Genomic DNA, 72,089 nt, shown 5'->3' with positions numbered 1-72,089 from the left:
TCTTGCTGCATTACCAAATTCATTTTTTTAATCTAGGTTTTTCCTCTTTATAAGCAAAGTAAGAAACAATTGAAATCATAGATGGCGTAAGAATCTTTTACTACCTTAATCGGGAAAATAAATAGGCAGTCGGTGCCAGGGGCCGTCTTAAACTTGCAGTGAGGTGAAATTATGTTTTATTTTACTTCGTGTTGAAGGTCTCATTGTGACTTTTATAGATAAAGAACAGCAACAAAAGCGCAAAATAAAACCCATTGCAATTGATTAAATAAAATATATTGAATTACTCTACCTTTGAAAACTTTATTCATCCCTATTTGATAGCAAAGAATCCCCCATTATTTTGTAAAGGTATAACAACCATTTAGAACTTCAATTTTTAACTATAAATCAGTTACATCAGACTTCAGTGTAGAAAGTAACTCTCGTTCAACATCTGAGTTTTGTCTTATGACATAATACTTCAAGTAAATTCTTTAGAATGAATTTACAGGATCTTCATTTCTGTACAGATTCACATGAAATTTGTATACTTTATTCAAACCAATGTTGTCCAAAGGAGATTCGTTTGCAAACTTCACCGTAATTAAGCATAGTCATAAAGGGAACAAGGACAGTTAATTTCGAAGAAAACCTCAATGATTTAATAGTTTTATTCCAAACAACTGAAGTTTCATATCAAAATTGGTGACCATTAAAAAATTTCAAAGACTAGTCAATTTCAATTTCTAATTTTCTGAAAAGAAATAACTGACTAGTCTATCTTTTCCCCCAAAACCTTTCGGTTGGTAGGTATTACTTATCATTGTCTTATGTATGCAGATGATATTGTTATTTTCTCAGAAACACAAGATGGTTTACAAGAGAGAATAGATAGGCTACAATTATAATATCCAAAATAGGGTTTAAATATAAACCTTAATAAAACAAATTTAACGAACACGGAAATATTGATTGTCCATTTTATTTAAATGGGCAACGACTTGAAAGTGAAAAGTGTTAGAAGTACCTAGGAATTATTTTTGTGTCTATATATAGTGGTTAATTTACACAGTGTAAAGATGAGCAATACAAGAAATCAATGAAAGCTTGTTTTAAATTACAACAATAAATAGCGTCATCAAATCCTAGAGTCTCAGCTTTAATGCATCTTTATAACAATAAAATTAAACCTATCTTAATGTATGACAGTGAAATTTGGGGAATGTTTTCAATCACTGCAGTAACATGTAAGAAGAAGAGTAATTACATTTTAAAAAGGTTTATTCAAAAGATATATCTAAAATATCACACACAAAAATTATGAAATATATTCTTGGGGTTAACAGAAAAGCAAGTAATTTTGCTGTGTTGTCTGAATTAGGAAGATTTCCTATATATTTTTCTATTTTATTGACTATGTTTAAATATGCTAACAGGATAGAGAAAACAAAGAAGAAAGGTTTATTATATGATGCATATATTTGTAATAATGAGTTACATGTAAAAAACAATATTACTACATGATTTTCTAGTATTGATAGTTTAAAGATAGAACTACAAACTTAAATGTAAGTGTTGGTCGGGTATATAATAAAGATATAGATAAATTATATCAAAGTTTTCTGAACTATTGGAAAGATTTTAGAGAAAATACTGTTAATCCGATAAATGTAATCTTTTAACTTTTTTTCAAGTAAAAAATTGTTTGGTACAGAAAAAAACATATTGATTTAAACGAATTTAAAGCTAGAAAAGCACTGTTGACGATCAAAATAATTGAACACACTAACAATAGAGACGAATAGATATGCAAGAAACAAAATTGATAAATCACAAAGGTTCTGTAAAAAAAAGGCACGTTGGATAAAGTTAAAGATGAAGAATATTTTATATATATTAATGTCCCTTTTATAATCTCTCGATAAAAGAGCTCCATAAGTTGTATAAAGTGCCAAGTTCAATCATATTAATAATTGTTTTGAACACAGGAAACTATCAATATAGTACAAATATGTTTATTTGTAACCAATTACGAATATTTGCCTATTAATATTATATATATATAATCTTTTTTATTACTACTTTTTAACACATTTGCTTATTGCTTTGGTCTGGCTGTAGATTAAGATCTATTAGTTGATTATTTTAATTTTTTTATCTGATTTTCAACATTTGTTGTGTAAAACAAAATTCATTGTATCAAATTACTGTGCTTTTAATGGGCCCTTTACTTTGAATAAAAATATCTTTTCTTATCTTATCTTATCTTATCTTATCTTATCTGATAGAAAAACTTTTATTAGTCGAACACACACCAAAAACATAATTTGGAAGTCATCAATTTTTCATAGGAATATAGCAAACGTTTATGTCAGAAAACTTTTTTTCTGTATACATTGTATAATCAAGTGTTATCGAACATATTGAAAAATAAAATCTTTGTTAAAAATATAAGAGACTGTAGACAATTTATTATAGATTGGTGCATATTGCAAAAAGTAAAACAACAAAAATACCTAACTCCGAGGAAAATTCAAAACGGAAAGTCCGTAATCAAATGGGAAAATCAAAAGCTCAAACACATCAAACGAATGGATAACAACTGTCATATTCCTGACTTGGTACAGGTCTCTGTTTATTTTGGGGTTGGCTTTTTATAATGATAATTGAGGTTAATATATCATTATGCTTATGTAAAAGAAAAGAAGATATTGGGTATCCATCTATGACACGAATAGTACATGCACAGTCAAAAAAACAAAAAGCAAAGGAACAACGTTGTTATTGCTGTTTTTCATCTCAAAGTCAAAGTGAGGCTTTTAACACGGAGCAACAACTCTCACCTCACTGCAAGTTTAAGACTCTTTACAAACTGATGATCACGTCAAAACTGTGAGTTGATGAACTAAGACATGGAGTAATTTTATAGCTTTTTCGTCAGTACAAGGTCTTTCTGGGGGTACCATATCATCTTATATATCAGGAGTTTCATACCACCATAAAATACAAGGCATACAGGATACTACAAAACTCTTATAATTGGCAAGGCATAGAAAATGAAGGAATAAAAATAATTCAAGGAGGGAAACGTAATGACATTAGAGCACCAATTACAGTGCAATTGTTATAAAAATTGATAGATTGTTTAGATAAAGTATGTGAGAATAAATATGAAGCTGCTTTTTTCAGCAGTTTTTTCAGTTGTCTTCGTTGGTTTGCTAAGGGTAGGGAAAATACTACTTCAAAAACTAAGTCTGTTCTAAATGGCTCAAACTTAACAATTTCTGATATTTTAGTTAAGAAAACAGTCCTGGAACTAAAAGTAGGGTGGTCAAAAACTGACCAAAAGGGAAAGTCCGTTACTTTATTGATACCTGAGAACAGAAAAAAACTATTGTCCGATACGACTCATTAACGAATACTTAAAGGTACGACCTACCTGTAACAATAAAGATTTGTTTATTCATTATAATGGTATGCCTTTAACTAGATACCAATTCAGCAGTATACTGGAAAAGGCTTTAAATTTTCTTCATATTAGTAAAGGTCATTTTAGGTCACATAGTTTTAGAATTGGGGGAGCCACGGAACTAGCCAGGCAGGGGGTCTCGGAGGAGGTAATTATGAAATTAGGCAGATGGAAATCGCATGTTTATTCTTCCTATATAAGGTTGCAATTTTTCTAGTTTCAAAAGGCTAACAAGCTACAACTTTTGCGCGGATAAATCGTTAACATTGCACTGCTTATGTCAAGTATTTGAATGCAGTGCATCAATTAAGCTGCAAGACATGCTTGTGTTAAGCTTTTAGGGACAATTGTACCAATATTTATTAACGCATTGATCTCTTTTCTTGTGTTATTTTTATGTTTCACTTTGCTTGTTATATTGAATATAACTGAAGCAGCACGTAAAACAATACATGAACTTCCATAATGAGTTTTATAATAACTTCCTTCTTCGGAGGCCTACATAAGTAACGCCGGGAATCATGACTCGAAAACCCCGAAACGTTGCAATATCTAAAACACTACCAACATTTTAACAGATAAAAGCAATACGATGAGACATGTCATGGGGTATTATGTATTGTTTAATGTATATTGAAATATCATTATCTAAGGATTTTTAATTATCAGCAAAATTTATGCAAATTCCCAGTGCGAACGGTAAAATTGTTGTTACGTGGTGAATGCAATAATTGATAATAAAACAAAAGAATCAATGACTTCTAATTCAAACAAGGTAAAGTTTAAAACCAAAGACATTTAACTTTTACGCATGCTTACTAGAAAATGATATTTGATTTTAAGTATCACGTGTTTTGTAATTTTAGAAGCACGCAAATATTGGAAGTATATATATATATATAGAATATAAGGGAAATTATGAAAAGCTTGAAGACTGGAACATGCATTAGTAAAAAGAAAACAGTAGCAAGGTTTTAATTTTATACTGTTCATTTGTGTATCCTTAATTGATCCGATTAAGCATTCGAACATGAAAGTTCATTTTTGTATTGTCATAACAAGCTGTTACCTATTGGTTAAGACAGAGATAATTGTGATAAATGAAGCATCATTCTCCGTATTAAACAAAAAAAGGATCGTAGATAGTGAATTCACTACAGACCAGGTTGTTGACACGAAAATGCTGTGTGCCATTAGATGTTCTTCAGAAGAGAAATGCTGTGTAGCTAGTTATGATACATCAACTTCTATTTGTCGTCTTGATACGACTGAGAACTGTTGTGTTGACATAGAGATTGTTGACGGATGGGAAACTTTCAAAACAGATAAGTATGGTAAGATCAATCAAATAAATCTTGCGGCAATTTTTGAAGAAAAGGGTTAATTTGCTTGCGAAGTATTTTCTAAGCCCTCACTCTTCAACGATTATTTGTAAAACTACATTCCCCTGTAAACAGAATTGTTAACCTAACGGTAGTAAATAAAAACTATAAACATATGTAAACTATGTCTTAAGCTAATATTTTTGGCATCGTTCATTGAAAAATTAAGTTCCCTACTTAGTTTTTGTATTGAATATTATGGAATGTTCACAGTTTTTGATCAGATCTATTAGTATTTTGTCAGTTGTGTTGTATGTCTGTGATGTATGGAAGCTGGGTCTAAATTATTGTCACTTTAACCAATAACGTCTATTTGATTATAACATTAACGGTACAATTTTCCTGCACCAGATGTGCATTTCGACAATTCATGTTTCTTCCGTGATGCTCGTGGCCAAAATATTTGAAATCCAAAGCTTAAATAAATGCTAATATAAGTTTGTCAATATAACGGAACTAAAAATAACTGTCACAAAGCAAACAAGAATAAATGGTACCATTCAAATATTTTGGCATATCAATATTTTTATGTTAAGTTACAAAGCAAACATCAAGTCAAATCTCAGAAAACCAGTAAATTTGTGTCTTTAAAGAAATATAATGTAACGAATCAATTTATTTCTTGGTACAGTAAAATCACGGTTATCATTATAATAAAAGAATATGTGGTATATATAAAGGCAACAGTAGTATACCGATGTTCAAACTGATGGTATGATGGTCAATGAGACACCTATCCAACAATTTTCAAATGATGTGGATGTAAGTAATTACCGATGATGAAGTTGTCTAGTTATGAGTAAGTGCACCTTTAAAGTGACTTAATTTGCAAAAATACAGTTGAACAAACAAAATTCATGTATTTTGTGTTCAGCAAAATATTTTTTAAAATTTTTTTCAGTTAGAATTATCCAAAATATAAAAAATCTAGTTTATATTTAAGAAAGGTAAATAAAATTATATCGTACCATAAAATAGGTAGAAGATACTAAGGGGGCAATCCTAAATATACTATTTAAAATCGCACGAATGCATGTTTCAAATATTTGTTCTTTTCCTGTGTTAAATTTATTTAATCATTTCCTATAACAATACGAAAGATATATTAACCCTGACCAACATAACAAGAAAACGCTATATAACGGGAGGGATGCACAGAAATTTTCTTAAATAATAAAGAATAGCCTATAATGAACATTTTAATATATTTAAAAAGAAAAAAGGAAAAAAAAGCTTAAAATCGACAAAAAAAAATCCTTAACGGAAGATTCACGGATTGAAAAGATGTTTTAAGTTCAATCTATTGTTATGGTCTTTAGAAAATTTTGCTTAACAATAACCGAGTTCCGGATTCAGGAAAAATTGACAAAACGAATTCCTAAACAGCTTTGTAATGGGACTTGCATATAAAATATGTGCAATCATCTGTCCTTGAATCTTAATGATACTTTTTGAACCAGTAGGAAGTGATTATAAAAATTGGAACCGTTTAATGTAAATTTTATTTAAAGTAAATCAGTCCCAACAGGCAGATTAGTGAGAAAATTATTAAAAATTCCTTCATGGCAGACTTTAATGAGTGTAGTATTTATCTTTGAAGATTCTGGGACCTGGGTTGAAAACTGTAGTAGTTGATTACAAAATATATGTACCAACATTTCCCCGGTCGCCTGCCCAACCGATAATGTCACCATTCTATAAGTCGGTTCTGCATTTTTCCAACCCCGCAAATAAATGAATCTTTTTGGTCTCAAAACATTGACGTAGCTTAAAGTCATATATACCAAATATGTATATTGAACTTCATCTGTTTTTTTTATATCCGAGTGTCAAAATAAGAAAGATAATGAAACCTAGTGGAAATTGTATGAATAAAACATTTTAATATTTATGCCTTTTTGTTTTTCTTTGTTGACATACTTTTTTGTTTCTAAACTGATTAAGATTATACACAATGTTGACAGCTGTACCCCTATTTTACCTATTATATCTATTTGTTTTGTTCACACATTGTTGTCAATATAATAGAATGTTATGCTACTGTCATACAATTGAGAGGTTTAGCTTGTTATTAAACCAGGTTTAATCCACCATTTTCTACCTAAGGGAATGCCTGTACCAAGTCAGGATAAATGACAGTTGTTTTCCATTTAATGAATTTGGGCTTTTGATTTTGCCATTTGATATATAAGGGACTTTCCAATTTGAACTTTCCTTGGAGTTCAGTACATTACATTTTTGTAGGCCTATTAGAATACACAACGGTACAACACTAAATATCTTCAATAATAAATAAAAATGAAGTTTTTAGTCATCGTGTAGCATTGTTAACCAGATAACATGTTTTAGAATAACTACACCACACTAGTCTTTGAAATCTCAAAACATATATAATGCTGTGGTACTGTAATTTTGTGTAAAGGTTACACGACTGAATGAAAATGGTCATAATAGTCTTATCCCAGAAACCAAAGACTTTTATATCCTAGCCTCATCAATCATACGAAATTTTCATTAAATTTCAGAAGCACCATGCACTGGTTGCATTAGCTATGGGACGTCGTCTTACAAATTCTCTGAGGATTATAAACCCTGGAATGGCGCTAAGGTAAGTCTCGCCATGATACTTTGAATATATTATGGGTTATCATATATTTAGATATGCCTGTCCTTAGTTACAATGAAACAATTTCATATACGTTATTGTTAGGTGTATCATTAGAATTGTGATAAAAAAAGCATACATAACACATAAGCTAAATATAAAACATAAAAGTAAGCCAAAGTTTATACTAATTTGAAATATGTAATACAGGTCCCTAATCCTAAGTATTTATAACTTTTGTATACTTCAACAACTTATTTGTTGAAAGGTAACCTAAAAGAAGTTTTTTGTTTTTTTTAATATCTTGTATTGTGTTACAATGTAAAAATACTTTTATGGTTTAGCGAAATAATCACATAGATATTTTTCACTAACATAAAATAAGACGGATTTTTCCAAGAAATCTACTTTTATAACAAATGCTATTCCTGGGATATTTAACCTGTGTCCAAGTTCTTAGGTATCAATAGATTATTGCGGACCTGATATTAATGTTTATGATTATCTTGACAGTGAAAACATCTGCACTTATTGCATTGCATTTCTTGAAATAATTGCAATTTATAAAAAAAACTGAGTCTTCTCACTTGATCATAAATACCTCACACTGAAATTAGTACAGCTGCATGCAACTTCAATTCAACCATATGAACAATCTTCACATGCTCGCAATTGTGTAACAACAGATTAACAAGAAGCTCTAAAGAGCATGGGTCGCTCACCTTGGTATATGTGCAAACAAAGGACATTCTCCAACATTGTAGACAAGAATAGACTTTATGACAACATTTCTATTTTGTTGATGTTGTATTACTGATCTTTTAGTCTGTTTAGTTTCTCTCTATCTTCTTTAGGTTTTGCTCAAAACACAAAAGAGGGTAAAAAAAGGGCAATCACTCCTACGAAGAGTGACAGTCTACTAACTATATCGGCAAAATTTGACATTTTTATAGATCTTGCCTTGCTGATCATAATTGTGATTTAACCTGTTTATTTATCTATTATAATTTAAATCATATAAGGCATAATGGAAAAAAAGATTCTCTCTAAATATCATAGTTTTCATGATAATAGGCAAAAATGAAAAAAATATGGTAAAATTTGTCATTTATGGGCAATAACTCCTATAAGAATTTGTCTAACAGTTTTGACGTATATGGACAATTGGTAGAGCTCATTATTCTGATCAGTTTTGCTCCTTTCAGTTTTTTTCTATTTATAACAGTAAAAAAAAAAAAGACAACACTTGCATTTTATCCCTATGTTTTATTTTTAGCCATGTTGGTTGGTAGGCGGGGTCACCAGACACATGTTTTAAACTAGATACCCTAATGATGATTTTGGCCCAGTTTGGATAAATTTGTCTCAGCAGTTTCAGAGGAGAAGATTTTTTTGTAATAGATCACAAAAAATTACAAAAAATTGTTAAAAATTTACTATGAAGAGCAATAACTCCTTAAGTGGTCAATTAACCATTTTGGTCATGTTGACTTATTTGTAGATCTTACTTTGCTGAACTTTATTGCTCCTTACAGTTTATCTCTACCTATAATAATATTCAAGATAATAATCAAAAACTGCAAAATTTCCTTAAAATTACCAATTTAGGGGCAGCAACCCAACTACAGGTTGTCTGATTTGCCTAAAACTATCAGGGCAGATAGATCTTGACCTGATGAACATTTTAACCGCGTGTCAGATTTGCTCTAAATGCTTTGGTTTCAGAGATATAAGACAAAATCTACATTTTACCCCTATGTTCTATTTTTAGCCATGGCGGCCATCTTGTTTGGCGGGACGAGACATCGGACACATTTTTTAACTAGATACCCCAATGATGATTGTGGTCTAACATTTTTTTATTCAAAGGTCAAGACATTTGTCGTTGTCACCTTACATCGAGAGCAGTGTTGTAAATTAATGACGGTATTACATAATTCTTACAAAACCTCATCAAAGATATCAGGCTTATGATTTTTGAACACCAGACACGCGTTTCGTCTACAAAAGACTCATTACTGACGCTCGAATGAAAAACTTCAAAGGCCAAATAAAGTACGAAGTTGAATACCATTGAGGGTAAAAAATTCAGAAAGCTTTTGCAAAATACTGCTTATCTATTCCTTGAGAACAAAATACATTCAAACAATTCAAAGGGCTTCTGGTCTGTTCAGGATAACCGCTTTTCTAGAATCGTTGAGTATTTAAATTAGGAGCTGAAGGAAGTTATTAAAATATTAACTGATAATAGATGCATGATTTTATGAACAAAAAGTGTTTGTTTAAACAGAAGGTAAACTAGTGTACTGGTTCTCCCTTTGACTTGGTATGTAGTTTTAACTGCCTTCCTTTAGCTACGACAAAAAAAATCAATCAATCTGTTCCAGAGTCGTTGGATCAATTTCCGGCTGGAACGGTAACAATTGGCGCTTTTACTTAAAAGCCCAAGGTGCATAAAAAAGAGCTACGGTAAAAAAAAATCAATCTATCTGTTTTAGGGTCGTTGGATCAATTTCAGTCTGGAACAGTAACAATTGGCGCTCTTACTTAAAAGCCCAAGGTGCATAAATAAACTAATCATAGATACCAGGATTGAAATTTTATATTTACGCCAGATGCGCGTTTCGTCTACAAAAGACTCATCAGTGACGCTCGAATCAAAAAATGTTAAAAAGGCCAAATAAAGAACGAAGTTGAAGAGCATTGAGGCGTAAAAGAGATTATATGAGTTTAGCATTGGTTAGGGTGATAATGACTCTTGAGATTGAGGAAGTACATTGATGCTTCCATTGACCATATATAGAAACCCCTTCCCCCCGGTCAGCTGCACTTAATTAGTATTACTTTATCTCAGTTTATAGAGCGGTGACTGGCTGTTACTTGGGTCCCAGGTTTGAATCCCAGTTACAGTGTCATTTTTGAAACAAATCACTCCCAAAGATTACATTTTGTCTTCCAAATGAAAAATGCACGGCAAATACAAGAGATTGCATGAGTTTAAATGGGTTTGATTTGGATGTCTTCATTATGTTACAATGACTCTTGAGGTTGAGAAAATTAAGCGGTGGATCTCCATACTGTACGGAGGGTTCCGTGTTCGAAACCCAAATGGTAAATTGTCAGTTTTGAAAGACATATTGCCGACGAACATACCGTCTTTATCAATTCAAAACAACTTTGAATACAATATGCAAGTTTTCAATTCTTTAATAATTCAAAACAACTTTGAATACAATATGTAAGTTTTCAATCGCCACCAGTCTAGATCCATCGTTAACCAGTAATTTATCATTTAGAGATGATCGTTAAGGCAGTTCAGACTTTATTTTACGTCTGTTTTATCGTTATAATGGGAAAATATTACTTTTTACAACAGATAAGCTGTGTGTGCTTCGGAGGTAAATTCTTAGAGGCTGAAACCACAGAGGAAAACAATTTCATTAAAGCTGAACTCGTTACCAGGAATACAGGAAGTAAGTAAAGATCATATGAAATATTATCTGTATACAATAATTAATTGGTTCACCATCTCGTATTTTTGGCTCTTAAATTCTGAAATTCGTTCACTGTGGTAATGTGGTGAAAATTTGATAAAACATATGTTGAAATGTCCAATAGATTCAGCTAAAAAATGCAGGACAACATTTTTCATCCTAGCTATCCTTTACTTGGCATGAGTAAAGTTTTATCCTGTTCAATACTACAGACAAAATGTCATTGCATAAAAGATAATAACAATCACTGGAAGTTAACCAATCAAATTTACACAACCTTTTTCCTGTGTACAAGCTTTAGTAACCATGTAACCTAAAGTTTCCAAAATATTCTATAGAAACACCAAATAAAAAAGAATGGTGCTTTGAAACACCCAAGATATATGTTTATGACTCAGAGAGATTTTACTGCAATGAAATGTAGGATAAATTTCCTACAACTGTAAATTAAAGGGAATATTTTTTTCAACCGTTTTTCGTATGCAACCGGATGTGACGTACTTAGATTTGGTGGTATTTCACCTATAATCCATAAAGTTTCGTAATGATTGTTGAATATAATGACAAAGCTGATATTTGTCTCTACAAAAAACTAACTGAATATTTGCGCTAGATATAAGATGTGTTTCAAACTGCGATCTGCTATCCAACTATTTACACCGTTTGTATGGGCTTGTAAGTAAGTGTAACATAATAATGTCTGTCTTCTTACCAACGATATAGTTATATAAGAATTTCTGTCTTTTTCCAAAGAATAAAGTTATATAAGAATTTCTGTCTTTTTCCCAACAATAATTCATAACACCAACACATATTATTATTCCTTGAATGCCAACATCCTTTGATCTACCGATAGTTTACCTGTAAATTATGTTGGCGTTCGAGGAATAGGTGCAAAACAAAAGTGCATGCTTATCAAAACAATCATACTAATTCACAGATAGGTAAATTACAGGTCGCTAAATCTAGTACATGTTTGTCAAGTTGTTTAAAATCATTTATTTGCTGTTACTGCTTGAACAAATATTTCTCTAAAAATGAAACTTTGAAAAGTGCTGCATCATAAAGTCAGCATTTGCATATTGTCAGGAATTCCATTTTGCACAAATTCTAAATTAGACTCTTTGGACTTTGATGTTTCTTTTCAATATTTCTATAGTTGTGTGTGCCGTAATATCCTCCCATATTACTTGATGGAATTTCTTGAAACTTTGTATCTCGTGTTAGATAACTTTGTTCTATTTCATTGTATTTTGTTCAGTTGTACAGGATATTTTTCTTGGTTATAATATTACATCCTTTTTATTGTAAGTTCATATTACTTAATTTATTAATTAAAATGATATTGAATATTAAACTAAAATTTCTTTGATATTTCTAACATGTCTTATGTTTATAAACATTTCCATTCCCTAAATATCTTTTTTTTTATATAAAAATTAATAAAATTTGTAAGGGTTCCACGGAACCCAGTGTCTCGCCTACTTTTGCTGTTGTCTATGTTTTCTGTCCAAGTTTGGTAAAAATCCAGGATGGTTTATGAATTTAATAAATGTTTTTAAAACTTTAACTGCAGACTGTATGTAATGTTATCTGGAAGAAAAACTAAGTCCATTTATAAGTAATACACGGAAAAACTGGAAATATATTTTTACAAAATTTCCTTCTATATATTAGCTTTTGATCATAAACAAGCTTCTGTCCAAGTTTGGTACAATCCAGGATAGTTTAAGAAAGTTATTAAAATTTTTAAAACTTTAACCACAGAGTGAATGTAATGTTAACTGGCAAAAAAACTAAATCCATTTATAAGTAAAATACGGATAAACAGGATTATTTTTACAACATTTACTTCTGTATACTTTCTTATGATCATAAACAAGCTTCTGTCCAAGTCTGGTTGAAATCCAGGATAGTTTCAGAAAGTTATCAAAATTTCAAAAACTTTAACCACAGAGTGAATATTTGTGAACGCCGCCGACGACGACGACGACAACAACAACGACGCCGACGACGGAATGTAGAATCGCTATGTCTCGCTTTTTTGACAAAAGTCGCAGGCTCGACAAAAATGTTTTCATTTTCTTTCTTTCTTTAAAATTCACAATTTTAACCCTAAAATCAACTATTTTTTCTTATCAAAAAATGATAAAATGTTGCAATTTTATCTAGTTCACTAATTATTTTTAACAGTTTAATACTTATAAAAGACCTATTGTTATTATATAAACATCTATTGAAATATTTGTGTTGGCGTTCAAGGAATAGGTAACATATAAAATGTTGGCATTCGAGGAAGACACCATTATGTTTAACAACGATATCATATTCATTGAGTTTACGCATCAAATGATATATGATACCAAACGACTCTTGTGATATAAATCTTGATACTGCTGTTTTTGTTATTACAAACATATCATATAAAAGATGTTCAAGAAACATAAACATATTTAATAACCGGTACTACGTGATATAAAGAGTATATTGTATCAAAAGTGTATTGTATCCTTTGCAACATCAATAGGTAACTTTATAATTCTAAAATATTTCTCCTGCTGTAAACCATCATGCAAATCATAAACATTAACGGTCACAATTTAACTGCACCAAATCCGCCTTTTAACAAATTATGCCTCTTTAGTGATACTGCAAGCCAAACTATGGATAAATTTCAAACTTTACAAGTACACACCCGTGATATCGCGGGTCCGTGACTGAATTAAAGTATATAACTATGCCTAAGCCTTATTTTAGTAATTGGTATTGTCATCTGATAAAGTCATGTCGATTATAAGATACACAGTTTTCTCTGCTTTCAAATCTTTCTGTTTGAACCCGTCGACCTGGAAATATTAATTATTTGGAAAACAAAAGGCTATCCAGGAATGGGGTATTTTTTAATCAACAGCATTGTCCTATATTAGTTATCTTAGAAAGTCTTGCTGATTGCTGAATAAAGCTACAATAGGGAACAATTTGACAATGATTGAATTTAGTAGTGTCAGCCCTTTGATTATGACCCGTGTATATAGCAAAATCCTAAATAAACCGTTTGGTGGTGCGCCTGTCAAATGCGGAACGTACAGATAAGGTAATAGCTAACAGGTGAATATACTATTGGTATCGGTATCGGATTAGACCCGGAACTTGTTAATTATTGGCAATATTAATTATGTGGAAAACAAAAGGGTCTGGAGAGGTGTAATTTTTAATCTACACCATTGTCCTATATTAGTTATATATAGAGTTGAATTCTTTGATTTGTCGTTTTTACCCGATGACGGCTGACAAATTGGACCTCGTAATTTTAGTATTATAGATAAGTATAATGCCATTGTTCAATTAATTCATAATCTCAACATTACTGTAATTTTCATTAGTTTCATACTCTAAAGCAATTCACGTTTTAAATTGACAAATATAATTTGCAGCTATTCTAGAAATGTAAAATTAATTATAGAAAAAATATAGCAAGAATCAAAATATAGAAAAATATTCAACGTTTGGCCGAACAAATCCTTAATTTACGAATGCGAGTAGCGCAGGGTTTAACTATCACTGTTGTTCGGTAGAGTTGAATAGTTTTCGATAATTGAATTCATGGATTAGTTATTCTTTTCATTACTTTGATCATGAACTACTTTTATCGAAATAAAGAAGAAAATACTAGGAACTTTGTCTTTTCTACGCATTTTCAATTTTTTCTATGTAACGTAAAAACAGATATGAAATTAAGATAGAAGGGCATGTTTACCCTGTTATTCAGATCAAAAGTACCTGTTTGTTAAAAACTAAACTTCCGAGAACAAGTGCGTCTAATATGCAATTAAAGGTATGTTGAATTGTTCAGCACAAGTCAAGGAAAGATATAGTTTTGACATGAAATGGCTGTCACTTTATTTCAACTTAAGACACTATAGCTAATAGAAAGCAATGGGGCTATGCATCAGTGGTTTTATTCTTTATATATTTTGTTTCAGTCAATGGATACTGGCTAGGAGGTTATAATTTCAACAAGGATGGAAATCTTGAATGGATCAGTAGTCCTGATCAACCTATGACATATAGTGACATGAACCCGGGAGAACCAAGCGGTCCGACTACACAGCGTTGTCTAGTATACTGGAGGGCATTTGGATATGCTTGGGGTGATGCTTATTGTAGCGCAGAATTACCTTACGTGTGTGAATTTATCAAAACATAGATAATCATGAGCATAGATTTATTGTACGGTGTCTGTCTCTCTTTTTTATTTATATGTTGTTCAAAAGAGGAGAGCTAATGGGAATTTTGCAATAAAAGTCAGGTCCAAAATTTGCGGTAAAATGCAGACTGAATATGTTAAAGCAACTGATAATGAAAGTTAATATTTAAAAGTGCTGCTAAGACGAAATTTAATAACAATCGGTGGCTGGACGACTTTCTTCCATAGACTTTTGAGGGCCCTGTAAAATTGCCAGAATGTTTTTGGATTCTTTGCTAAAATGTCATTTCCAAAAGCATTACTAAAAGTATTGGCTGCTAAGTTTATTTTCGTACTACATTTTTGTGCGCAAGGTTATTTTTTGTTGTGTTGTTCTGAGTGTTATGATTGTCTAGGAAACACACTGAAATTATATTGCTATCTTAAATGAATTCCCCATCGGTAAAAATTATCAACTGCTTAAATTTTATATATTACCTTTTCACACTTATTCATAAATAGTAATATATCAGATCAGAAAATTTTATTTACAAAGGAACTATTTTGCTGTTCTTCGCTCTTTTCTTAATTTAAGGACAACTAACATGTCAAAAGTTGGCAGTAGATGAATAAAATGTTGAAAAACTTTCTGCAAGTCATAAAACACATCATTAGATTCATAATATGTCTTCACCTCCAAATTCTGTACTATCTTAACATCCGGAATGGTCACATAGATCCAACATGTCTGCATCAAAAAACCGGATGTTATCGAAATGCCCAAAATATCGAATTTCCCTGTCTATCAACAGAAGGAACAACTTCCGATTACTAATGAAGACTATTCCAGAAAACGAGTAAAGCAGTAAACTGCGATCCAAAGGAACCATAATTGGACACTTCCAAGGAATGTTACTCCCAAATAAATAATGAATCAGTGCTGATGTGGATTGAAAAGCACCTAAAATGTTGATTTTGTATATTTTTTCAATTTCCAAGTATCATTCTGTCCTATTTTTCGAACTCATCTGAGTATTGCTGTAAAAATGAAAAAACGATCAACATAGATACTGTTATATTTTATGAGAAATGTTGTAACGAGTGCATTTACATTGTTAATTTTTCGTATAATTTTCATTTCTAAATGATGTTATTCCCCCGACAAATAAATTTTTAAAAGGGCACACTCTGAAATGTCTCGCCTGCGTATTTGTTTAGTCATAATTGAATGATAATGATGAGTTCAAGGTCAAATGAACCCTGTCGGACAGACATGTTAATAAATGAACCATGACAATAAGGTAAAGTTCATATGAACCCTACAAGACAGACATGTACACCTTACAATCATTTCATTCAATAAATAAGATTGACTGCTTATTCTATCTGATTAACTGACAAACTGACAAAATCATGAACAAATAGCATTGACCAATGAAATATGAAAATGAGGTCAATGTCAGATTAACCCTGCTTGGCAGTCTTCATAAACGGGAAGCTTAATACAAAAATTTATGATAAAAGAGATGATTTTTCATTTCCTATTGTTAATTATCCATTTTTAGATGGTGACGTTCCCTTGTCACCATCTTATGGTGTTTATATATCTCAACTTGTACGATTCGCTCGTGTATGTAACAATGTATTAGATTTTAGCGAGAGAAATTTATGTATTACTGAAAAATTATTACACCAGGGTTTTCGATATCACAAACTGGTCAAAACATTTACTAAATTTTATCACCGGTATAAGGAAATAATTCGTAAATATAACTCAACATGCAGACATCTTATACGTTCAGGTATTTCACATCCAAAATTTTATGGAAATATTCTTTATAAAGCACAAAAATGTCAGTATTCTCCTCAGAAACTAACAAAACCTTTAAATAGACTTATTAAAAGGGGATATAGTTACGATACTGTTGTCAGGTCATTAAAGATTGCATATTTTGGCTTTAACATTGATTCACTGATAGGGTCTTTGCATCGGAACTAAACACATTTATTTCTTAAAAAAACCAGTTGTTGGCATGACACGGGTTATGTTCTTCTCATATATTTTATGATAGTATGATACTAAACCCCTAACGGGAGGGATTGTACCTGATATTCATATGATGAAGACATAATCTTTCAATCAGTTTAATTGAGGTCTGGAGCTGGCTTGTCAGTTAACTGCTAGTAGTCTGTTGTTATTTATGTATTATTGTCATTTTATTTATTTTCTTTTGTTACATCTTTTGACATCAGACTCGGACTTCTCTTGAACTGAATTTTAATGTGCGTATTGTTATTCTTTTACTTTTCTACATTGGCTAGAGGTATAGGGGGAGGGTTGAGATCTCATAAACATGTTTAACCCCGCCGCAATTTTGCGCCTATCCCAAGTCAGGAGCCTCTGGCCTTTGTTAGTCTTGTATGATTTTAAATTTTAGTTTCTTGTGTATAATTCGGAGTTTAGTATGACGTCCATTATCACTGTACTATTATGCATATTTTAGGGGCCAGCTGAAGGACACCTACGGGTGCGGGAATCCTCGCTACATTGAAGACCCATTGGTTGCCTTCGGCTGTTGTTTGCTCTATGGTCGGGTGGTTGTCGCTTTGACATATTCACCATTTCCTTTCTCAATTTTATTGTACAACTCACAATCATTTCATACACTAAACATAGTTGATCTTTTGCTTATTGTACCTGATAAACTGACGAAACCATAAAAAAATTAACATTTACCAATGAACCATGAAAATGAGATCAAGGTCATATGAAACCTGTATGACGGACAAGTACACCTTACAATCATTATATACACCAGATGAAGTTGGCTGCATATGGCTAATAGTATTTAAGATACGGACTTGACCACCAAACTTTAACCGTAATCACTGATCAATGAAATGAGGTCTGACGGACACGTAGGCGTTGCAAGGAACCCAAATACCAAATATAGTTTTCCCATTACTCATAATAAGTGAGAAATTCAGATGACCAAACCAAGAGGCTGTCAGAGTGACAGCAAACCGGATATCCCTGCAGAGGTCGAACCCTGAACAGTTGAGCAAGTATGGACACAACATGGAAGCTTAAAACAGCTCTGAAATTGGATTGTGATTGAACATTTGAAATAGATTATTATCTAAATAATAATGAAAATGATATTTACAAATCTGAACCCCCAAAAAGGATCAAATAAAAATTATACATTAACACACACAACAACAAAAAAATACCACATAACAACTGTGACATCTACCTTCATAACACACATGACTTTAATAAAATAGTTATAAAGAAATTTTTGACAACTAATGACTAAAATCAATTGAAAAGAGACAATCATTGATAGACTAAAATACATATACCATTTCTGTTCAAAGGGAAATAACTCAAACTTATTTCCATGAACCAGTGATGTAAACACCAGAAATAGTTTTTCTAAAATTATATATATGATTTAACCACTAAAACATAGTTAGAATCAGCATATCAAAGAACCCCAAGAATTCAATTTTTGATGAAAAAAACAAAAGTTTAATTTCGGACCCTTTGGCCCTCAATTTGGTATTATCTAATTAATAATGAAAATAAATACAGGTTTAGATTCAGCATTTCAAAGAACCCTATATATATTCAATTTATGTTGAAATCAAACACAGTTTAAATTTGGACCCCGATTTGGACCAATTTGAAAACTGGGTCCAAAATCAGAAATCTAAATATATGTTTATTAATAGACAATATAAGCTTAGTTTTTAAAGGGGTTCACTTCATCAAAAAACAATATATATAGCATTCAGAAAATTAGTTTATACAGAATAACAAACAAACGTAACACAACATTCTTCAAACAATTTACCAAAGAAAAGAAAAAAAAATCCAAAATGTCATTTATCATTAATTCAATGTCTTTTAAAAATCTATAAAACTTATCTGTAAGTGTAATCAAACTTTATATATATATATGTAACCATTTATGGTCAAAGGGAAATAACTCAATCACATAATAAATACCACTTTTGGCTACTGAAAGAGCTATAACTCAACAACGAGAAAGAGATAAAAACGTGAAAATCAAACTTGACCTTCATTTAGTCACATGAAACAACATATCTCATTTTGAACAAATTTCGTCAAAGCGTTTTCATGTCAATGAATGGACACTGTTTGAAAGCCGCCCGACCACCCACTGTACATCCCCAAATCAATAACCGATTTTTTTTCTTCCGAAATCCGGTTAAAATGCCAAGCAGTCGCTGAACCATGAAATTGAAGTCAAGGACAATGGACATGCGAGAAACAGAAATTTCGTAATATAAGGTATCTGCATACAAGGTACGAAGCTTCCATGTCCTCTACCTTCTGAAATATAAAGCTTTAAACAAATAGCTAACGCCGTCGCCGCCAGATTGTAATCCCTATGTCTGGCATTCTACGACTTGCGTCGCAGGCGACATAAATGCCTTACTATGAAAGGCCAAGGATGTTTTATTATCAAATGGAAATTTAATTTAAAATAATATGCTGTCAGAATAAGAGTTGCATATGGCAGCTTTATTATTTCATCTGATAAGATGAAGTCTTTATCAAAATTCGTTAGATAAATTGGATATCTTCTAGTGAACCTATGTGACATCTTTGTCAATTGGCAGACAATAAGAAATCATTTAGATTTATATGAAAATGCAAGGTTTCAAGATGTGTAGATTATTGATTGGAAACAGATGCAGGGTTTTATACAGATTATATACCGGGAGTAATGTTTTTTTACTTATTTGTATTTTCCATGGCAAATAAGAAATTTAAAATAAAAGCATGGACCCATCAGTCAGCTGCCATGGACTGCTTTGTGTATATGTATTCCAGGTGATTTGAAATAAAAGATGTTATTCATGTTATAAAACAAATACTTTGTTGAAGGGTTCCAAATAAACATACCTAAGAAATTTGAAAATATTTTGCCTTATAGTTACAGAGAAGATTCTAATTTGAAACTTAGGTAATCTATTATTACAAAGTTTTCTTTGTCCCAAAGATGGCTGGTGAACAAATTATAAGAAATGTAATAGAATTGATATTTAACTTCATTATAACAAGGACTGAAATGTAGTTCATTTAGTACCAGGGAAATAAACTTGAAATGAGCATATGAAATGTTAAAGGTGAAGGTAACTTCCTTTTTGTGAGGCTGTTACACTCTTGAAAACATCCAATCGCAATGTTTATTACATGATTGTTACCCTTTAATAACCATCTGAAAAATAAACCTACATGTCAAATTTGATGTGTCAACACTGAGGTGGTGAGTTCGAATCCCCATGTGGCAGGTGCGCTCAATCCCAATCTAAATTAACTAGGGTTGTCAGTTTTCCTCCAAAAGGTCCGAGTTTCTCTCCAGGCACACCTGCTTCCTTTACCAATAACAAATTACCACCACAAAATAAAACAATAGAGCTGAAAGTGGCGTTAAGAGTGAAGAGTTAACGTCAAACCTTAAGCAATGGTCCTATAGAACATTATACAAACATCAAACCTTCAGCAATGGACCTTTAGGAAATTACACTTACGTCAAACCTTAAGCAAAGGCCCTTTAGAAAATTTCACTAACGTCAAACTTTAAGCAATGGCCCTTTAGAAAACTTCACTCGCATCAAACCTTAAGCAATGGCCCTTCAGAAAACTTCACTAACCTCAAACTTTAAGCAATGGCACTTTAGAACATTTCACTAATGTCAAACCTTAAGCAATGGCCCTTTAGAAAACTTCACTCGCACCAAACCTTAAGCAATGGCCCTTTAGAAAATTTCACTAACGCCAAACCTTAAGCAATGGCCCTTTAGAGAACTTCACTAACGTCAAACCTTTAGCAATGGCCCTTTAGAAAATTTCACTAACGTCAAACCTTAAGCAATGGCCCTTTAGAACATTTCACTAATGTCAAACCTTAAGCAATGGTCCTTTAGAAAATTTCACTAACGCCAAACCTTACGCAATGGCCCTTTAGAAAACTTCACTAACGTCAAACCTTAAGCAATGGCCCTTTAGAAAATTTCACTAACGTCAAACCTTAAGCAATGGCCCTTTAGAACATTTCACTAATGTCAAACCTTAAGCAATGGCCCTTTAGAAAATTTCACTAACGCCAAACCTTAAGCAATGGGCCTTTAGAAAACTTCACTAACGTCAAACCTTTAGCAATGGCCCTTTAGAAAATTTCACTAACGTCAAACATTAAGCAATGGCCCTTTAGAACATTACACAAAGATCAAACCTTAAGCAATGGCCCTTCAGAAAATTTCACTAACCTCAAACTTTAAGCAATGGCCCATTAGAAAACTTAACTAACGTCAAACCTTAAGCAATGGCCCTTTAGAAAATTTCACTAACGCCAAACCTTAAGCAATGGCCCTTTAGAAAACTTCACTAACGTCAAACCTTAAGCAATGGCACTTTAGAAAATTTCCCTTACCTCAATCCTTAAGCAATGGCCCTTTAGAAAAAATCACTAACATCAAACTTTAATCTTAAGCAATGGTCCTTTAGAAAATTACACATGACTACTTTGTGTCCTCTTTTCAACCATGAATTGATAAATATAAATATGAATAGAAGGAAATAAAATCAAGAGAGAACAATACATTGTATATATTTAATGATGTAGCTCAATATAAAACATGAACAGAAATGCTTTAATAACAGTAAGGCACATTTGTTCTGCCAATAAACAAATACTTACTATAAAGCATTTTTTAACATGGTTTATGATTTGCACATGTGCTAGCTGTTATATAGTTTGAAGGCCTTTCAGTAAATCAAAAGCATAAGACTATTAAAGTCTCGAATAAATAAACACATTTTTACGATAGAGTAAAAGAAAATGTAGAAAGTAACATAGAACTTTATTTTTGCACCTGATAATAGGCACATATTTAGATATCTAGTAGTTAATATCAGACTGAGTGGATTTGAAATTAAAACATGGTTCTATTTCATGTATTTTTTTATTTGGCAAAAAACTTTATATAGACTTTCCATTAAGGTTCAAAATAATAAAACTTAAAATAAAATTTTGATACAATTTATTATTTGCCACATTTTTTTTCTACAAAATTTTACCCCTCTTCCAGTTCTAACTAGTAATATCTCTTACTATTTTTGCTGGAATTCTGAAAAAAAGTTAGCATAGAACTTTAATTTAGTGAATTTTACTAATGCATAAATTTTGGATGTACAGTTTAGAAAGAAAAAAAACGGAATAACTATAATTTGAAAAAATTGCATTTCAAGTCACAAAGTAACAAGGACGAGGGGAGGGGGGAACATCATTGAGCACTCTATAGTACCTGCTCACTCCATCGTTTATAAATATACATATACATATATATATAAATAAAATGAATAAATTCAACAATAAAAAGTATGTATTGCACTACATTGTATTACCTTGCTGAGAGAAAAAAAAGGTTACAGAAACTAAGGTATCAATGCTTTCATTTGATCTTGAACTTTAACCTTGTATTGTTTGGTTCAAACACAAACAAACAAACAAATAAATAAATAAAGCATCTCTTCTGCTTGGCGGTGTCTACCAATACTTGCATTCTACCCTAGTAAAAATAATCTTGACCTCTCCACATATAAATTTAAAAGTTTAAATTATTCCATGTAAAGGAGTATTTTTTTTAATATATTAATATAAGAAAGCAAAAAGCAAAACTGTAACAGACGAGGCACGTTTAACAAACAATAATACTTAAGTATATTGGTCTCTACAGAAAGGTACATTTTGGATACAGATAAATGTAAGGAGATGTGGGGTATATGTCAATGAGACGGCAACCCAACAATACAAAAAGAAACAAAATCTAGCGGTCAACATACAGTCTTCATCAACAGACAGGTTTCTTAACAAAATGTCAAGTTTTGAATCACCCAACATCTTCAAAGTTGTGTCTTCATATCAAAAAATTATTATCATTTTTTCTCAACTTTAACTTAGGTGTGATTTGCTCAAAACACACGAACAACAAATAAACAATCTATAAAAAATATTCTTGTTGTATTTTTACTCAAAAATTTGTAAGGCACCATTTATATTTATAATACTGTGTTTTTCAAAATGCATAGAAATCGACTCCATTATATTTTCAATTCAAGATACTGTAAAATTATTCTTGAAATTCTTGAAAAGACTTCTATAACATAACACCATGACTTTTTTTACAATATACCAAACTAAATTTAAAATACTACATTCAATGCACGTGGTGTAGATTTTGTTAACATTTTCTGAACTCAAAAGAAAAAGTTCTACAAACTATAAAAAATAATTATTGACAACACAACAGTGACCATGCCATTTACTTATGTAATTGTAAACTTATTTCTTTTGCTTTAATCATTATAATGTATATGAATAAATGAATAAACAATTGAAATATACAATTTGAATTCAAAATTAAATTCATAATAATAAACAAAGAGGTTTTGTGTGTAATATTATATTGCATATATGATAAACAAAGTGAATGGTTTAATAAAATTTCTTTGAACACTAGTTTCAACATCTTTTAAAGCTGACTATCGACTGGTATCGATCTTCATTGATGTTCTGGAAAAAAAGTATATGATTTATGATAAGACAAGGGAACATTATTACAGTAGGCACAAATGATCCAACAAGTAAAAAAAAATCTGGCAAACAATGTGCATTTTAACATTATTATTTCATAAATTAGATTAAAATATGATAGAACCATGTTCACCTCAACGCATTACAAAACCAAATTAGGATGAACCTAGCGATAAACAAGAGTTAAACCATTGTCTGAACACTTTCTTGGTGGGTTATAAAAGTAAAAAAAATTGTTTCTGGATGATGACAAAATCTCTAATTTTTTATTTATCCTCTTTCAAACTCATTCTTTTTGTAAGGGATATAAGCCGATAACAGTCCATTCTGTAAAATATTGGACAGGTCTGAGGCCGCAGGCCGAAGACTTGTTCAATATTTTACAGAATGGAGTGTTAGAGGCTTATATCTTACTTAAAACATTGTTGAACACGTCGAAAAAGGTAAAACAAGAGAAAAAGCATGCAAGGATTATTTTCATTAAGTATGAAAATTGTTTTGTGAATAAACTTAGAGGTAAAGAACATGTATTGCTACGTGAAGATTAAGACACAGTGTATGCGTATCATCATTTCTGCATGCGCAAAGACAACTCATATTTTCCGCTCACAGTTTCCATGAATACCTTTACATTCGTGTTGTGTTTCAAAATGGATAAAGTGATGAAAGTATATTTTAACGAAAAAAAGAAGAAAGTGATGACGTTATTAGTGATTGTGTTGTTTCAAACTTTGGATAAAATCAGATGTGTATTCAGAATCTATTCAGATACATTATTTAAGTGTGGATTACAAACTACAAAGAGGATATAGTCAAAGCAGCTATATAATAATGGCAAGTTTTATATATATTATATTTCAAAATGTAGTCCTTTCTATTAGTTTCTTGTTTCTTATCGGGTTTAATTTTTACTAGGTGAATGAGAAAAAAAGAATAACATATGAAGAGTTCTTGTTCAATCATATCGAGTGCACCGCAATCGATTTTATGTCAAATATATAATCAATATGAAAAAATGAAGAGATAACAACATGCAATCAGTTATATTATTTTGTTGAAATTTCCAAGGGAAGACTGTTATTGTTTACCCAAACCGTACCACCTGAATACCCCCCCCTTTTCCCCCCTCTTCTGTTTTTTTTTTAATTTCTGCAAGGTCGTGTCGCTCTTTTTCGTTTATTTGTGTATTGAGTCCCTTGTGTTTTTTTTAATGTGTCCGAAACGTAATTTTGTCACAAATTTGTTTTTGAAAAAATATCTTTTATAAAACGATCACTGCGAACAAAGTGCGAATAGGACACACGATTGGTTTGTTTGACAGATAAAATGAGGTAATGTCTTACTTTATTCTGCTTCCCATATTCATCGTCGTTTATAAGTGAAGTGCTGTATTATATTCACATTTAAACAATAATATCAGACTTAAAAAAACAACAACTTGTAAATCAACATTGAAGCCTGAAAATTATAAAAAAAAATAATATCATAGTCCCCTAGTTCATGAAGGAAGTTCTAAATTTGCACTTTGTACACAGGATAAGGTTTAGGTTGTTCGTGGCCCTTGTATTGGAGTATGGTCTATCAAATTTTAGAAGCATTACTTTATTGGGTTTTTTTTATTTTAATTGTAAGGGAACATGACCTTAGGAAGAATAAGAGCAACACCCGAGGTCAATTTTAGCAATATAAAGACGGACGAGGATAAATCTTAAAAAAAAAAAGAAATTCAGAAAAGAAACAAAAACAAGACGAGCATAATTAACGTATTGAATTATTGCTAACAGAGACAACCCAAAAACACGAGAAAATGGCTGTGATATAAGTATTGGTAGCGTAAAAAATCAATTTGAAAGGGATTTCTTTCCTTAAGAAACTGTTTGATGAGTGACAAGATTATTGTATTTGAAGGTTTTTTAAAAGTGATTTGTTCGATAGTTGTATTTTCGTTAACATGATGAAAACAATTGAGATAATTAGTATATTTTTTTTTTATTTCAGTGATTAACTATCATTTATTTGTACGAATCCGTTATGCTACCTTTAGCTGTCCAATACTTTTAAGAAAGATGAGGGCTATTCTTAAAAGTATTGGACAGCTAAAAGTAAAATAATGGTTTCTTGCAGGTAAATGATAGTCCAATCACTGAAATAAAGAACGGGTAAAACAATAGAATGACGTCACAACAATGTTTTAATTAATCCTAAATGGTATGATGTACTTACATATTTAAAGAAGGTATCAAATGGGTCGTTGGCAGGTGGTGGCTACTGTAAAAAGGCATAGATTGGTTAATAATATAGTATATATAGTAAATAATAAAGTGGTTAATAATATAGTATAAATAGTAAATAATAAAGTGGTTAGTAATATAGTATAAATAGTAAATAATAAAGTGGTTAATAATACAGTATAAATAGTAAATAATAAAGTGGTCAATAATATAGTATAAATAGTAAATAATAAAGTGTTTAATAATATAGTATAAATAGTAAATAATAAAGTAGATTCAGTTGTTCAATATTTTATTGTAATTATTAGTTTACTTCCTGCTATTGTAATGTTCTCACAACAGGTGCCACATGTGCTTACCCTTCCGGAGCATCTGAGATTACATCCGGTTTTTGGTTGGGTTAGTGTTGCTCAATCTTGAGTTTTCTTTGTTGTGTTTTTTGTACTGTTGTTTTTCTTTTTGTTTCTTTTTGTTTTTACATGTTTTGCCTTTGTCAGTTTTTTTTCAACTTATGAGTTTGAATATCCACTTGGAATCTTTCCCCTCTCTTTTTTATATTGTACCAAAATATATTTTAACTATCAAATGTCTTAAATTGTTGGTCTGCATACTTGTAAATTTGAATGAGTGAAACAATACACATAATTCAGTCTCTCACTTTTTTTTATCCCAAAACCAAATAAATGTATTATTGTTTCAGCAATACAGACAATAAACTTTGTCAACAGAATATTTCTCAACTTAAATCCCATCCTCTTTTGAGCATTTATGACCAATTCTCACAATTCAATTGATCACAAGATTTTACTTGAAAATGAGCAATATGAGAGGTAACACTATGGGAGAAGGAACTGCTTATATATAATTACTCATCAGGAGTATCTAACTTCACCGTTGATTCTGTGGGGTTTGCATTGCTGAATTTTTTATTTTTAGAGTAGTGTTATTTGTTTGTCATTTTTCGTTTGCTCATGCTTCTTCTGACTCTCTTCTGTTATGATTTTTTTATTGACCCTTGCTACCTATCATCCCCCCTTTTTTTAATAATGTTAGTTATTTACCATACAAAAGATATACATACAAACCTGGTTAGTCATAAGTACCCTTTGGTATATGAAAACGTTTTAGTCCCCTTAACAATGAACTTATTGATCCAAAGGGAAGTACTTTACATTTATATGAAATACATGTAGCAACATTATATTCCCATTAATTCTTTTAACTGTTTTTCTTATCACTATAGTGAAATTGAGAAATTCTTTTGAGCATATGACAAAAATTTCAATTATTTATTTAGATGTTCTATTGTGAGGTTAACTTTTCTTCTTTTTGTTTTTTAAACATGTTTTTATTTCAAAGTTTTCAGTCCTACAAAGCATAATAAAAGTACATTGTGCAAGAAGAATGTGTTATGACAACAAATACATTTTATAAAAGATCATACTTCAGAACCAAATGTCAAATATCTGACCATTAGACATGTGTGGAGTCTCCTTAATAGAAAAAAATGCTATAAATAAAGGCAGTAGTATACCGTTGTTCAAAATTCATATATCTATGGACAAAAAACAAAATCGGGGTAACAAACCAAAACTGAGGGAAACGCATTAAATATAAGAGGAGAACAACGACACAACATTAAAATGTAACACAAACAGCAACTATAATACAGTATTTGCTTTGTACATAAATTTATTTTAATAATGAAAAGAAACTGATATTAAAACGATAATACAAAAGCATAGAACATATGACCACTTTCACAATTTCACATGTCCATGTTCAGTGATAAGCAAATCAGGGTCAAAACCCTGATTTCACATTCAATTTTAAATGTTCACTTAATATAGAATATGTCTGATCTAACTTTCCAATTGATTTGATCACAATCACTCTTAAACCAAAACTTAAATAAAAGGTAAACCTAAACTTTAAACTACCTTAAACAATGACTTAAACCTGATATTGGACTGACAAACACACCAACTGAAAAAATCAATGCCCCTACTACTTTAGGCAGGGCATACAAATACTGTACTAAATAATATATTGTGTGGGATATGGAATGAAAATACATTTGGTCAGTTGCATACATTGTATATAGCAAAAGGGAAATAGGGATGGGAAAGCAGTATATGTTATAAATATGAATTTCATGCAAATCATTTTTATATGTGCCATTCTACTTGAAACAAATTTACAAAATTAACGGTTTTGGACTTTTCTTACACTTATGGATCTATCAGTGATTTATATCAAATCTGCAATTGTTAAATGTTAGTAAGAACACTTCAAATTCCAATGTTTGTACTCTAAGTGTACTTACTTTTGGTTTGTAAGAATCTGTTGAAACTTTAATAAAAAAATTTAACACCATTGCTCTTAAAATCGAAGGCAGCAAATGGATCCTTGGATGAATCTAAATTCTAACTTTTCTGTCCTTTTGTTTGAATACTAAATCACTAAGAAAATGGATCATTGGAATTATTGTCAAAAACTTTAAAAAATCCATCTGATGAATGAAAAGGATCACAGTCTGCAAAGGGATCATTGCTCTGAAACGGATCTTCAATCACAAAACGACTACTTGAACCGGATGATTTTGAAGAATTAAAAGTCAATGTATCACCATTTTGAGATGAAGCATTTAAATTATTATATTCTTCAACTTTCTTTTGGGTCTTTGAACCTAAGTTATTTTGACTAGATTGAGATTCTCCGAGGGATTTTTCCCTCAGACTTCTGCTCTGAGGTCTGGATCACGGAACGGGTATTATACTTGTCTTTTGAGATTTTGATGACATATTTCTAGGTGGTAATGCTGGATTCTCTCTGGTGGCAGTGGCGGTGGAGGCCCTTCTTGAGAAATCAAAATTGTAACTGTCACTCTCTCCATTGTTTGCAGACGACAATGAATTGGTTTATTATCAGTATTGGCATTGTTGTTGCAAGCAGGTAATGCAGCACATTGCATTGCTTTGAGAGGATTGTTTATAAAGGATGTATCAAAAGGATCATGACTGGCTTGTGTTGTCTTGAAGTTTGCAGCGTTTGGTAGAGAAAATGAATTGAAAGTGCCAAAAGGATCTTCTGAACTTGTCTGTACTTGTGGTTGATAAGCTTTTGCTAATTCGTTAATTGATTTTTAGCAGCAGCAGTTTGTTGGGCAAACAGCTGTTTAGGAGTCTTGTCTGTACTCTTGGTTTTAATTTGACAAAGATCCCCAAAATCATCTGCTGGAGGTTTTGGAGAGTCTCGTCCTACTTCACCTTGCATATTTGTCAGAGCTAAAACTGGTTCCCCAAATTGGCCATTGGTAGGTGCTGGCATTCCAGAATTTGCAGCTCCCCATGGATTAGGTTGATTAGGTGCTGGACCTCCAAAGCCAGGGCTCTGTGGTACAGGGGGAAAACCTCCCTAAAAAAGAAAAAATAACATAATCAAATGACAAATTGTTTGTTATGTATAATGTTTAAATAAATGGGGGATGTGTCCATGGGACACAGATGATACCCCCACTTGCATATCATATAAAGTTATAAAGGAACATAACTGAAGAACTGTAAAAGTGACACTACCCGAATTTGATTTGATCTGAGTTTTGTGGTACATGTAATAAGTATTGTGTATACATGTAAGTTTCATAAAATTTGGTTGAGGCACAATTAAGTTAGAGAATGGAAACGAAAAATTCAGCAATTTTTCCATTTGTAAAGGGAAATAACTCTAGAATCGTAAAAGTGACAACACCAAAATTCCAACTTGATCTGTATTTTGTGGTAATAAGCATTATGTATAAGTTTCATAACATTTGGTTGAGGCAAACTTAAGTTAGAGAACGGAAACGAAAAATTCTGCAATTTTTCCATTTGTAAAGGGGCATAACTCTAGAACAATAGAAGTGACACCCCTAAAATTCGAATTCTATCTGTATTTTGTGGTAATAAGCATTGTGTTTAAGTTTCATAACATTTGGTTGAGGCTAACTTAAGTAGGAGAACGGAAATGAAAAATTCAGCAAATTTTCCATTTGTAAAGGGGTATAACTCTAGAACAATAAAAGTGACACCCCTAAAATTCAAACTTGATCTGTTTTTGTGGTAATAAGCATTGTGTAGAAGTTTTATAACATTTGGTTGAGGCTAACTTAAGTTAGAGAACGGAAACGAAAAATTCAGCAATTTTTGTATTTGTAAAGGGGCACAACTCTAAAATGGTTATAGTGACACCACAAAAATTCCAACGTGATCTGTATTTTGTGGTAATAAGCATTATGTATAAGTTTCATAACATTTGATTGAAGTTAACTTACGTTAGAGAACAAAATCCAACTTTTGTACGTACGGACGGACGTACGGACGTACAGACGTACAGACGCATAGGGTAAAACTTAATGCCCCTCCGCTACGGCGGGGGCATAAAGAGATGCTAAAATTTATATAAACTGTCGAAATTTTGGGCATATTCTTTCAACTGTTTTGTCATTTTCAGTCTCACTGCAAAACTAGTTATTTCAACGCAATTTAAATTCCCTGCTACCTTGTTATCACATAAGCAACACGACGGGTGCCACATGTGGAGCAGGATCTGCTTACCCTTCCGGAGCACCTGAGATCACTCCTAGTTTTTGGTGGGGTTCGTGTTGTTTATTCTTTATTTTTCTATATTGTGTCGTGTGTGCTGTTGTTTGTTTGTCCTTTTCATTTTTAGCCATGGCGTTGTCAGTTTGTTTTAGATATATGAGTTTGACTGTCCCTTTGGTATCTTTCGTCCCTCTTTTATAATCTGTTAGTATATTTAGCTTATTTAACTATATATGTCAATTAAGATCATTTTCTTTTAATCTCTCTGATCTGTATAAATTAATCTGTCTATGTGGAATAATATAAATATATGTGTTTTGTTCAAGTACATATATATATAAGTGGAAAAAAGTCATCAAAGATACCAGGCTTGTAAATTTGTAAACCAGACGTGAGTTTCATCAAAATAATCAGAGCGGAACAGATGATGATGTATTTTTTTTTGTTGTTATTTTTTTCTTGGAATTTCTCATCTTCTGGATTTAGTACCTGTGTACAGGATTAAATTCATTTTAAATAGCAATATAAAAATAAGGAGACGGGGTATGATTGCCAATGAGACAACTATCCACCAAAGTTCAAATGAAGTGGAAGTAGGCACTTATAGGCAACTGTACGGCCTTCAACAATTTATAACAAAACAATTTATGGAAAACATATGACAGACATAAACAAACGACAACCACTGAACTATAGGCCCCTTTTTTACAGTTAGAGTAAAAGTTCTCATTTAAGATAGTGATTTCATCTTTTTTGTAAAAAAAATAACCAGAAGTTCTCATTTCAGAACTTATATTTATGATTTAAGACCATTTGCTTATATCACAGCACCAAAATACATACATCTGCCTTTCAATGGGTAATAAAAATATGGTTTCAACACTTGCTTTTGTGAGTTTGAAACTTTAGTCTTACAAATGTTTTTCACCGTATTTCTCAACTATTTTCAAAAATGGCATTTTACACCTTTGCACATTAAAACTGCGATTTTCTGCATTCTTCATGTGTAGTATAATTTGATGACCTGTTAGAAATAGGCAAAAACAATGTTGTAACCTTAAAATACACATATTTGTCTGTCATTCTATGAATTTAAATAAAGAATGAAGGACTTCTAGACCTGATGTAAAATAAATTCAGGGGAAGTTGGCATGTATCCTTTATAGCATCCTTGAAATTTCATATCCTACGTTACTGCTTTTCATTAATTATCTAAACATATTGGCATAAAGAATCATTACCATCGGCTGTCCAAATGGATTTGCAGCAGGTGCTCCAAAGCCTGGCTGAGATGTTCGTATTCCAAAGCCTGGCTGAGATGTTGGAACTCCAAATCCTTGTTGAGCTGGTGTTCCTCCAAATCCTTAATGTCCATATCCAGTTTGAACAGTAAGTGGTGTTCCTGGTTGAGCACCAAATCCTGCCTGAGTTTGTGCACCAAATCCTTGCTGTGGTTGAGTACCAAATCCTTGCTGTGGTTGAGCACCAAACCCTGGTTGAGCTTCATAACCAGCATGCAACATTCCTGGATTACTAGGTGGTAATGTAGGTTGATTTCCAAAAAGTCCTAATATAGCATTTTAATCAACTCGAGAGACTAGTTTTGTACCACATAAGTCGATATCTTGAAGGTCAGAGGATGTTGATGTGGGTACTCCAACACCTGTGGATGTGGATGTGGGAGTACCCCATGGATCATTTGATGGAGATCTAGAAGATGTTGGTGGATTTTCACTTTCAAAAAGTGTTTCAAGCTTGTTCATTTGCTCTATACCATGCAAAACAAAAGTATGTCTTATTCAAACAACATGGTCCTTTGTGTAGGAATAAGGGTTTTAATTGCCTCCCTTGCTTTCAGCTTTGCTGTCCATCAAAGAATTATCAAAACTCACACAGCATTACAAAAAAATTGCAGTTGTCATTCATAATCTTCTTTCTGATAACCTTTGTGTTATAACTGACAGAAGTTTCCGAGTATTACAGAAAGCTTTTTATTTTCTATTAACAGATTTCACACTTCCAAAAAGATAAACAAACATTTTCTAATCTTTTTTTCCTTTTTATTGTTTGCATTTTGATAAAGAGCAGCAACATTGAAGACAGACTTTTCCAAAGTGGTTGTACTTCTACACAACATGTTAAACCATATATACATTTCAATTCCATTTTTTTCTTCTTATTAAACTGTTTTTTGTTGTTGTTTTTTTTGTTGGTTTTTTTTGCATTTGGGGATTCAAGTGCTGAAGGATGATCTTTGATAAAACACAGAAGATACACTTAATTCTTTTATCAAACAACAGTTGAATATTAACAAAAGAGTCGACTTTGTTTCAGTTCACCGATTCAGGAAAAGGGGTGGCAGAGATAATCGTCCGATTTTAGCAAAATTTGTCTCAATTAAGGATAAGGAAATTATACTGAAAAACGGATTCAAATTAAAAGGGACATGTTTTTGAGTTCAAGAGTAATTTCAAAAGAAATCATACAAAAACAAAAAACTTTATACTTGGTAGCCAAACAGGCCAGAAGGGAAATACATAGTTTTCTAAAAATCAATGGTACTACTTTTCACTTATAACTAGAGCCTCTTTAGAGCCTGTGTCGCTCACCTGCATCTTCAACTATAGCCACATATTTTTGTAAAAATCATCATTAAAAGGGACACAGGCTCTAAAGAGGCTCTAGTTATAAGAGTGATTTTAGAAAACTATGCATTTTCAGATATGATTATGCAAATTGGTCAGCTTTTTTTAGAATTTTGAAAAATATTTGAAAAGGGTTTTAACAGATACTTTTCTTTTAGCCTAGTAAACAGGTGGGTTTTGTAATTTTTACCTGTCATCAATATTACCCTCCAGTTTTGTAAAAAAAAATATTAAACGCAAAAACAATTATCAATTCCAAGGTATCATATTCATAATCTGTTTAGTGCTGTTTTCCTAGGTGATGTAGATTTAGAATGTGAACTTGATCAGGTAACTATAGATTCATTTGGAATAGAAATAAATGAGTTGTTCAATGAGACAGCAGCCTAACAACACAAATAACTAAAAGACATCTAGAGGTTAACAGACAGATGTCCATGCAATATAATGATATCTTAAGGTGGTATGGGTGTCTTCCTCCATCTTGGATTGTAAAAAACAGAGAATCTCAGGTCCAGATTTTGCATCAAGTTAGCAAAATTTGATGCAGGAATGCAGATGTTTAATGTACATTTTCATTTAAAAGTACCAATTTATAGGAATATAACTTCTAAATATTGATATTTTTGCAAATGTTAATTATTTTTGGTTGTTTTTATTTTTTTTTAAATTGGCATTTTAAGGGGAGGTAACTCTAAAAAAAGGCATTTTCTGAAGGATTCTGTATGGAATTTTCCTATTTTGTATTTTAGCCGGGAAAAACGTACGGTGACCCTATCTTTTCTTTTGATATTCTCAAAGCAGTGTCTGAAAGCTATCTTTTCCTGAAGTATTTAACAATTCTATCATTTTGTTTAGTTTCTAATCACAAAATGGTGTTTTTCCTGTATAATCCATACAAAATGTGTCATTTTGTCCCATCCTGTAGCTTGAGAAAATGCGCGGTGACCTATCATTTTTATTATATTTTTCAACATGTATCAATAGATACAACGTTTTGGCAAAGTATGAACAAATTCTATCATTTTTATTTTAGACTCCCATACCACCTTAATAGCTTCAAATAAAGAATTTTACAGCGACTATCTACCCTATCCTATTAGTTTATTCCGATAACCGTTGTGTATACACTGGTATACAGAAAACAATAGTAAGAAAGTAACCCTCTGTCACAGCGATGGTGAAACACGAGGTTTTCATAGAAACATTTTAACATGTACTGGATTGTCTTTAAAAAACGATTAATAGCAAAGTAATAATTTGACGAAATAATGTTCCCTTTTCACATTTAAGTATAATAACTGGCTTTCAAGTTGAAACACTTATTAATCAAGAGGTAGTCTTCCCGAATTTCTACGTTTTTGACTGTTCGGAAGTAAAATCTTTGTTTGAACGCGTGAAAAACATTTTAGTTCAGATGATTCTGATTCCTTTGTTGATCTTTTGTTCTGTGTTGGTATATTTCGTGGCTGTATGATACTCACAGCAAATGCATCGGGGAGTTTTTCGTTTCCAGCTCCTTCGTATGTGGTTTAAACAAATCACAATCAATATACAGTTTGTCTCTTACCAGACCTGTTTGGCTACCAGGTATAAAGTTTTTTGTTTTTGTTTGATTTCTTTTAAAATTACTCTTGAACTCAAAAACATGTCCCTTTTAATTTGGATCCGTTTTACAGTATAATTTCTTTATCCTTAATTGATACAAATTTTGCTAAAATCGGACGATTATCTCTGCCACCCCTTTTCTGAATCGGTGAACTGAAACAAAGTCGACTCTTTTGTTAATATCTAACTGTTGTTTGATAAAAGAATTAAGTGTATCTTCTGTGTTTTATCAAAGATCATCCTTCAGCACTTGAATCCCCAAATGCAAAAACAAAAACAGTTTAATAAGAAGAAAAAAATGGAATTGAAATGTATATATGGTTTAACATGTTGTGTAGAAGTACAACCACTTTGGAAAAGTCTGTCTTTAATGTTGCTGCTCTTTATCAAAATGCAAACAATAAAAGGAAAAGAAAGATTAGAAAATGTTTGTTTATCTTTTTGGAAGTGTGAAATCTGTTAATAGAAAACAAAAAGCTTTAAGCAATACTCGGGAACTTCTGTCAGTTATAACACAAAGGTTATCAGAAAGAAGATTATAAATGACAACTGCATTTTTTTGTAATGCTGTGTGAGTTTTGATAATTCTTTGATGGACAGCAAAGCTGAAGCAAGGGAGGCAATTAAAACTCGTATTCCTACACAAAGGACCATGTTGTTTGAATAAGACATACTTTTGTTTTGTAGGGTATAGAGCAAAATGAACAAGCTAGAAACATTTTTTGAAAGTGAAAATCCACCAACATCTTCTCCATCAAATGATCCATGGGGTACTCCCACATCCACACCCACAGCTGTTGGATTACCCACATCAGCATCCTCTGACCTTCAAGATATCGACTTATTTGGTACAAAACCAGTCTCTCTAGTTGATAAAAATGCTATATTAAGACTTTTTGGAAATCAACCTACAATACCACCTAGTAATCCAGGAATGTTGCATGCTGGTTATGCAGCTCAGCCAGGGTGTGGTGCTCAACCACAGCAAGGATTTGGTACTCAACCACAGCAAGAATTTGGTACACAAACTCAAGCAGTGTTTGGTGCTCAACCAGGAACACCACTTACAGTTCAAACTGGATTTGGACAACAAGGATTTGGATGACTCACCAGCTCAACAAGGATTTGGAGTTCCAACATCTCAGCCAGGCTTTGGATTACGAACATCTCAGCCAGGCTTTGGAGCACCTGCTGCAAATCCATTTGGACAGCCGATTGTAATGATTCTTTATGCCAATATGTTTAGATAATTAATGAAAAGCAGTAAGGTAGGATATGAAATTTCAAGGATGCTATAAAGGATACATGCCAACTTCCCCTGAATTTATTTTACACCAGGTCTAGAAGTCCTTCATTCTTTATTTAAATTCATAGAATGACAGCCAAATATGTGTACTTTAAGGTTACAACATTGTTTTGCTTATTTCTAACAGGTCATCAAATTATACTACACATGAAGAATGCAGAAAATCTCAGTTTTAATGTGCAAAGGTGTAAAATACCATTTCTTAAAATAGTTGAGAATTACAGTAAAATACATTTGTAAGACTAAAGTTTCAAACTCACAAAAGCAAGTGTTGAAACCATATTTTTATTACCCATTGAAAGGCAGATGTATGTTTTTGGTGCTGTGATATAAGCAAATGGTCTTAAATCATAAATATAAGTTCTGAAATGAGAACTTCTGGTTATTTTGTTTACAAAAAAGATGAAATCACTATCTTGAATGAGATCTTTTACTCTAACTGTAAAAAATGAGCCTATAGTTCAGTGGTTGTCGTTTGTTTATGTCTGTCATGTTTTCCATAAATTGTTTTGTTATAAATTGTTGAAGGCCGTACAGTTGCCTATAATTGCCTACATCCACTTCATTTAACTTTGTTGGATATTTGTCTCATTGGCAATCATACCACGTCTCCTTATTTTTATATTGCTATTTCAAATGAATTTAATCCTGTACACAAGTACTAAATCCAGAAGATGAGAAATTCCAAGAAAAAAAACCAACAAAAAAATACATCATCATCTGTTCCGCTCTGATTCTTTTGATGAAACTCACGTCTGGTTTACAAATTTACAAGCCTGGTATCTTTGATGACTTTTTTTCACTTATATATATATATATATATGTACTTGAACAAAACACATAGATTTTATAATTCTACATAAACAGATTAATTTTGCTTTTCCATGGCTGTTTATTTTTAAAATTTATTGCTAACTCCATTAATGTACGTAGTTACACTCCATTTTCTATTGACTTTTATATGGTTTTTACTATTTATTATTCTCATTCATCAACTTTTTTTATCTTCTCATTTTTGTGGTCTCTATCATTAAGCTGGGGAAAAAATTGTGAATAGATAGGATAAATATACGAATATGTTTATGGTGTTTTGAAAAAAAACCCATGTGAATAAATAAACTCATCATAGATACTAGAATTACATTTTGTATTTACGCCAGACGCGCGTTTCGTGTACAAAAATACTCATCAGTGACGCTCGATGTATTTGTCTTACATACCATAGATGTGCGCTTCTTATTTTAAAAGCAACGGTAATCGTGATTTTCAAAAATCTTGTAAAGTCTTAGGGGAGTTCGGTGAATGGTAAAAGGCTGTTTTATTTAACAGAAACTATGTAATATTTACAAATACATTTAGAATGACAAGCATGGAATATCACTTATACTCCAGTTACACTACAAAAAAACACACACATATAGGCGTAATCTTGTAATAAAGATTCCTTTTTGACTCTGGAAAGAACATTCTTGAAAAAAGTACAATAACAAAAATACCGACATCCGAGGAAAATTAAATTCGGAATGTCTTTTATCAAATGTCAAAATCTAAAGCTCAAAGACATCAAACGAATGATTAACATCAATACACATTGAAAAAAATATTGCAACACCGAATTAAAATTTAAATTAAAAAAACAGTCTTTGTCTTTTTGTGAATTTTTTTTTTTTAAATAGAATTAGTTAGACATTATTTAAACCTGAGTTTAATCAATAAATATCGACTCGATAAGTTCTTATCTGCACATGCAGCTTCTGTACCCATAAACAATAAAACAGATGTGTTTATCCTCATTGTTTTAAATATTAAAAAAAACAAATTTATAAAGATATGTGATTGACACCTTGTAACGGGTCCGCCAAAACTCTTAACTGCAGCGAGATGGCAGATTATCAGCATGAGAGAAGCAGGTATGTCGCTGTGGCAATTGTACGTATTATTGGTCATCACCATTCCACTATAAGTCGTTTTGAGAAAAAAAACAGGCAACAAACGATGTTCAAGACCTTCCGAGATCAAGAAGACCGCCTATAACATCTGCTACGGAAAATAAAGCATAATGAAGGTTGGTCAGAAAGAAACCCATTGCAAACAATACAAACAAATGTGAGAGTGGTTGCCCTAATACAGGAGACTTTAAACAAAAACTGTTGAAGATCGACTCATCACTACTGGTTATCGTGCGATATGACTATTTGTGGGTCGACCTTTGCTTATGAACAGACATACAATAGCCCGTATCCAATGTAATGCAGAGCTCGTCAAAGTTGGATATTAGCATCGTGGAGGAAGATCCATTGTTCCAATGGAATTCGGTTTATCTTCCTTGGTCCGATCGTAGCCCGGAATTGAACCATATCGAGCATATATGGGACACTATTTGGCGTGAATTGCGCTGAAGGACACCACAGTTCAAACATGAAATAAGCAATGCCCTTCATCAGGAATGGTTGCGGTAACCTCAGCAAACAAATTAGGCGACTGGTGGCATTAAGTATGTTTCAATTTTATTTTATCATATTCTATCCACAGTAAGAGGCTGATTTTTAAAAAATCAAGGTGCTGCAACACATTTTTCCATGTTTATATCTTATTCATGACTTGTTACAGACATGTAGAAAATTGTAGATTAAATCAGGTTTTATAGCAAGCTAAACCTCTCACTTGCATGACAGTCGCATACAAATTTATTATATTGACAACGATGTGTGAACAAAACTAACAGACATAATAGGTAAAACTGTAAACCACAGGGGTACAGCAGTCAACATTGTGTTATAATTCTAATCACTATAAAATCAAACAAATAGGTTAACAAAGAAAAGCAATAACATTATATAAACAAAGCATATAAGCAAACCCGAAAGACAAGAATACAAAAACTTTCCATAGCACAAAAGCACGACGATGGGATGTATATGTACGGAGCTACGTCAAAAGTAGAATAACAATAAATACTGAACTCCGATGAAAATTGAGAAGGAACGTCCCTAATCTAATGACAAAATCAAACAAAAATGGATAACAACTGTCATATTCCTGTCTTGGTACAGGATAGATATTACAAAAACAGATTAAACAGAAAACGTAATTAATTAAATTGGCTAAAGGATATCATTTACAGTTTCACAATCCTAAAGCAGCACCAATAGTTTTAAATCATGCACTGAAATAAGAACATATATATGGCATATACCATAATATGAAAACACCATACGAATCAACACTCAGTCTTTCTATTTATTCAGCTCATCGTTTAACATAGCAGAACTGAAATCAATAACCAACAATATATCTTCTTGTCAGATCCTTTAATTTTTCGTTGAAAATGCTGTCTTTATATTTATAATGCCTCCACTTTTTCTTATTTCTCAGCATATGTTTTGATGTAAAGGGCGTGCAAAAAGGACAATACCAGTGTTATCTTTTCGTCAGACGACTATGAGATCATAATACATGACTTTCCAATAAATGTTAGATAATTAAGAAAGGTTCCTCACAAAGTGTATAATTTTCATTTACTATTTTGTTCAAAGATGTGGGAACACTCGTTTCTGCTTTATTAGAAAAAAGCTTTATTAATAACAATAATTTCCCATCACTGTCATGACGTATACAGAAAACCTCCAGCGTAGGTACAAGTACACTTTAATATTGAGTAGCACTTGTCTACAAATCAGTTGTGGAAATTCCATTTAATGTAACAGGGGAAAACCAACAAAAGCTGAAATAGCATTCACCCCTGATTGCAATAAATGTATGTACGTTAAGAGTAATGGTTACACGAGCGCAATTGTTTGTTTACATTTTACTGGCAAGTTTTTTACCCAACGATGGTACTCAGAATAGAATCCTATATGGCTTCTGATTAGTTGATACAGGATTGGAATTACATTTAATCGAAAACTTATCCAATTAGGTTTAAAAATTTCCGAAAATCATATTCACATTCTACGAAGTATAGAAAATATCTTCCATTTCTGTACGTCGGACCCATTAAAAATAGCCTTTTTCATTAAGCGAAAAAAGTACAACTGCATTTAAAGTCAATTTGAGCCGCACGACCCTATATATTTTTGTAGTTGTAATGCAACACTGGCATTTCTAGTAACAGGAACTGCTACTCGTTTTTCCCTAGTTTATGTAGTCTTCGAGAAAAAAATCCGGAACACTAGTAGTACCCTATGGAAAATGCATTACGAATAATTGCGCTCTTGTAACTTATAAATAATTCCTGTGTAGATTATTATCTGCATACACTTCAACAAAAGACATAAGTGTGTAAATACTACAAACAAATTAAGTGTTGTATAATAACAAAGGATGAACTTAGGGAAAACATTTGATAATCAGTCACGAATCATATGTTATTGAAACTTGTACATTTGTTTCGATAAACACATGAGGACAAATTGAGATGGGTTGTATATGATACCTTAACAAAAAGATATAAAACAAAATGTTCAAACTACGACAATAACATGAATAAAATATACTAAACAAAGCGGCATTCTGTCTCTTCTTACTTAGAAGTTATGGCACATAAAAGGTTTCTGTCTGAATTGAAGTACAAACACTTGTTTTTTTGCGTTTTGGTCATTTTAAACATGTTTACCTTAAAATTTAAAGTTTTTTCTCATAGTTCTTCGCTTACTTAGTATCTATAAATGAGGAAGTAAAAAGTTAGTTAACTTTACAGGAAAAAGAACATAATATGAAAATTATGTTCATGATAAAAATTGAGTAATTAGTATTTTTATTGGGCAATAATATTCCGAATTGGCCGCACAGCGTACTATATCCTAAAAACACTGACTGTCGTTTGTTGTAACTAGTAAACAAATTACGTTGTTCGATATATAAAGTTACCTTTGAGCTATTGACACGATTAAAGTAGGATAAAATACACTTGGAAAAACCACAGGTTAATATTATTTTGAGACGTCCTTCAGATTTCAACCGAGAATTAAGTGTTTTAGGTTTTTGATTATGTTGTCGGCATTGGCTTCCTGCAGATACATAAATCGTGTATTATAGGTGCTTATAAATTTGTTAAGCAACAGTGACTGAACATGGACGGGACAATGATTATGCATTCACTTATAGTGATTTCTTTTTTGAATACACAAATTGTACATTCAAAAACACAGGTAAGAAGCTAAAATAAATAAATACGTATTGTGGCTGATGCTTTCTTGATTTAGAAATCCATTTTATGCTAGAATATACATTACTTGGTCTGAATTGTCTTAGGAATATGAGTATTTTATCTGAAGACAAGAAAAAAATATTATAGAAGTCAATGTTTCAGTGTTATTGTGCTACGGTAAATTTTTAAATCCTTGACATTAATTTTTCTAAAAAATATATGTTTTGATTACTAAGTATATTCTTTTATGGGTTTCCTTCGTTACACATTTGTTTGTTTTTATTGTGATTTAGTATAACACAGTATTAACTATTTCACCCCTTTTTGTGACATTGTTTACCTATTATGTATTTTTGTTTCGTTCACACATTGTTGTCAATATAATGGATTATTATGCGATTGTGATACTAGTGAGAGGGTTTGCTTGTTACAAAACCAGCTTTAATCCAATATTTTGACCTTAAGGAAATGCCGGCTACAAGTCAGGATAATGATAGTTATTATCCATTCGTTTGATGTGTTTGAGCTTTTCATTTCGCAATTCGATTAGAGAAGTAAAGTATTGCAATAACGTCCACGTATCATATACATATGCTTTCATTTTGGAAACAAAATGTCCAAATATTTTACCCTTGGTTACGTATGACGATATTTTCCTATCAAGCTATCTTCGTTCCTTTCAATAAAAAAAAAACACGCCTCCCTATCCTCTGTTTCAGCTGTATGTCATATGAAGTGACTTTTCATATAGAGGTGGTTTCCTCCCCGATACTACAAATAAATCACCAATGACTGGTACGACACACAACTCGGAATGGGTGTCAAATGTTTTAATTCAACGTCCTTCAACCTTCTAGTGTCCGTCCTCAAGCTTTTGCTAATGTTTTGGCGGCAACATTTTATCATGGGAAAATAAATCCAAGTTATTTGTATTTATGGGTTTAAATATATGTAACGTGAAATGCAGTTTCTGTTACGTCTTTAACGATATAATAGATAATAAAGTCTATGCTTGAAGTAAACAACGTAGGAAATACAATTTTTTTGTTTATTTTCTTTTTATCAATTACATTTAATTTTCGTGAATGCGAAGATAATTTCTTCTTCAATATTTAAAATCATAAAATCCAATGAAATATTCGGACTCAGCGGATACTACTTTACCAGCTGTGACATATTATATGAGCAATATATTCGCCTGGCAGACCGACAAAATTCAATCTCGTACAAACTTTTAATTTTAGAGCAATTTGGTTTTTATACTACTATGTAATAATAACTTGGGGAGGGGGACGCACATAACGACATGTCCGTTGGCCGTCGACAACAGTGATCGCTTCAGGTTATGAATACTATAATTTCTCTTCCTAAAAAAAATTAAAACACCTGAAGCCGATTTCTCTTCGTTCAGTTATTTGTTTATTTGTATATAATGTTTTGTATGACAGGACTTTTAATTCATTTGACCGTTTCGTTGACGAAAATCATAGAGACCGCTTCGGAAAATGAATATTCATGCATATGGTATATTTGTATGTTTTTCAGAATCCTAGAATATATTATATGCACATAAAATCTGATGTGAAATTCCGATTTGCAACAACTTTAGTTACCAGCAAAGTTGCTAACAGTGCAAAAGCTTCAGTTGAAGCTCATTTTGAAGTCACTCTTCCAGATGCAGCATTTATTACAAAATTTGATATGTAAGTTTTAAATTTTGATGTTGCTAAAAAGTAACGAAGACATAAATTCAAAAGACAAAATTTAAAGTTTTGATATACTTTTGGCCTATTTCAGCTCTTTCACTTATAAGTCCTAAGTTTTAGGTTCAATTGCATTTTAGACCAAAACAATATGCATATAATGGTGCAGTAAATAGATGTTGATATGTATAACTAAACAATCTTCTACAAAACCTAAATTGTTTCATGAGAACATTGCAAAACAGATCCATAAGAGCGCATATTTAATTCTTGTAAACTGCAATTGCTTAATAAAATAGAAAAATCAAATTAATTTTAAAAAATGTCACACTGCTTTTTTTTTTCTCATCTTAAAATTAACTATAATTATTTTAGAATATTAATAGATGGTGCTGTAAATTTTTCAGGGAAATTGATGGACAGGTGTATCCCGGAGAAATCAACGAGAAAGCGACAGCGAAAGAGAAATATGATACAGCAAAGAAGAAGGGTCAAAGTGCTGGACATGTGGCACAAAAGTAAGTACACGATCACAATAAAAGAGGGACGAAAGATACTAAAGGGACAGTCAAACTCATAAATCTAAAACAAACTGACAACGCCATGGCTAAAAATGAGAAAGACAAACAAAAAACAGCACACATGACACAACATAGAAAACTAAAGAATAGACAACACGAACCCCTCAAAAAACTAGGGGTGATCTCAGGTGCTCCGGAAGGGTAAGCAGATCCTGCTCCACATGTGGCACCCGTCGTGTTGCTTATGTGATAACAAATTCCGTAAATAGTCTAATTCGGTAGGTCATATTCATTAAAGGGAAGGTTGTAGTTACGACGTAAGGAACATATCCGATATCATTTGTGAAACGGTTATTCCATAACGGTCAACCAACTCGTGATGGCGTCTGTAAAATTTACGAAGGGATGATTTCAACTTCACCATTTGGAACTCTTGGTTTAATAGCTTCCTTGTGAGCAGCAACCCTCTATCAAGAAAGTCATGAAAATGCAAGCACGGGAATATCGTATCAATTGAGAGATATATACCCCGTATGCACACGCTGCTGGAATGTTGCTACTTAGAAATGGAAAGTTCACAATTGGAAAGCTGAAATCATCTCTTTTGTCGTAAAGTTTTGTTTTCGACCGACCCTCATTGTCAATTTCTAGATGTAAGTCAAGATATGAGGCCGACTTAACTGTATCTGTGGTATCCTTTGTCTCTAGCTTGATTGGATAGATGCGTTCCACATAGTCACCAAATTTTGAATTATTTAGTGAAAGAACATCATCTATATAGCGGAAAGTAGAGTTAAAGGATATTGCTAACTTTTTATCTTTCTTCCTAAGAAGTTCCTGCATGAAGTCAGCCTCATAATAATAAAGAAACAAGTCGACAAGTACAGGGGCACAGTTTGTTTCCATTGGAATGCCGACAGTCTGTTGAAAAACACTTTCTCCGAACGTAACAAATAGGTTGTCAATCAAGAAATCAAGCATCTTGATAATATCAGTTTCGGAGAATTTTTTGTTTGAATCAGAGTGGTCCTTTACAAAGTAGGATTTATCCTTCCCTAAGACAAGATACTTGAATCTACGTTGGCTATTCTTTTTTTATAAAGCAAAGCAATACTAACTCTTTCAATTTGTCTCTTAGATTGGAATGTGGCATACTAGTGTAAAGAGCAATAAGTTATTAGATGTTTCAAGTAAAAGAGACTAGGGTACTCGGTCATAAAACTATACTCAAAACTTGGAGTACAAAATTAGTGCTCGAAACAACAAATCCAGTTTTTTGATTGGTTGATTTTCGAGTCTGAGTACCAAAATCGTGCTCGTAAGTTTTATGACCGCAAGGCCTGCTAGATGGTATAATGGAATTTATTTAAATAAAATTGAGAAAGGAAATGGTGAATATGTCAAAGCGACAACCACCCGACCACAGAGCAAACAACAGCCGAAGGCAACCAATGGGTCTTCAATGTAGCGAGAATTCCCGCACCCGTAGGCGTCCCTCAGCTGGCCCCTAAAATATGCATAATAGTACAGTGATAATGGACGTCATACTAAACTCCGAATTATACACAAGAAACTAAAATTTAAAATCATACAAGACTAACAAAGGCCAGAGGCTCCTGACTTGGGACAGGCGCAAAATTGCGGCGGGGTTAAACATGTTTATGAGATCTCAACCCTCCCCCTATACCTCTAGCCAATGTAGAAAAGTAAAAGAATAACAATACGCACATTTAAATTCAGTTCAAGAGAAGTCCGAGTCTGATGTCAAAAGATGCAACAAAAGAAAATAAATAAAATGACAATAATACATAAATAACAACAGACTACTAGCAGTTAACTAGTATGATTAAAGAATGGTTTCTGATTTTTAAACTTTAAACAGTTACTAATTAGCTGTTATGTCGCTTGGATATTCTTAAAAGCGAAAATACTTAATTTTTAAATGATTAAATGCAAAAAAACTGATAAAGCTAGTTTATGAATAAAATAGAAGAAATAAAGAGCAGGTTATTTTTATGCTGAAAAAATGAAATCATTTAAATCATACCAAACAATCATCATAAGTAATCATAACATTGCATGGCCGAATTTACGTCAAAGTTTCGAAATTGCACCGAGTACCCAAAATTGCACCCATTTAGCAAAAATATCAGCGGAAATCTTACAAGTTTTATTAGAGACTAAGCAAGTCCAGCTTTTGTCGTGTTTGTATGTGTGAGTGTGGGTGGGTGATCGTCTTTCATCATAGCTAAATAGTTCAAATATACACAAAATATTCACAGTATATATCGACGAAGAAATAATCACGATCAAAAGTACAATCTAAGGAAACTTTTATATGCGACGTCTAAAAAACCCTTGTTTTGAAAATTAGCAATTAAAATATGTAACAGGCATCAATTTCCTAAAAAAAAAGAATAAAATATGCACTATAAATTGTCAAATTGTTCTAGATAATTGAAGACATAAAACAAAATATCGGTTATTTAATTCAAGGATATGAAAATTTAAGAATAGACGTAATTTGGTTCCGTTCATCAAGTTAAAGAATTGTGGATCGGCCATGTTTTTATTCAATATGGATTCAGAATTAATTAGTTATCAAAGGTACCAGGATTATAATTAAGCATGCCAGACTCGCGTTTCGTCTACATAACACTCATCAGTGACGCTCATTTCGAAATGTTTATAAAGCCAAACAATTATAAAGTTGAAGAGCATTGAGGATCCAAAATTCCAAAAAGTTGTGTCAAATACGGCTAAGGTAATCTATGCCTGGAATAAGAAAATTCATAAGTTTTCTAAACAGGAAATTTATAAATATGACCACATTATTGATATTCATGTCAACACTGAAATGTTGACTACTGGGCTGGTGATACCCTAGTGGACGAAACGTCCACCAGCAATTGATGAAACAATCAAGTAAATAAGAACACATCTACAAAATAAACACAAAATTGAAAGTTTTGTCGTGAACAATATAACCAAAATAGGTGCAACTTTGTGTACCCTCACGTTAGATATTAACGTAATATTCGGAGAAGAACAACAGCCTAGAATCATTGAAAAATGTCAGTAGATGACACATTGCGCCAGCCTTTATTACAAATAACATTCCATTTCATTGCAGACCAAGACATACCAACCGGTTCAGTGTTGATGTAAACGTAGCAGCCGAGAGTAAAGTTGCCTTTAATCTTACTTACCAAGAATTATTAGAGCGAGTCTATGAACAATATGAGCATATAATATACGTAGCTCCAGGCCAGATTGTGGAGGATTTCAAGATTGACGTGTATATTCATGAGTCAAGAGACATTACTAAGGTCTCAGTGCCACCGTTGCGAAATGATATTATTTTGGGGACTATAGGTAACTAGTTGAATGATAGAAAATTGGTTAGAGACATTATTATTTATGTCAGTGGTAATTGTAGAAATAGACATTTAAATGATGAAATTGTACTAAAGTTAATTCGGAGTCAAATTTGTTCGTTTAGTGTATGTTCAATTAATGTGTAAGTATATCTTTTGATAAAATTAAGCCATTTCAATTTATGTTTTATAGTGTGTCTTATCATGTTGTGATGCTACACTATTGTTTCGGATAAGGGTGAAATCTAAATGTTTAAACCCGCTGCATTTGGCTGCACCTGTCCTAAGTCAGGAATCTGATTGTCGGTTTTTTATGTGGTTCTTACGTGTTTCTCGTTTTTTAAATAGATTAGACTGTTGGTTTTCCCGTTTGAGTGGTTTTACACTAGCCGTTTTAGTGTCCTTAAAAGCTTGCTGTTCGGTGTGAGCCAAGGCTCTTTGTTGACCATATTTGACCTAATGAGTATAATGGTTTACTTTTAGAAATTGTTATTTGGATGGGGAGTTGTCACTTTGGCACTCATACCACATCTTCTTATATCTATTTATATTTTATATTGTTCAAATGTTAACGGTTGCAAGGCATTAAAACGGATGCTTTTAAGTTTTTACATAATTAAGTATACGGTTCCGATTGATGGGCAACCGTTCACATAGTACAACCTCTAACCTGGTCTTTTGCGAATGCACCAACAGATATATGTTTTTTAAATTTCATTCTTTATTATCGAGATGGAAAGACCTTCAATTGTTCAGAGAGGTTTTTAATATAATTTTTGTTTTATTTCTAACAGAAGAGAAAAACGCTTTGGCTATCATCGAGCGACCAACACAAAAGTCTGCCACTATTCATTATGCCCCTACAGCCGATGACCAGAAACATATGTCTGACAAGGGAATATCAGGGTTGTTTGTTGTCGAGTATGATGTCCAGAGAACATTTGATGCTGGTGAAGTCATGGTAAATGAAATAATTCTAATTTTCTCTCGGTTGCTTTCAGCAAAACATGAAATAGTGTGACCGTATCAGCTTTAAATGCGTTTTTAACATATTCATATTAAACATTTCAACTATCTAGTTACAAATCCAAAGGCGCTACTTTGAAAAAGCCTAACCGCACCCACCGCTTTATATCAAAAGTTTTTTGTCAATATTTGAAGAAATGGAGGATTAAAGGTTGTATATGACTACCATATTGTATAGGAATTATTGATAAACAACCCATTGACTTGCATGAAATGCTGCTATATACTTCGCATCTGATTCAATACACATGGTATATGCAAATTGCACAAAAAACGGTTGTACTATTTTGGTAAATAATTTTTAAGGAAGTTTTGTAAAGTCTCATCTATTGATTTTACTTGATGATTTTGCTTATGTGTTTGTTTTCTTTCTACAATTGCAAAATTATTTTCATATATTTTAGATAAATGGTTTTTTTAAAAACACATCGTACATGCATCACAATAAGCACGTCATTTAATCGTTTTTTAACAGGTTGTTGATGGATACTTTGTACACTTCTTTGCACCAGAAGGTATGGATCCTTTACCAAAAGACGTTTTATTCATCTTAGATGTTAGTGGATCTATGTCGGGCACTAAAATAGCACAACAAAAGAGTGCCATGAAAAGCATTTTGAAAGATCTTTTCGAAGGTGATCGTTTCAACATAATGCTGTTCAGCAAAAAAAATAATTTGTGGCAGAAAACATTATTGTCTGCTAGCAACACAAATAAACAGAAAGCATTTCAATATGTTGAAAATATGAAAGCAGACGGAGGTAAGCATATTGTAAAGAATAAATGCCAAACAAAGTTTTTAAAAAATCTTTCCCTATTTTTTTTATAAATTTGATTGGTTATTTGATTTGTGTTTAACGCCATTTTCAGCACTATAGTGCTATATCGTGGCGGTTCAGTTGTTATTTTTGGAAAAATCCGAGGTGCCCAGAAAAAACACCAACCTTCGAAAAAATTAGATACCAAAAGGCTATTATTTTACCTCAATAAAAACAGACGATCAATTAAAAAGCGAATCAAAATATGAAATACACAAAGTAGTGCAATCATATATATAAAGAAAATATGGATATAAAATAATAACAATATGGTGGATATTATTTAACTTTATTTGTTTTAAGAAATGAATGCTTCTTTTTTCAATTTCATTGAGGTGTAAAAGTGTTGACAGAAGCACATTTTGTATGAAGCGCTGAAGCGCTTCATTTTAAAAATGTGTCCACGATCAACACTTTTACAACCCTATCAAATTACTAAAAGAAAAATTTATTTCTTATTATCACATTTGTTATGCTATAAGTAAGACCACAACAAAAAAGTTTTATCAAGTTTTTTCGTTATATATACCTGTGCACTTTTGTGGAAGCACGTGTGTTTACGAATGTAAAATTTCATTTTGATATGAAGGTTAATTTTTGATTGACGCGCGATTGTTTTTAGCTAATCAAACTAACTAATTATCGTTTATATGTCTTATTGGAGATTTTAATGCTCGAACTGCAGAAGATTCAGACTTTGACGTCGTTAATTTTGAAGAATTTAAGGAATGTTAGACATTGAAAACGAGGGTAGTTGTACTTTAGAGGAGTTAAATACAAGTCGATTAAGGAAAAGTACGGATCACAAAAAAAATAATTTTGGTAACTTGCTTCTTGAATTTTGTAAGAATAACAATATGTTTATCCTAAATGGAAGAATATGTGAAGACAAAGGTCTGGGTAGTTTTACATGTAAAAACACCAGTGTAGTTGATAACAATATTGCTTCCCAAAATTTTCTTAAGCTGAGTATTAAATTCTAGCGTTTTATTTTCGGATATTCATAATCCGTTGTTAAAGATTAAATGTTATGAAAAACAAAACGACGTCAGTCATGATGATGACATGCCTGAGGAGAAGATTAAGAGATGGGGAAAATGAACAATTAGACACCTTTATTAGTAACATTGATAGACTTAAAGTAAATGAAATACTAGCTCATTCAACGGAAATGGTTGAAAAAACAAGTGAAAACTCAATTATTAATAAAGTTGTTGAGGATGTCATTTACTTACAAATGGGGCAAAGTCTACATTCGGCACATTTACTAAAAGACGTAAGCATACACAAAATATAAAAAAAAAATCAAAACCATGGTTTGATAGCGAATGTAAGGAAGCTAGAAAAAAGTTTCGGTCTAGTAGACGAAAACTTAAGCGAAACCATACTAACAAAAAAGTCAATGAAACAAAGAAACTAGCGAGTAATGGATAAGAGCATTCGTAAACATAGAAAGAAAATTAGACACAAGATAGAAAACTTAAAATCGATTAACCCGAAAGAATACTGGAAAATTTTGAACGGTGGTAAAAGGGGAAACAATCCATGTGTACCTATTAACATTTTGTTTGATTATTTTAAGAATTTAAATTTAGGAAATTCTGGAGATGAGGAGATTGTTTTAGAAAATCAGAACAATGTAAAAAATTTAAATGTTATGTTAAACTCACCTATTACAGAAAAGGAAATTGAACAATCTTTGAGAAAGTTAAAAAAAATAATAAATCCTCGGGTGATGTTGTGATTGTAAATGAATATTTAAAACACTCTTTTAGTGTTATGTCACAGGTGTTTGTGAAACATTTTAATATTATATTTGACAGTGGAATTATTCCTGATATTTTGGTTTCCGGAAATATAATACCTTTATTTAAGAATAAAGGTAACAAACATGATCCTAGCAATTTAAGACCTATAACAGTTATAAGCTGCTTTGGGAAATTATTTACTACTATTTTGAATTCACATTTGAATAAATTTTCTGATGATTTTTGTTTATTATGTCAGAATCAAGCTTGTTTCAGAGAAGGTTATTCTACTATAGATAATTTATTTAATCTACATGCTTATTAGTATCATGAAAAATAAGAAAAAGAAACTATTCTGTACATTCGTAGATTTTGCTAAAGCCTTTGATACTGTTTGGAGAAAGGGTCTCTGGCATAAATTACTTGTAAATGATATTAACAGTAAAATGTATAAAATATTAAATATGTACACTGGTATTAAATCTCGTATTGTGTATAATGGTGAAATGTCAGAATACTTTTCATGCAATATCGGTGTAAGACAGGGTGAAAATATGTCTCTTATTTATATTCATTGTATTGAACGATCTTCAGCAGTTTATTGGAGAAACAAATGTATGTGGTTTGAATTGTATTACTGATGAAATAGAGAATGAGTTTGATATCTACTTAAAACTGTGTGTTATTCTACGCAGATGATACAATGTTATTTTTCGGATAATGCACCCGATCTACAGTTGCAATTAAATATATTCTTTGAATATTGCAGTACCTGGAAATTAAAAGTTAACACAAGTAAAACTAAGATTATATTTTTTTCTGGTGGTAGATTACCCTAAAATATTAACTTTATATATGATGGAAATCCATGTGAGATAGTCAACGAATTGACATACCTTGTGTTAAATTTTTCAAGAACAGGTAGCTTTATGAGTGCTAAGAAAATTTTAGTTAGAAAAGCAAATAAAGCAATGTATGAAGTATTGAAAAAGGGGAGGTTGCACAACTTGTAAGTGAAATCACAATATGATCTATTTGATAAAATCGTGAAGCCAATCCTCCTGTATGGGTGTGAGATTTGGGGTTTCAGTAATACTGATATTATAGAAAAAGTGCACTTAAAATTTTGTAAACTATTACTAAACCTTACGAAGTCGACACCTTATTTTATGATTTATGGTGAACTTGGTATTTATCCCATGTCTTTATATATACAACTGTGTATGGTTAATTTTTGGTCAAAAATGGTAAATGGGGATGATAACAGGATTGCTTAAATATTATACATTCAAATTCATGTTCTTGAAGAATTCTGACAACCAATTTAGGTCAGATTGGTTGAAATACGTTAAAGATACATTATATAAATGTGGATATAGCAATATATGGTTGTCACAAGGAAATTTTAATTCTAAGTGATTGGGTATTAGTTTAAAACAAAAGTTATTTGATCAGTTTCAACAAAAATGGAGAGATGATATTGACTGTTCATCAAAAGGTTTGGCCTACAAATTGTATAAACAAAATTTTGAATTTGAGGAATATCTGAATATTTTAAGTGATAAAGATAGAATAACATATTGTAGATTTCGAACGGGTAACCATAAGTTACCAATCGAAACTGATAGATGGAATAAAATTGACCGAAACCTTAGATATTGTAACTTATGTCATTGTAACGAGATTGGTGATGAATTTCATTACACTTTGCAGTGTAGTTCTTTTGCAAATTTTCGAGCACAATATCTGGATACTTTTTTCTTGCACAGATGTAACATACTAAAATTTGAAAAACTATTTCAGTTAAAAATTAAAAATAAGTTGAAAAAGCTGTGCAAATTTATCAGGGTTATAACTTTTCAAATGAGTCTTCCTGGTTAATCACCACTCTTTGCTACTATACTGTTTATTTTATTTTATTTCATATTTTCATCTCATCTTGTCATGTGTGTTTGTGTTATGGTATATAACTTTTGATGAACTTCTTTTGTACCATTGTAACTTTATGGTGTTTGAGAAATAAAGAATCTTGAAACATACATGTACATGTTCATGTAATCTAATTACTATTAGATCAATTCGGAGAAAATACCAAACGTCCAATCAAGCAGGCAATACAAAAAGTAAATACCAGCAAGAACCCACATTCGGGGTGAACCCAGATACTCATACTATATAATAAATTTGCTTACATGTTTGATAAGGCATATATATATATTCGGATTGATAATATGTTTTCCTTTCTAGACTATATTATATGGTTTGATTGCTTTAAAGGTAATGCATATAGAACAAGAAAAGTAAATTATTTCTTCCGTGATTTAATTGTGAGTCATTATGATAGATATCTTTTGTATACTGTACTTGATGTTTTCATTTTCTTTTTTTCTGAAGTGACGAATATCAACGGTGCACTTTTGTCAGGAATTCGCTTTTTGAATTCTATTCCAAGTAACGAAACTACGGGAAATCGAAAGAAAATTGTGGTATTTCTTACTGATGGGCAAGGCTATTACGGAGTTGAAACGGTCCTTGATAATATCGACAGGAAAAATATCAAGGGGTTGCCTATTTATAGTCTTGCCTTTGGAAACTATGCAGATTATGAATTTGTAAAAAAAGTTGCAGTAAAAAATAAAGGCGTTGCTAGGAAGATATTTGAAGATTCTGATGCGTCGCTACAGATAAAGGGGTTCTACGATGAAATTTCATCGTCAGCATTACAAAATGTTTCTTTTAAATATCTTGACAAAAACACAGATGTTACTGAAAATGCAACAAAAAAGAACTTTGATACGTTTTTTAACGGAAAAGAATTAGTAATTGCTGGCAAACTTTCCGACGACAACATACAAGTGCTGAATCTATTGGTTACTGGTAATGGGGTGAATGGAAATGTGGAACTGGAGCTTAAGTCGAATATTCAGAGACATGATCCAGAATTGACAAAAGCTGGTGATTTTGAGAAAATCACGGAAAGAATATGGGCATATTTGACAATCAAACAACTTCTAGAAGAAGCCATCGGTGAAACTAATGAATTAGAAAAGAAGAATTTAAATGACAGGGCTCTGGCAATGTCTTTGAAGGTAACTGGTAAATAGTTGGTCTATTAAATGACTCTAAAACATGGGAAATAAAATGAAGATAAGTGCTAAATAAATGCCAAAAGCATATAAAAGGTAAAATACAAGTTTTGCTATTATCTTTGAAACCGATATAATAAGGAAAATATGGAATAACAGAAATGTTCAAAATGTTGATATCCAACTAGTGTCTTTTTACATCAAAAACTGTCAGATGACTACTGAAAAGAGTTATTTCCCATACATGACGAGATTTATCTATTTTGTTCATGTTTGTCTTTTATCTTGAAAACTATAATTCATAGGCAGAAACTTAAATAGCACAAATTACAAGCAAGACAACATCTACAAACAAGGATTATTACAGATATCGTTATTCGATATTGCTCTTTAATGAAGATTTTTATCCATCTGGTAGTGTTTTTTCATATAATTGTTATACTAGATTGACACTTCAAATAATCAAATCTACGAATGAGTCAACATGACCGAAATCGTCAGACGACTCCTTGTTTGAGTTCTTACCTTTTAATTACGATGTTAGCCGTATTTGGGACAACTTTTTGGTCGTCAATGCTCTTCAACTTTGTACTTGTTTGGCTCTACAACTATTTTGATCTGAGCGTCTTATGTAGAGAGAACGCGCGTCTGGGGTACTAAATTATAATCCTGGTACATTTGATAACTATTTATTAATGTTTGCGTCTTTATCTATTATCTTGAAAACTAAAAAAATAGAAACGCTCTTTAGATAGCAAAAATAATAAACAAGACAAGTTCTAAAATAAGTAAAATTTTGCCATAATCGTTAGAAACTCTTTATAAGAGTGATTGCCGTGAAGTTTCGATTTTTTTTTTTACCTTTTTGTGTTGAGGCGAAAAAAAGATGTAGAGCAATGTTTAACATAAAAAATACAAGCAATTATACAAGATGAACAAAAAAAGTAATTTTTGTCATGCATTCTATTTTACTTCAAAATGTTGGAGATGCACATATACATAGGTGAGCGCGCATGCTCTTAATGGATTTTAGTTTTGTTATTAGCCAATACGAGTCGATCATTAATCAAAGAGTACAGTTTCTCAACTTTTAAATGAACTATGATGAAATCTGAAATGTGTTCAAAGTAATAAAAAAAGGCAAAATTCACAGATATAATTCTTGAAATTCAGAGAATTTAATGTTATCGTATTATCTCCGTGATGACGATCACAAAATATTGTTCAACTGGTCTGTATATTATAGATCCTACAACATAAAGCATTACCGACGTTGACAAATATTTCAATCATACATTTTTTGTACAACTATCGACCTTTTTCAGTTCAAGTTCGTCACACCATTGACCTCTATGGTTGTAACAAAGCCAGATGAACGAGATCTCGGTGACTTGGAAGAGAATGAAGATGCAAGACGTATGTTGATCTTGGTTTTGCCAGGTTTCATGGACTCCCATTTTAATAGATTATAGCTAGAGAAATACCCAAGTGATACATATAGGGATATTTAATTCGCAAAATATAACCATAAGTGTCAAGCAAAAAACACAAAATAGAACACAGTATTAAAGGGGCAATAGCTGTCAAATTTAAGTTCACTAAGGGACTGTGCAATATTTATCTGAGGTATGGGCCGGTGTACAGCAAATATATATAAAAAAAACTTTACTCCCCTCAATATTTATTATAAAAAAAGTTCTTGCCCCACTTCAATTAATGAAAAAAAGTCCTTGTCCAATTGGTAAAAATGAAACACATATATATGAAAACATGATATTGTTTAACTAAAATGCATAACATTCAATAATACATGTATATCAGAGTTGATATTTCAACTCAAATGCATATAATTCAATATTATTAAGATTTTATTTTTCGGAAGGAAGTCAACTTAGGAGTGCTGTGATTGAATGTAAGGGTACAATATATTTTTGTGTATTTATCTATGAATAACTGAAGTGTGTATATTTACAATATAAATTTTGAAACCAAACCTATTGAAATATTTTCTAGAGAATTATTTGAAAAGACCTCCAAAATTTCATAAATTTGGTGTGAAATGATAGTGGGCATCATACTTCAGTTATGTCATACTATTTTGAAGCTTTTGATTAGTACATTTGATTTTTATCACAAAGAATGAAAAATATTCACTGAAAACAATATTGTGTTGAGAAAAGTGCTGATTCATCATTTTAAGTCAAATTGATGGGTACTTATATAAAACTTTATGCTAGGAGTTCAATATTAACTATATTGTATAAAATACACCAAACTATAGTTCTTTTGTATTTCTTTTCACCTTTCGCAATATAGAGTTTAATTGGAAACACCAGAATTCAAGTCGCGACAAATGTTTTTAACTGAGATATTTGCCTTCTTTGCTGTGTTATTCCCTATATGTATCACTTGGGTATTTCTCTAGCTATAATCTATTAAAATGGGAAATGTTCTGGTTAAGTTTGTACTGTTTATGGAATAAGGCAATATTAAGTCATACTAGAAGTATTTTCACTGTTAAAATTGTCCATCTAAGAAAAAAAGAGGCCCACTTGAGGCCAAATTTAGATAGAATTTATATCTCCTGTAATGTGTAAAGAATTGTTCACATTCTTGGCAATTCATGCAGAAAATATTTCCCAACAGTGCTTGATTTTGTAGTTTCTATCTTTTATTATATCAGGCATATATAATTTTTCATTTTCTACTGTTTGCAAGGACTTTTGTTGGAAATTATTACTCCCAAGGGACATACTTCAGCTTTTTCATAGATTAAGTTGTAATTCTTTTAATGTTTAAGAATTTACTTTTATTATTTTGAAGATTTATTAAAAATAGAATTGAAGTTGTTTTATGTTTAAGCATTTATTTACCCTCAGATAAATATTGCACAGTCCCTAATTTGACTCAAATTCTCATATTTGATTTATAACAATGAAAAACATTTGTCCAAATTATAAACAGGCTACAATAAACCATTTAAAAGGTATGGGCTCGATAATCTATAGCTTCATTTTGTGTGTATTTTAGTTTAGATGCAATCGAATAATATCGAGTACACCTCCGAAGATCTCCGAGAACAAACTTAAATATAGATTGAAATAGAACACGTGCAATTTAATTTTTATAGGTCTTTTTTAATTTCATTTTATATATTAAAATCATGTTTATCATCGTTTTCCCCTTATGATTTTTGGGGGATCAAATCAGGCAATCAAATGGTTTACCTTTATTTCTCTAATGTTTGTGCTATTTTCACATTTCTTGATCAGTGTGAGAAAAATATTTCTCCTCACTAGTGAAATATATGTTCTCAGCAAATGATTAGTCGAAATTTGTTTTCTTCTGAATTTTCCTAATGTGACGTCATGAAAAAGGCGACCATGCCTGATGACGTCGCATATAAAGAACACAAGTTTCTGAAAATCTTTGAAAAAGAAGGATATAAATCATCAGAGAAACAGATTCCGACACTATAACTCGTTTATTACGAAATTTCTCCACTCTCGACAGTTAAATTTAAATATTTAAAAAGCTCGGCAAGCCTTGCGCGTCTTAAATAATAAAATTAAACTGTCTCAATTGGAGAAATATCGTAAAACACTTGTTGCAGTGTAGGAATCTATATTTCACTTTCAATGTTGACATTCTTTTCCTTTAAAAAAACTGAGCACGTACCATACATGCATTATCTATCTCTAACTTAGGTGTTAAATTGAAGTTCACATAAATACGGATGCAATGATGTCAAATTGTTCACTGTCAAGTGAATAATTCATCGTCAATGTTTCCTAGCTTTTTTTTTAAATTGAACCATACTGGCTGCTAAAAGCGATATATTATTTCACTATTTCACTTTCATTAATGATTGAACAAGATATTTTTTAATTTAGTTTTTTATATAACTCGTAGCTAGAACCCCTTTAATCACAATAATCAAGAATTTCAAATTCAAACATAAAACATAGATAAGATAATCCTAACTTTTGATAGACATGGATCTCGTTTTCACAACTTCAAAGATTGCTTTATACAGTCATAAACTGCTGTCAAACGTTTCAGGTTTCAAAAAATATCTTAGCTTGTATAGTGGTTATGAATTTGCATAACCAGGTTTTATATTATTGATTTTTGAATATAACCGTTTCTGAAAGTTGAGTAAAGTTTACAATCAAGAATAAAGATCATCATCAAGATAATTTGAAATGTATTTTCCAAAAATGGTGAGTTAAACCTGGTTTAATAGCCAGTTAAACCTCCTATTTCAAGTTGTCTTTTTAAACTGATTTTTATAGTTCGTTCTTATGTTGTACTGTAATACCACTGTCACAGGTTAGGAGAGGTTTGGGATCCCGCTTACATGTTTTACCCCGCCACATTCTGTCTGTGCAAAATCAGAACCTATTATAATGAAAATAAATGTATTACATTTTCTTTGAGTTTGTTGTTGTTAGCTATTTCATATTTTGAGGGTAACAAAATTTGATTCCATTCATAGGATACAAGGGATCGCTGAATTCTCAAAATTACTCTGAATCAGTTTAAAAACAAAATTCATAGGAGATGTCTCCACGAAAGAATTGAAACGACCGTTAGTTAGTTTTATCACATAAACATTTAAAGTATATATATTTTTTTAAATAGTTGCTCTTAGTAAGGTATCTAGTACGAAGACAACGAGCTCTGCGTCGAAAAATAATAAACGAACCAGTGCAAAACGAAAAGGAGATGGAGGCAGAGGTTATAGTTCAGGAGGAGGAGGTTTGTATGATTTGAAGTGGAAAGTTTATTACCATTGCTTACAAACTAAATATTTAACTGTCCCGTGAATCGATAAATTATGTTGCCAATGTTTCATGGTTTCTTTGTATGTTTACAATTGAAATGGAAAAAAGTTGAAAGAACTGTGTAAAGCTGCATGTAGCATGGTTCTGAAATAAAAAGTGCTTTGAGGCGGAAAACAAATTTACTGTTGAGGGGATGTAGTGTCGTTACAATTTCTATATACGGGGAGTGTGAATTGCCTTCCACTTTCAGCAATTGAAGAATCTTTTTCATTATTTTTTTCACCACAAACAATAACTGCCTATGTTTTAAATATAGTAAGTGCATTAAAAAAATAATGGAGTATGATCCATCTTATATTTGATGGTTGACTTGAACATTTGATCTAATTCGAAGGAGTACGTTCCAAATTTTACTGTATTGACAGTTCTAGATTTTTTTATATAGATAAAGGAGATTTGACATTATGACAATTTTAAGCATTTAGAGAAAATGCAACGAAAATCAAACTGGACGGACAAAAATGCGGACAGACAGACATGGATAAAACAGTTTACTCCCTCTTTTGGAACATGAATGTTTTTTTTTCTATATCACATTCATTTGTTTTATGTCTTGATTGAATTTTAATCAGAAGCAGAAAATGTAATTTATGGTTCACGGTGAAAATATGAACCAACATACAAACCGATAAAGGCAGTACATGTTTTGAAGAAGCATTTGTAAATCAGATAGCAATTATTAATACAAATGCAGTATTAATGTCGCTCAAAGTATATATCTGGCATATGCCTGAAGACAACACGTTTCGACGTAGGTAACACACTTTTTTCATGAAACTATTGATAAATCAGAAACTCTCGATTATTGAATTGAATCAGACAATATACCTCTTAAATATTTCTCAATAAATACGGAAAGTTCGTTTTTTTTATCATAAAGTTATGATTTTCTAGCGACATCCATAATCAATTTCCAGGTGTAATGCAAGATGGGAAGTAGACCCTACCTGTGTCTTACTTTGAAATTTGTAGATTCTAGTTAAATTTTGATTGATATAAAACCTAATTTTCAGGTGGTGGAGATCCACATTTTATGGTGAGGATTAATGGTATAGAATTCCCGATATGCTTTGATGTCGATACACGTGACGGAGATGTTATCCGGATGTTGAAAGATCCAATCGCAGGTATGCATTGTCAATTGGCGGCAATTGCTTAAAGTGTTTTGATAAGGTGCATGATAAACAAATCAACAACCATATTACACTTTTTCTCAATGCACACATATTGTAATTGCTAACGAACATCTATAATACATTTATAATCTTTTTTAGATAGTGGATTGACGAATTGGGGTGTGAAAAAAGAGAAATGAAATTTGCAGGGGTGAAGTATGTAAATTTAATCTTCTCTCTGCCTTTGCAGATAGACAAATCTTTTACTTTCTTGGTCGACACACCAATTGCTGTTTTGGTCGACACATCATGAGGTTTATTGGTCGACACATCATGTGTTTTTTTTTGGTCGACACACCATTTAGTGTTTTAGTTGACAAATACTTCGGTTTCTTGGTCGACACATACTGATTATTTGGTTTAATGGTCGACACATCATTCGGTTTCATGGTCACCACAGCATTAAGATTTTTTTGGTCGACACATTACTTTGATTTACATGAAAAAGAATATTCCTTCGCTTCCAGTCCATTATTTCTCTTTGTCTTCGTTTTTTAAACAGGTATAACCATTAACGCTGGCATTGTAAGATCAACAATGAAAAAGAAAGATGGAGAGTTTAAAACATACATAGGAGAAATTGTTATACTGGCACCTGCTTCACGAATTCATATAAAACCAGACAAAATAACATTTAACTCGGATGCAAAATCCTGGAATGATGAAGGCCTCTTTGAAATTGAAGGAAGTAAAATCCACATTTATGGAAATGCACTTCATGAAAGATCAGTATATATTGGTTTTGAGAATAACGTTAGTATTGAAATCCGCCGACTGTTGAAAGACGATACTGAACGTGATGTTAGCTACCTGGACATGTACATCGATAACGAAAAAGGAGTATCGAATATGGCTGGTGGTATCTTAGGTAAGATTCCTAAAATCAGAATTTTAACCGTCAAATCAGATCTTGGTCCGATTCTATAAGTAAGTAAGTGAGTAATGACATTATTTAAAGAGGGTGACTCAATTAACATTCACTAATCTACCTTGAGGCCCTTACTAAGAACAAACAGTACAAATATTACAAAGCTTACAATTTTAAACATAGTATGTAGATGCAATATCATCATGTATAAATTTCGAAACCTACTTTGATATTTTAGATGGCAAAAATATTGCTTCTTTTTGTAGATTTAGAAATTTGAACACAAAAATTCCTATCGAAATTGGTAGATGGCAAAACATTCAGAGAGAAAATCGTATTCGTACTTTGTGCATTGTAATTTGTAATTCCGGTGATATTGGCGACGAGTTCCATTATATTTTAGAATGCTCGCTAATAGACGATAGTAGACAATTGCTACTAAAGCATAATTTTGTAAACAGACCAAATATTTTAAAATTTCAAGGTCTAATGAATAGAAGCAACCCGTCTGAACTAAACAATCTGTGCAAATTTATTAGAATTATTATTAAATGCCTAGAATCTCCTGGGTAACCACTTTATGTATCTACTTTACATTTGTATTTAAAATTTATACTATATTAATTTATTTGTATATGTCTCTGTACCATTGTACTTTGGTTTACGAGAATAAAGATATATGTAGGCACATTTTCATGGTTAGCTAACTATACATTGTCTGTAGAACAAGAGAAAAATAAATTCATATATTTACATACATAAAAAACAAAATCATTAGAATGTATGAGTGAGTTGTTATAAATCATTTACAGTGAAGAAATCTACACATTTTTGTTGAAAAGTGTCCAGATTTTCACATTTTGTTTCATTTGGTAGTTTATTCCAAAGTATTAATGAGCTATATGCGAAAGATTTCTTCATTGAATTTGTATTCGGTCGTACAACAGCTAAATTATTATTTGCAAAATGAGATCTTAGATTTCTACTATGTAGGTTAACAATTTGACAACAGAGTTCCTTTAAGTACTAGTAATCAGGTCCTTTATCGTTGACAATTTTATGAACAAGAATAAGTTTATGATATGAAATTTTAGATTTGAAATTTAACTATTTAAGCTCTTTAGATAAATTTGTACTAGGTGTTAGTATTAGTGCATCTAGCATAATCCTTGCCGCTCTTTTCTGCATTTTAAGATTATTTTATATTCATCTTCATAATAATTTCCCCATATTGAGCAACAAAAATCAAATATGGGCAGACTATAAGCATTATAAAACAGCTTTCTACTACATATATTCAAAATAGCATTTAAATATTCATATCATTTCCTAGCAAAGTCCGTTTCTTTTTAATTACAATCAACATAGAAGTAGATTTTAAAGTATTTATTACCATCCTATTGTTCAAACACCAATTATTTATGGTGTTGGTATCGTAATTTAATTTTCTTTCTATCTCTTCCTTATTTGTTCCATATGTATGTACTGTTGTATCATCAGCATATATATCAATGGCTGTATGAGTGGCTTCTTAAGTCATGTCATTTATGAATAAAACAAACTGAAGGGGACCTAAAATGAACTCTTGGGGAACCCCATATTTGATACATTTAGAATCTGAGGCTGTATTACCAGAGCACACTTTTTGTTTTCTGTTAGACAGGTACGACTCGAACCATTTTATTGAATGATCAGAGACTATGTATAAATGAAATTTATGGCAGAGAATGACGTGATTAACCAGATCAAATGTCTTTTTTAAATCTAGAAAGATTGTTGCTACAACATTGCCATCATCAATACATTTAAGCCACGTGTCAATTAATTTGGTAGGGGCTGACTCACGTTAGTGGTTTAGATCGGAATTCCAATTGTGCCTCATGTAATACTTTATATTTTGACAGATATAGATAAAAATGTTTTGCGACATGTTTTTCAATATTTTTGATAATGTAGGAAGTCTTTGTATTTGTTTGGCATTTTAACTGTTTTGATCTGAGCGTCACTGATGAGTCTTATGTAGACGAAACGCGCGTCTGGCGTATTAAATTATAATCCTGGTACCTTTGATAACTATAGGTCTGTATTTTACTTAAGTTTATTAAATACGTTATACTTGGGGCTAAAGCTTCCGATGACAATTTGATGAAAAACGGACAAACTTCATCAAGTCCAGTCGCTTTTGATGTTTCTAGTTTAGAACATAATTTTTTAGTTTCATCTAGTTTTAAAAATTAATAAACGGAATCTTAAATTCAACACCAGCGGGTATTTTATCTCGAACATAATTATTTAATGTATTTGCTTGAAATTATGGAACGCCATGACTGCCTTATGTTGATGATCAGCATTATATGCAGTGATCACAATATTATATGCAGTGGTCACACCATTATATGCAGTTGTCACACCATTATATGCAGTGCTCACACCATTATATGCAGTGCTCACAACATTATATGCAGTGCTCACAATAGTATATGCAGTGCTCACAACACTATATGCAGTTGTCGGGACATTATATGCAGTGGTCCCAACATTATATGCTGTGGTTACAACAGTTTACGTTTGTTGTTGACGAAGGTGATGCTTAGTGATGGTGATGATGATGATTGATGTAAGTACACATGTAATGGTGGTGGTTCAGTTTCGGTAAATTTCGGATTTTTTTAGCGGAAATTACCGAATCCAGTCATAATTGGTAATGTCCAGCAAACAAATTGAAACAGTTATTATAGTCATGTTATCATTAAGGCAATATACAATATTTAAAACTCTGATTAAAATAAGGAAATTAAGAATTATGATCAATTTACCACGATTTATTCCAAACCAGGGCATTTTTAACTTATTTTGATGATCAGTTTCATCGTATTCACAACTTAATATGTATATATATTAATATGTATATAAGTATTTATAAACATATATATTTATACACAAATAACTATTTTGTGAATTTTAATCCTTTTAAGTATATAATTCGGACTATGCTAGACATAAAAATCCAATAAGTTTCGACAATTTCAAATGTTTACCCCGTTAGTGATCCATATACAGGAGAAAGAAGTCCCACAGAAACAATCAAGATCCACAGTCAAAAGTAATGTTTCCAGAAAACGAAAAATATTCAGATATTAAATTTTCAACCTGTGACATTGATCCTAACATGGGATATGGAAAAACATTTGTTAGCAAAAATAACAGAAATCCCCAGACAACAGACAAGCTTGTATATGAGAAGAATTAGAACGCCAATAACAACAACGGGAAGAATTCACATTAAAAAAATACTAGTAGTTCTCCATTAACATAATTATATACAATAATATATTGACATAATAACGAGTGTCGCTTTTTTTATGTGCTTCTGTTATGGTGTCAAAATTTTTGTGCGGACATTCAATAAAATCGAAGAAGTGCTCAGTAACAAATAGCATTCCTGTTTTATGTTTTGTTGCAATCCTCTGGACCTTAACACAAATTTTAATCAAAATCATTCGTGCGTAAAATATAGGTCGAGGCGGCGAACGTTTTTTCAAGGTCCTTTGTTATCAAAGATGTGCGATCTAAAAGGTATCATTCTTCTATGACTTGTAGTTGATTAGATTTTGTATCTTAATGCAAAACTTTACCAAAATTAATTTTGGTCAAGATGACTCTTTTTTCATGGACAATCGTTACTATTTAATAATAGTAAATCATTCTTTTTTTACTCACATTTTGTTTCAACTTTTACCTAAATGCAAAACTTAGATGCATGATTTCTTTTATTAGTTGTTAGTGGCTTTGAACTAGCTGTCAGGTACTCTAAGATCAGTACTTAGTGTCTTTTTGTTGTTGGGATATACAAGTACCCGGCCACGTCCACTCTGTTGATACTCTGTGTCCATCTAATGAGTTAAGCCTTTTTCAACTGATTTTTATAGTTCGTTCTTATGTTGTTCTGTTACACCACTGTCCCAGGTTAGAGGGGGGCTGGGATCCCGCTTACATGTTTAAACTCGCCACATTCTGTATGTGTGTCTGTCCCATGCATGAGCCTGTATTTCAGTGGTTGTCATTTGTTGATGTGATACATGTTTGTTTTTCGTTTATACATAATAAGGCTGTTAGTTTTCTCGTTTGAAATGTTTTACGTTTGTCATTTCGGGGCCTTCTATAGCTGACTATGCGGTATGGGCTTTGCTCATTGTTGAAGGCCGTACTGTGACCTATAGTTGTTAATTTCTGTGTCATTTGGTCTCTTGTGAAGAGTTGTTTCATTGGCAAGCATACCACTGCTTTATATATATATATATATATATTAAACGTGCATGACAGACTGACGAACAAACGTACATGTAGTAAACGTTTTATCCACTCCCACAAACTCCGTTTTCCGAAGAGATGATAACTATAAATGAAAATGTTAAACTGGGTCTTGAAAGGATAATTTTTCTTATGAAAATGTATATCTTTATATAAGGATGCTGCTCATATTTAGAAGACAAACTGCTTGACGTGCTAAAAATCTTGACATATATAAGCTAGCGTAATATGGGACTTAGGTCTTATAGAAAGCTGACTTATTTTATTTAAAATGTATTTAAGCTTTTTTAAACTCAGTACTGACTATAAAGTGGCACCTTGCTAAAGTTCTTCAGTAGGAAATGAAGTCGAGGCATATATCATACAAAATTTCCTTCGATATTTCATTAACTAAATTCTCATTACTTAACTTACATTATGTCATGCGTATTTCTTACGACGAACAGAATTAGTTCATTCATTCAACTCTTAGTTTCATCATTTCCTCAGAATATGAACTTCCCATAAATTAATAAAATTATGTCTGCCCAATTTGCAGACAATAGAAGGCGTTATTTTTTTCTGATAAAGTTTTCAATCGAATTGCCTTGATAACATGACTTCAACAACTGTTTCAATTTTTTTGCGGGGCATTATGAATTATGACTGTATTAGGTAATTTCAGATAAAAAATTCCGAAGTTTACTGAATCTGAACCACCACAATCACATACATCAATCATCATCATCACTATCACTGATCATCACCTTCATCAACAAAAAACGTATAATGTTGTGACCACTGCATATAATGTTGGGACCACTGCGTATAATGTGTGAGCACTGCATATAATGTTGTGAGCACTACATATAATGTTGTGAGCACTGCATATAATGTTGTAAGCACTGCATATAATGGCGTTCCATATGAAATTGCGTGTTATTTGTAACATATTTATCACCTACTGTTGTATTTGGTGTGTGTTGAAATGATTTACTATATCTTGCATATTATCATATTTGTTTGGGTCAAAATTCATTGTAGATGGAATTTCAGTTTGTGCTTTGGGTTTTAAATCTGTGATTAAAGCCCAAATTTCTTTAGGTTTTTTGTTATTTTCTATTGTTATTTCTATATATGTTTTTTAATATTTTCAACGCAAACTTAACATGGAAACGAGTTCTGTAAAGTATTAACTTTGACATAACCGCCTAAAATCATCCAGAAATATTCCATTGTTAAGTTTTGGTCTGGTCTGCTTCGCTTTTAATTTTATTTGAGATCAGGACCGCTTTGTACGGGTTGATGGCATATTTAAAAAAAAAATGTCTTGTTTCTCCATTCAACATACCGAATATTTTAAAATTTCAAGGTCTAATGAATAGCAACAACCCGTCTGAACTATGCATTCTGTGCAAGTTTATAAGAATTATTATTAAATGCCTAGAATCTCCTGTGTACCCACTTCATGTCTCTACTTTACATTTGTATTTAAAATTTAGACTGTGTATGTTTATTTATTTGTATATATCTCTGTACCATTGTACTTTGGTTTACGAGAATAAAGATATATACAAATTTAATTCGAATAATTATATGGTATATAAATATATATATATATGTATCTGTATATTCTAATGTGCCTTTCAAAAAATAGAAAAATAAGATATTGGTTACACTCGTGACCAGGACTGTTCAAAAGCAGATGACCTCAGTCCTGGTATATAGCAATCACAAAAAAAGTAGATCTACGATCAAGTCAATTTGGTTGTTTTTTTTTTTTTTTTTAATTATTATATTTTGTTTATATATTTCAGGTCAGTTTGTTCATAAAAAGACAAGTCTCTTTAAGATCGGTATGGACAAAAGGGGAAGACAACATGGACACTTTAGAGAGACAGAAAATACAAATAAAACTCATTTCAATGCCGTTCTTCACATGAAGCCAGATATAATTACTGGCGAAATGGTCTGGTGTTGGAATGTGTATAAGAAAACTGAAGGACTTCTAGCTGGTGATCTGAAAGATTATTTCATTTCTGATATTGATTCTACATAATTATAATAACCATTTTTATTATATACATACTTACTTCCATCAATTCATTTTTGAAGGGATATGAATTTAATGACTATGTCATTCTTAATCATCGATGAACGTTTCGGTCATGAATCAAATATTGACTGCTTATTTGCACCAACGTTTAAGGGAACCCTTTGTAGTAAGGTCCTATATATATTTATCAACACAATCCCTTTATTAACCAAGGTATGTTTGTTTCGGAGAAACATTATTGTTTTTATTTTTTTCGAGTAGGGGAGATAAGAGAAATCTGTTTTTAATAATGTTAATAATGACTGTCTAATGGGCGAAATTGTTATCTCTAAAACTGCAGTGTACCAACAAATATCTAAGAACAATCAGTGCGTTTGATGATCAACTTAAAGGGGCACCAATTTCCGAAAAAGACTGATCTTCTACGAAAGGCAGGCATTCGCCTCTATTTTATATGATAGATGGCAACAATGATAATTATAATCTTATCATAGTTTGATGTCGACTATAATTTCATATCCTATTTTATATATTTGTATATTTTTATGATAACGAATCATCACTTCACTTTAATAAACTTTTATAAATGAAATTTACGAATAAACATTATCAAAATACAAGTGTATAGATTTCGATATCTTGCGTTGTAACCACTGACACGATATCCAGACGATATCCAGTAATTTTGTAATTTGTACATCTGTTTATACATATTATTCAGAATTTGCAGAATGTGCTCAACGTGCCCTTGTGATTTGCAAAATATTTACTATGGCAGAGAATTTCAAAATGTAAGACAAAAATACATCGAAATACCAATGTAAGCTTAAATGTATTAATTTATCTTTTAATGTCTGGACCTGGCATGTCAGTAACTGCTGGTAAAGTACTTTGTTAATTTATGTATCCTTGTGATTTTGCTTAGTTTCTTTTGTTACGTCCTATTTTGACATCGGACTGGAACTTCTTTTAAACTGAGTGCAGCTGTGCGTATTGCTGTGAGTTTGTTTTCTTCTACATTGAATAGAGATATCGGGGGAGGCTTAATATCTCACAAAACATGCTTAACCCTGCTGCATGTTTGCGACTGTCCCAAATCATGAGCTTCTGGCCTTAGTTAGTCTTGTATAATTTTAATTTTAGTTCATTTATATATTTTGGAGTTTAGTGTGACGTCCATTATCACTGCAACAGTAAAAATTTTTGTTTAGGTACCACTTCCGGTGGATGCTTGTCACATTTTCAACTTTTCCTCAATATTCTGTCACTCCAGAAGTTTTCTAGGTTGTGCATCAAATATTTTGCCCAAAAACCACTTTATTTCTCAATATTTTTTTTAAACAATAGTATATAAGGTATAAGAGGACAAATGACAGAGAAAAAAGATTGACACTGGAAAATAAAGATCAGAGGGTTTGGCCTATGTCATCGCCTTAATACAGAGTACACATTCCTCCTGAATTGTTCATGGAGATTTTTCTTATATAGATAACTGTATCGCAAAAATACATTTATAGGCTGGTTTTCTTGCAGCATTCAAATATCAGAAATGGTCATTAGTTTTCTTAATTTTCAACAACAGCAGATTAAAATAAATTTTGTTCCTATCTATATGTGATAGTCCTTTCAAATTTTCTTATACTGTGTCTGAATTTTGTAGATTAGTGCAAAGTTTATTTAACTCTTGGAGTTATTACTGTACCTAGATCTTGGTCTTTACATCAATCATGTGATCATTTATGATACAGATTCCTCTAAATGTGTGTAACAATCAATCTTAAGAGGCTTCATATTTTAGGTCTTCAATGATAATCTCAACTTACATTACCTACATGTAAACATGTATGTAACTGGTGGGTTCTTCTTCTCAATCATTTTTTTCTTCTCAAAGCAAAATATCTCTTTAAAGATATCTTACCAATGTGATCTTGTTTCTCTTCCTTATTTTCTGGGGATTCTCGCTGCTTCTTAGCTTCCTCCATTTCTTTCTTTTGTCTTTCAAATATTACTTGAAACAAATCTCTCAGTGTCAAGACAACAGCTTCAGACTAAAAATATATAATGAAAAATATTTTTCATTCATTCATTGTATTGTAATTTGTATTTGATGATTGCTTGTAAAATTGTTTTCATCAAATATGTAACTGAATTAAATTAATTTTTGCCTTATCTGTCTGCTTTTTACAATTTTTTTTAAAGATTTAATCTAGATAAAAATAAGGATATGACATATTTGCCAGTGAAACAACTATCCACCAAGTTCAAATGAAGTAGAGGCAACCATATGGCCTTCAACAATAAAAATAAACAGCTGCGCCATGAGCGCATGATACGCCCTCCGCGTTTTCAAAGAATAAATTTCAATAACTTTTCAATGTCATGTCAGAAAATTATGAAAAACTAAAAGGAGGTTATCTTAATAGATATATACCAGTCACCAAAGTTTCATGAAAACTGCTCAAAGCACTTTTAAAAGTATTGCCCGAAAACTGGAAAATCACCCCTTTTTATGAATAAAAGCCCATAACTCGGAAATATAAAATCTAAAATTAAATCTATAAAAATCGAAAGGAAGCTTACGTCAATAATTATAAACAATTCACCAAAGTTTCATGAGGACTGCTGAAAGTATTTTTGAGTTATTGTCCGAAAACTGGAAAATCCCCCTTTGTTAATGAATAAAACCCGAAAACGTAAAATCTAAAATTTATAACAAAGGGTGCTCATGTCAATAGATATTATATTTTACATACTGCTTTTCCTGTTTTGATGCCATAAAATATATTTTTCTCCTCTGTACTGAAGATATAACCAAAGGCCAAGAAATCATTCATCTCTCTTGGTATAAAAGATACTTTGTGTACTGGATGTGAATGCTCTACTACCTGTAAAATACTATAGTTTGCTTAACAGTGAAACCATCAATTATCCAAAATAACAATGCTAAAACTCATGAAAGCAGTAAATCATATGTTAAATCAATATGCTTTCATTAAAATGATTCAAAAATTTCAGAAATTATAGCTAAAATGTATAAAATTTGAAATGCTATTTTGTTTACTAATAACCTAAAAACTCAATAATGTATCAAAAAAGATCAGCTGAAAAAAAGCCATTTTATGTTGGTTGAGTCCAATATTGTCTAAACAATGTGCATCCCCACAGCTTCCAATATGTCATAAACAATAAATGAATACAGAAAGGCTACAATGAAGAATAAGTACATTCATACCAACAGATTAAAGTCGTTCAGACTATTTTGGCTTAAACAAATAATACACCCTTGATAAATAAAAGCTTATAATTTTGTGATTCTAAACACCTATTACTTTTCAATGTTTCTAAAGAAGTGAAATCTTTCTTTTAATGTTACAAGTGTTACTTTGTCTTTGTTTACCATAACCTTCATAGGTACACCATTGATTAGTTCATGTCTAAAGATGTTTGACCTTTAATTTTGTCATATCTTTTAATTAATTGAAACTAAAAAAAAACAAACATTTTTTTACTTATGATTCTCAAATTATTTCAACATACTTTGTACATATCTGCTAATCAAATCTAGATAATTGCATGCCAAAAATCTAAAATTTAAAACTTTCCTATACTCATAAATAATTTTTAATCTCTCTTTTACTCACCCCATATCTAACATCTACAAGTTTGATTCCTTCCTCTGATACATTGACAATGATTCTCTGTTTGTGAATACCTAAAGCTTTGATTTCTGCTTTTAACTTCTGGATTTTGTCCTGACGCAGTTTGTCTCCTCTTGCCTGAGGGACTTCCACAGTTCCTATCATTTTAGCGTTAAAGTTGATTCCTTCTCCTTGAAATCTGAGAGGATCATTTTTGTCTGTTAAAAAAAGAATCGTACAAATTGGTCAATATTTCTACACTATTCATATATTTGATCAAAAATGGTTACTATCATTTCACAAATTCAATAATTACTGTAAATTCTGAAATTATTGCATGCATTATTGTTGTGATTTTGTCATTTAAGACTAAAATGTGATTTTAATTTGTGTGAAATCCTGTTTAATTCATATTAGGAATTTCAAAATTCAAGTTCAAATTATTGCTATTATAAACCTGTTGCATTTTTTGCAACAATAAAAACTTCAAAATAATTTCTAAATAAATAAAACTTTTTTCCATTTTTTTTTTGGTCTATGGATAAAACACATAATTAAGAAAACCTCTGTGGGGTTAAAGTATATATACTGATCTAGTTTGCCCACAATATTCCACTTGTGATATATCCTTTAAACCACTGACAAATTTATATCAAGAAAAAAGATTTTTCCTGAACTGCATACATGTATAGTTCCAAAATTACAGTTTGTTATAATAATGTTCATATAATAAGTTATGGAATTAAAAAACTCGAGAAAAATTATCATATTATACAACTTTAAGTAAACTTAAACCTCCAAAATAAACCTTATAAATGTGCAATTTTAAGTTCCAACATCTTTGCTATCCAAGGGTTAGCATTCTTTCGCCTCCTCTCTAGTTTTTGATCTGCTAGTGGAGAGGATGGGCTGAATTGTAACCCTTGGCTAGTGGAGATGGGAACTCACTGTTGAAAAATTTGGTAGAATGATTAAAATCATCTTTTTTTTGGCGGTAAAATTACATATCACAAGGCGATTTTGTATAATTAATATTCAAATATTTCAAGGTTACAAATAAACAAAACTTGTACCTATTTTTCTATTCACTCTGAAAACAAGGGCGGGTTTCTGTGGTGTTGTTACAGTGGTGGCAGCTGTTGTTGTGGTTGGGTCTGTAACTGTTACTGTGGTTACAGTAATGGTTTCTGTGGCAGGAGTGGCTTCTTCTGTTGTCGACATGATGTAAGATGAAGGCTTAAAATATGAACTCTCCTTAGTTTACTTTGTTCAGATCAGAATCTTTCTAATGTGCCTAAAAGACAAAAAGGTACCATTTATAAAACAACTACATGTACAACTTTAGAATTAACAAGTATCTGTATCATAATTATCATGCTTTCATACTGATAGTATAACTTTAAACCTAGTACCAGAAGTCAGATTATCAAAACTTGCATTTTTTTTATCAAAATTGTTTCCTGTATGTATAATTTTTATAATTGGAACTATATAAAAGAAGAAATTATAACTATGTGTACATGTACACAGGTAAAATAGCTACGGACGTTTCACGGCCGTGGTAATAAACGTCCGTAAAACATCCGTAATACGGATGTATTACGGATGAAACGGTTACGTCCGTAAAACGTCTGTAAAAATACATCCGTAAAACGTACGTGTA

At 31.7% G+C, this 72,089-nt stretch overlaps 2 protein-coding genes across 2 annotated transcripts in view; both read left to right on the top strand.

The window, feature by feature from the left end:
* LOC139524576 (macrophage mannose receptor 1-like) overlaps positions 1-15,139 on the top strand; it is a 19,972-nt gene extending 4,833 nt beyond the window's left edge. The window contains exons 5-8 of the mRNA XM_071319482.1: positions 4,533-4,785; positions 7,359-7,441; positions 10,815-10,911; positions 14,916-15,139. Coding sequence (XP_071175583.1) covers positions 4,533-4,785; positions 7,359-7,441; positions 10,815-10,911; positions 14,916-15,139 — 657 coding nt within the window. The remainder of the gene's footprint in view (positions 1-4,532; positions 4,786-7,358; positions 7,442-10,814; positions 10,912-14,915) is intronic.
* A 25,911-nt stretch (positions 15,140-41,050) lies between these two features.
* LOC139514706 (inter-alpha-trypsin inhibitor heavy chain H3-like) lies at positions 41,051-67,408 on the top strand. The gene is made up of 12 exons (XM_071304275.1): positions 41,051-41,274; positions 42,819-42,976; positions 43,384-43,494; positions 46,631-46,872; positions 47,669-47,835; positions 48,376-48,661; positions 52,861-53,555; positions 54,878-54,968; positions 58,197-58,313; positions 59,413-59,526; positions 60,077-60,442; positions 66,550-67,408. The coding sequence occupies exons 1-12, from the start codon at positions 41,197-41,199 to the stop codon at positions 66,789-66,791; spliced, it is 2,667 nt and encodes an 888-aa protein (XP_071160376.1). The 5' UTR covers positions 41,051-41,196; the 3' UTR covers positions 66,792-67,408.
* The last annotated feature ends 4,681 nt before the right edge of the window (positions 67,409-72,089 follow it).

This window comes from Mytilus edulis, chromosome 1, assembly GCF_963676685.1.
Source record: "Mytilus edulis chromosome 1, xbMytEdul2.2, whole genome shotgun sequence".
Classification (NCBI taxonomy): domain Eukaryota; kingdom Metazoa; phylum Mollusca; class Bivalvia; order Mytilida; family Mytilidae; genus Mytilus; species Mytilus edulis.
This window is presented reverse-complemented; position numbering and strand designations above follow the sequence as displayed.

Coding starts and splice junctions, on each gene's coding strand:
- LOC139514706 (XM_071304275.1), top strand. CDS start 41,197: ATGGACGGGACAATGATTATGCATTCACTTATAGTGATTTCTTTTTTG. Junction 46,873..47,668: donor TATTATTTTGGGGACTATAG/GTAACTAGTTGA, acceptor TATTTCTAACAG/AAGAGAAAAACGCTTTGGCT. Junction 47,836..48,375: donor TTGATGCTGGTGAAGTCATG/GTAAATGAAATA, acceptor GTTTTTTAACAG/GTTGTTGATGGATACTTTGT.